This window comes from Pipra filicauda, unplaced genomic scaffold (genome assembly GCF_003945595.2).
Source record: "Pipra filicauda isolate LSUMZ 115617 unplaced genomic scaffold, ASM394559v2 scaffold118_size2161507_pilon, whole genome shotgun sequence".
In the NCBI taxonomy this organism is placed as follows: domain Eukaryota; kingdom Metazoa; phylum Chordata; class Aves; order Passeriformes; family Pipridae; genus Pipra; species Pipra filicauda.
This window is the reverse complement of record NW_024103640.1, coordinates 458,573-529,929: the sequence shown is the minus strand read 5'-3', so window position 1 is coordinate 529,929 and position 71,357 is coordinate 458,573. Positions and strand designations below refer to the sequence as shown.

The following is a 71,357-nucleotide window of genomic DNA, read 5'->3' as shown; positions in this document are numbered from 1 at the left end:
CAGAGTAATTGTGCTGAAATAATGGATCCACTTCCCTGGTATTGTCTTTGTAGGGAAAAGCCTACATTTTCTCAGTGTTCCTTCTCTCAGGTTGCATCCTTAGCTCCATTCTCTCCCATTTTGCTCTGCTTTTTAAGCAGCTCTGTTAAATCCTTGCCTTAACCTTTATATCATTCCCCTCTCCTTGAACCTGAGCCGATCCACAGCCGGGACTGCAGCCAAACCCTGCCTGCCTGGCTCAGCCAAGCAGTTCCAGCCAGGAATATCAGCCGTGGGATTAGATGGACGAACATGGGAGAAGTAACCAGAATGCAACAGCTCAACACCCTTCTCCCAGTCCAGCCCTCAGGTAATTCTCCCTGAATTCCATAAAGATGTATCTAAAAGATCTCTTTTTTTTTTCCTGTTTACATTTTTTCCTCTCTGGTTTCATTCAGGCCCTTGGGTCTAAGCCAATTCTTAAAGTTCTAATTGCTCAGGAACCCCTCACATGCTCCTGCAGGGAGCTTGGCACCATACAGGCAAATTCCAGTGAAAAAATTGGGGGTTTAGGCAATTTATGATTCCCAGGAGGAGGCACTGGTTTTAATCTGCTCATAAACTAAGCTCTGAATCTAATTTTTTATTAGTTTCTTCATTACTCTTCAAAATAATCTTAACCTGGAGCTCAGGTAAAGAATTCTCATGTTGATGAAAGCTGGCAAAGAGAAACGAGCTGACAGCAGAATTGCTGGCTTGGTGTCCCCCCCTTCATCCCATTCTCTATTTCCTTCCTCTGGTTTTGTAGCCAAAATAACTGAGTATTTATGAAGTAAATTCTTATTTTAATAAGCATTAAGCAGACAACGTGTAATTATCGACACGGGAGCAGAAAATAAGGTGCTGCATTAAGGGATGTCAGTGAAAATAATGGATCTAAAACTGCAGAGACTTTTTTATAAACACATCAGAAATGCTTGAGGCTTCTCAGATGATCCAGGGGGGGTTTCCCAATTCCTGCCTTGTTTGCATCCCTCCTTAGTTCAGTTTAGACTCTGTTCCTTTCCAGCCACGTGTTCTTCCAAAATAGAACAAGATGTTCTGGCCCATTGTAGTTGCTCCCTGTAAATGGGACAGTGAAAATTAACGGGGTTTGCCCGACCCCAGGTCAAAGAGCTCTTTAACCTGGTTCTTTCTCTTTAACTTCCTGGCCTGATAATGCTGGAAATAAATCCTTCAGGGAGGTGCTCTGGGTTGTGTCTTAATCTATGGCAGTTACATCATGTGCCCTGAAACAACTGCAAAGAAATGAAGCTTCATGTGTAGTTTGCTGAGTAAATCTTCATGGTGTTGGGTTTTTTGCACCAGTCTGAGGAAGCCGAGTTTGGTGTTTGCCACTTAATCCTTTGCAGGATGTTTAAAATGAAAATTTTTTACGAAAAAAAAAAAAGAAAAAAATAATCTAGACCCTGTTAATGAGTTTAAGATTTCTTTTTTTTTTTTTTTTAAACTCAAAAAGTAGTTCTTAAATAGCCTGAGAGTTCTGCAAGCTTGTCATTGTGTTCATCCTTGTGTCCCTGTAGGCCCTGGACATTGAGCTGGTCAAACAAACAGGCTCAGTTGGATGTTGGGAATGAAGGACATCCCTGGACTTGGGTGAGATCAAAGGAAATGTCGACCACGAGCTTCCAGGGAGTGCTGCACCTTCCCAACCACTTGGGGAATGAGTGGAATTCCCTCCAGGATGAACCAGGCTGGGGTGAGTGTGGATATTACACATCCATATGGATTGACATCAGAGCATGGAATGCCTTGGCACTTGGCAGAACCTGGCACATCAGGGAGTGGGGAGTGACAGCAGAGCATTCCAAGTGCCTGGTAAATGTAATTAATAATTACATGTTTCCCTCAAGGACTGATTTTGCTGCAGGAATTGTTCCTAGGTAATTCACAACACTGCTAGTTTGGTTGGGTTTCCCACAATCCTATGGGATTGTGAGACATTTACATTACAAAGGACTGAAAAATGTGGTCACTGGAGTCAGGATAATTACAAATCATTATTATGGTAATTAATAATGGTAATTTTAGTGCCAATGTGTCCCATCCTTTCAATTAGCTGGGAATGAGATGAAGGTCTTGTGGCAGAAAAGGAGGAAGAAAAGGTGCTTTTTGGTTTACTTTGCTCATATCCCTGGAGAGGAGACGAATTACAGCGGGAAGGAGCCTGTGATTGCCATTGTCATTTGTAGCTGGGTTTGTTGTTGTTCTCTTATTTTTCCAGGGGCAGTTGCATAATTTGTTGACATCATTAGTTGATAGTAACTGTGTCTAACCTGCATTTTCCTTGAAGTTTGCTATTGCCTACTCAGCCAGAAGAAAGGCTGGTGTGCCCAAAGCTTCATTTGCTGGTTTAATAGGGCCTGAAAACTTGTTCATAGCAGGGGAAAATTGATTAAAGAGGGTTGTTCCTGGGAAAAATCCATTCTGCTCCTTCGGAAAGCAAGAACAAAGATCTGTGTTTAATTCTCATGAGCTGCCACCTGAGGACCAAGCCAAGGACACCCAAACCAGTCACTTCACCTGGGCAGTGCCTGGAGTGACCTTGGGAACAGTTTCATGGAAAATAACGCTCACAACCCTTAAAAAGACAGGTAAGGGGATGGTGAAGGTACTAACCACTGAGGTGGGCACAGAGTGCCTGCAAATGCCTGGATAAAAGGGGATCTCCTCTACTGGTGCTTTTTAAGTGTCCTTAAAAATTACAACTCCAAGGCTGCCAGAGCTCAGGGATCATTTGGCTGATCCTCTCAGGGACAGGGTGTGACTGCTGGGATGGGCCTGTGCAAGGCTGAGGGCTGGACTGGATGGTCCTCCTGGGTCCCTTCCAACTCAGCATATCCTGGGATTCTGTGACTTCTTGCTGTTCTATTCATCCTGCCCAAACAGAGCCTGTTCCTAGTGAATTCCTGGGAATTGATGATCCATGTGCAGGGTGGGTTTTCAAGGAGCAGTGGGAAGGTGTGACTCAGGAATCATTTCTCAGGGCACTGATCAACCGTGCAGTAATTTCCTGCTGCAAGCTCAGCCCCTGTCATCCTGAAATACTGAGAGTGGGAGACTGGAATGCTCTGCAAGTACCGGCCTGGTCAGGGGGAAAACTGGAGACTGGGATTGATGGCACTGAAGGCATTTTGCTAGTGCAGAACTGTGTCTGCTGCTGCTCCCTGCTCTGGGCGTGTGTCACTGCTGCTTCCCGGGAGCTGCCTGTCCTGCTGATCCGAGTCCGAGGGGCTGGATCGGCACAGCCCCTTTCCTGCTGCTGCAGGAGGGGCACCCCTCCCGTTTGCACCAGCAGTTCATGGCAGGAGGCTGGGTTTGCTGGGTTGGATTTTTCCCAGTCTGACTTCTGTAGGACATTCAATCCTGGGAAGTTTTGTAGCTCTCCCACTTGAGCTTGTGGAGCTGTTTTCCCTCCTCTTCCCTCCGTCCCACTTAGAGTGGCAATTCCGTTCTTTTTTATTTGGGCTAATCAAGCCAAAGTCTCTCAGTTCGGTTTCCTTCTGTTCCCCAATTACCCTGGTAATCCTTTTCAAACCAGTTTGCCTTTCTGACTCTGTTACAGTTCTGGTAGCCTTTGCTCAGCGTCTCAAATGAGATAATTAGGCCCTTGTCCAGCAGCTTGCAGGTTGAAAATAATTCAACCATGGCTTTAATTCCTCCTTTTTGTCACTGTGTGGGAACTTAGTCCGAGATCACCTGGGTGGGTGTTCAGTGAGTTCATTTGACACAGTTACACCAGAACACTTTGCTGCTGCCTGAGCCTGAGTTTGTGCCTTGTCCTGCTGAGTTTAACCCCGTTCTGGTTTTCCTCATCACTCATAAACTTGGGGTTACTTTAGCAATATACAGGTTATGATATATTTGCTGAGCCCATGATTCTTTTTGTGGGTTGACCAAATAAAATCAATATTGGAAGATAATTCTGCTGAGAAAAATGGGTGAATTTAACGGAGGGAGCTGAACTTTGTAATTAGCACCAGTTGAGGATGTGTTTGTGTAAATTGGCTTTAAACAAAACAACAGTAAACTTGGTTTCTGCAGGGTTTAGATGTTGCAGGAGATAGCTTCCAATTTCATTTCCACATGTCCTATGCAGCCAACAGAGTGCAAAAGGCACAATAAGAGCTTTGCACTCCAGCAAAATCCTTTTGGATTATCTGATTTAATAACACAGAGGAGAAAATAAAATTTCCTTCTGGGTTGGTATAAATAGACATAACTTTTGACTTCTGGAGGCTCTTCTTACTTAGAGTGGCTGAGGCTGTGTCTGCAATATGTTATTTTTTGTGACATTTTCTGCCACAGGTGCTTTTAAATGGAAAGTGGTGCTCAATTTAAAGGGAAAAGGGACAAAAAAATGAATGAAAAAAAAATTTCCATTGTGAAAATTTAGGCATTTAAAAGTCACTTGAAGAAAGAAGGTTCTTTTAGGTGCTGGTGCCGCCGAGTTAATATTTATCTGGTTACAAATGACCTGCCCTTGGATCACAAAGCTCAGGATAATTTAAGACCTGTCATTATCATAAGTTGTTATTAATTTTGGATGACTTTAGACCAGGTTCTCAATGAAAATTCAGTGTGGTAATGGCAATGGGACTTTCTGGGTGAGAAGTTCTTTCTCTGGATGGGGAAGTCCTCATTGCATCAATGACTGCTTATTAACCTGTTCTGTATTAAGTCTAAACTGCAGCTTTTTAAACAAGAAATACCAAAAACAGGAGTATTGCAAAATACTTATTTCTGAGCAATTTTTGAGCCACGTTGGTTTTGATTCATTTTTTTATGACCAGAGATGTTTCCTGACACGTGAAAAGTCTGTTTTCAGGAGGTCTGAGAGGTCTATGTAAAACATTTTGCTGTAATGATGGATTAATATCCTTGTGCTAAGTAAGGCTTAAAGCCTAATTCAGCTTCATTAATGCAGCCAATTCGTTGTGCATCCACTTCCATCCTGTTCAGGCACATAAAAATGGGACCCCTGATATCCTGGAATAGAGCAGGACATGTTGCATTAACATGGAGAAGTGAATCCTTTCTCATTATTTAATTTTTTACCATATTCCAGGCAGGCAGGATAATTAACATGCAGCAGGGCATGGTCTAGATGACCAATTAACCTCAGATAAATGTGCTCTGGTAATTACTCCCCACACAGCAATGCAAATATTAGAATAAATTTTAGGAGGGGATTTTATGGATCTTTGAGTTTGAGTAGTTTAAGATTAAATAAACTGACTGAACTTCACCTGAAATTTTCACCCCCAGACCATTTTCTCTCTCTTCTGCCTGAACATGGAACTACACAAGTCAGCACTGCCTGAACTTCCCAAACCTTTGGCTGCTGAATTGGATACAGTCCAGGCTGGATGCTCAGACAGCCCCATTTCTGGAGACAGGGGAAGTTTCTTTGGATTCTTTTCCTGTTGCACAGATACCCAGCAAACACTCCTGACAGTCAGTGGAGGCCATGGAGCTCATACAGACCCAACACCCTTTCCATTAACAGCAGCACCTTCCTGCTGGCACTGGCACCCAGAGCCACTTCCATGGGGGTGACCTTGCCCACAGCTCTGTCTCCAGGGCCAAAATTCCCTTGCTTTTCCAGACATCCCTCTGAATTCCTCATGGCCTTTCCCTCCTGAGATCCACCAGACCAGTCAGCTCTGCTGTAAGATTTGTGCTCGTGCAGCATCACTTGATGAATGACAAGGTTCGTGCATCTTAGAGTGGGGCCTGGGGAGTAACATAATGTAGTAATATAAAATAATAATTAAAGCAGTTGTGGTTGGGTGCTCTCAGAGCTCTTTACAAGCAGGATCTGCAGAGGGGGCAGCTCTGTACTTTAGGAAATAACTCTTTTCCAACTGGTCAGATTAACACAAAGGAGAAGAAATGTTTAATTATACCCTTGCAGAGGGACCAAGTTCCAAACTGTACCACTGCAGGAGAGAGATCTGGAAACCCCATTTAATAGGGTCCCTAAGCCATGTTGTTCAGCCACATGTTTTCCATTTCTAAACAACCTGCTAAAAATCCTGCTCTGTGTTCACACAATTATTTCCATGGACATTCACTTTGTATTTGTGGGAACTTTAATTTGGGGAGTTGCAAGAAGTGGAGCACCTGAGCTCTGCCTGGGAGTGGATGTTGATCCCCCATTCCACCCCCTCACAATTAGTTAATATGATTAACCTTAGTTAATAAGCATTGCTTGAGTCCACTACGGGTTTTCTTAGCAACTGATCCAACTGTCCAAAGGTGCTTAATGTCAATTATATAAATCCATCTCTCTCCTGTAAAGTACATTTAGAGAGGCTGACACCAGCTGCTGCTGCAATGAGCTTTTTTAGCGGCATTAAAATTGTAAAACTCGACATGTTTCAAGTGCTGTTTAACAATTAATTTGCCTAAATATCAAATCTGATTTAAATGTCTTCAGTCAAAGCAGAGACATGCATGAGAAATTCCAGATGAATGGGTTTAACCCAGATGACATTCCATGGGATGTCACAAAGACTGGGCATCAGGAAGGAGGTGGTTGTCATGAGTTTGGCATTGAAGACCTGTCTGATTTTTTCCATGTGCCCTAAAAACTGCTTAATTTCTGAAAAAGCAGCAAATTTACAGCCCTGGCAAAGGTCATGCAGAGCAGGAGTAATTCTGTGCTACACCAGACTTGATGCCAGGCCTTCTGAGTCTGAAAAATAGCAGGGGAAAGGGCTCTTTTTAATCTGTTTTTCAGAAATTAAACCCTTTTTGGGATACAATATCCTGCCTCTTGAAAACACCAAAGGACAGGCTGGGTGCCAGGGTGTAACAAGCTGCTTTCTGAGGTACCAGCTCTCACCTTTATTCAGGTTTGAAGGGATTAAAAGCTGTGCTGGAAAAACTCTTTGATCAAAGGAGCCTTTGGAAATGTGACAGTCTGCATCTCTAAGTTGCTGTATCCGGTTCATCCCAGCCTGGCATCACACTCTGACACCATTCTGCCATCCCCACGTGCTCGTCTCAAGCCCAAAATCCAAATTCCCCATCAGGATACTTTGGCATTTAAAGGGTGTTTTTCTAACTGAGACATATCACAAGTATTAACAAAAAAAAAAAAAAAGGAAATTAACTGCAGAGTGGATTTTTTTTTTCCCAGACTTTGCCAAGGTTTTTGTTACATGGGAGGATATGAGGGAAAGATTACTATAATAAATGTCACGTGCCTTTGATTTACCTGCTTGGGTTTAGTCTTTTACTGTTGAATTACACCAAGAAAAGACCTTTCAGGGCAGCAAGAGCAGGAAATGAAGCAGCAACGAGTGATAAAGGAGACTTTGGGGGAAAATATATCAGGGACACTTCAGGAAACAGCAAGATGTTCTTGCTTAAGGAATGTTCAGCAGTTTAGGTTTGTTTGGATTCTTGTTTTATTTCCTGAAGCTCTCCCTGAGCTGAGCCAGAGCTCGAGTGCAGGTTTAAGAGGTGAATGTTGGTGAGGGATGGCCTTTAGACAAAAACCCTTGCTGGGAAACTTTGGGGCTCTAATTTGTTTTCAGAGTGGTTTTAGATGATGCCATAAAGTGTCATTTTGCAAAGTGCTGTTTGGAATCACTTGAAGTGAATGTAACAGTCTGTAAGATGTAAATATTCCTGGAAGGGCCTGAGGTTCAGTTTGCCGACAGCATGGAAATGAGGACATCAGGATTGAGTGCGAGGGAACGAATTCCAGGAGAAACCCACAGATCTGGCCAAGGGGCTGTGACAGTTGCTGATGTCTTGGGTGCTTTCAGTTCATGCTGCATGAACACTGAGTTCAAAACCATTGAGTATTAAGACCCTCATGGATGGCTTTAAAGAACTGCTCTGTTCAATGCAACCAGTAAAGGTTTGCAGGTCAATGCAGTGGTTTGGGTGAAGAACCTCCTCGTGGCACAGAGGTGGCAGCAGATGTGATAGCAGGATTTGGCCCTGTTTTAAGATAACACCTTTCTTTGCTCTGCCTCTGCTGTGGCATTTCCTTACATCAGAGCAAAGGCTCTGAATTCAGGCTGGGGGTTTGCATGCCAAGGAAACGCTCAAGAGCTGAGCACAGCAGCTACAAAAGGGCAGAGCCGTGGACTCCCAAGAGCACTGGGACAGTAAATTTGGTTTAGTTGGAGCATGTGAGCAGCAGATGGTTCGGGATAAACTGCAGGACGTGGAAACCACAGGGATATGTCAGGAGAACAAGTCACTGCCAGGTGAAGTGTTGGAATTCTGTGGGATAACCCACAGTCCAAGCTCTGAAACAGTACTGGCTGTGACCCTTTCACAAATGTGAGGGGTTTGTAAGTACCTGGGGATTCAGAGGGACACTGAGTGTTCAGGTGGCAGGAGAGCAGGATCACTCTGCCATTCCATGAAGCTCTGTGGTTTGGTGTCTTTCTCAATAGCTCAGCTGACCTATTTTGACTTAATTCCTTGGAACTGCCAGACCTTAAATGCACTTAAACTGGAGGAAATAATTAGTTTGATTCTTGGAGACTCTCTGTAGCATTTGGGCTTAGAACAGCTGTAGCAGTCACAACTGCTTGGCAAGTATATATATATTTTTTTAAAATTAGATAAATGCACTTTTCTTGTCTTATCTCTTGTTTATCCCAAAGCATGTGGAACATAGGGAATATTGCTGATTTTAAGTCTTTTTTGTTGTTGTTTAATGGACTTCAAAGGAATGGAAACAGAGAATGGCTGTAATTCAGTAGTTTGGGAAGAGGGCAAACATTAGCCTTTAATTCTTAGTCACAAACTTGACTGTCAAGATTGTGAAGAACTGGAGGAAAGTTCCACGAGCACAAACTGCTTTTAGGGAGAGGAGATTGCACAACTGGGCTGAGAGGACAGAATGCTGTTGGGGAAATCAAACTGCCGTGTCTGTGGGGAATTACAATTCCCAGTAAAGATGTCAAGGCTCCATCCCTCAGTTACAGATGTCTGCAGGCAAAGGGTGTATCTTCACCCCCTGCAGCCTCCTCAGTTTTGGGGGTCTCTGTCTCCCACACTGGGTGAATAACCTGCATTTAGGAGTTTTTCTGTTGTGAGATCAGCACTGAGCTACTGAAATCCTGTGTAAAGCACACCTGGAATCATTTAATTCCTACTGGGATAAGTGAAGATTAATTGGACTGTAACTGGCGACTTGGCCATGTGTGTAATGTCACTGTGGGCAGAGCTTTAGGCTCAGCTCATGAGAGGAGGATTCAGCTCTTCCCATCCCTAACCAAACATCACTTTATTTCCTAGGGTTTTTTTTTTTTTCATCTTCCCCCTCACTTTTGGGAGCATATATGGGAGGTTTTGAGGGACTTTTGCCTTTCCTTAGAATCAAAAAAATGCAATTTTTAAACCTAAGAAAACTTATGGAACAATAAATGTCCATGTGCTGGTATAAAGAAATGCTCCTAAGAATGTGTAAGGCAAGCCCTGGAAGGGATGGGGCCAAAATGACAACAGCTGGAAAACTGTAATAGGAAAAAAAAATAACAGGGATTAAGGCCAATTCTAGGAAAAAACTTTACTCTTGTGCTTTAAAACATGTGTCTTATATCCTTAGTTGCACTGGTTTTCATGAGACATAATCACTTGAATGCTTGAAGTGTTTATAGAGTTTGTTCTTTGAAGTACTTTTCTGTATCAGGATTTAAAAAAAAAAAAAAACACAAACCCACTCCTGTTGCTGGACTTTTCTTCCATCCAGCATTGCAGCACTTTGGTGTCCCATCCATCCTCAGGCTTTTCACCTGTGTCTGTAACATTTTACAAGGATTTCACTGAAGTCAGTAAAATCAGCCTGGATTTACACTGAGGGTTTGCAGAACGAGAACTGCTGCACCTTGTTTTTTATAGAGGGTTTTTCTGGAGGGTTGTCTCGGTCCCAAACACAGGCCTTACCTGTAAAGGTGTGGGGGGATTTCTGGGGAGGAGACAGGATCAGGTTACTGCTGAGGTCCTGACCAGCCTCAGCTGTCAGTGGATCCATGTTTCTTCACCTCTGCAGTGCCCAGGAGTGCAGGATAAAAGCAGAGGAGCTTTGAGGTGACGGTCAGGACTGTGTGCTGTGGTGTGGGAAAGGTGACACACAGGAGGGCTAAAAATACACACGTGGCACAGCCACCTCACTCATTATGCACCTTGGAAGCTGCTTTGCAAATCGACCTAATAGTATTTAATCAGCTTTATTTAGAGATGAATTAGCATTTGACTTTGAGTTTGCAGTTGCAGAAGTCGCCTGAGTTCCTGGGGGGTTGTTGTCATGGAGTTGTGAAAAGCTGGAACAAGTGATAACTTCCCATTTCCAGTGGGATCCACATCTGTTCATTTCTCTGTTTTCCTCCATGCAAAATCTGTGGTTCTTCTACCAAAACTTTTTGTTAGTCAACCAAAAGTCTCACAAGACAAGGGCCTTTCAGGCTGCCTGGAGAAACTTCATATCCTGCCAATTTAGCTTTTAAAATGCCAGGTTTTAGCTGTTAAATTGCCAGTTGTAGCTTTTTAAAATGCTTTTCGTAGCACCATTTATTCTTAGAAGGTAAGTGGCACCGACACAGAACATCAGATTGGGACAATATTCCTTTTTTCTTCTTTTTTCCTTTTTTATAACACAAACTGCATTTCATCCTGTGGGTTTATTGAGGTGGATTTGTCTGTGTTGCTCATGTAGACTATTTACACATATATGGAAGTAAACTACATTCTGACCCAGAAAAGATCCCTTGTAATTAGCATTTCCCTGGGTGTTTTTTCTGCTTTATTGTTTGCATGCTGCTCCTACTCCAGTCCCCCAAAGCTCCCGGGAATCTCTGTACTTTATAGGATATGACTCACCGGGCTTTTGACACTGAGCTGTTTGACACAGAGATTTTACTTGTTCTGCCTTGGAGAAACGTGTGTACAGATAAAGGTTTCAGGGGGAGGGCAGTGACCCTCAAACCATGTTACCTTTGAACAGTCTAATCTCCCCTAAAACGTTAAATAGGAGCAGTGGGGCTCAGCCCTTGGCCCTGCAGTTGCTTCACATACACCAGAATGAAGGTAGGGGACGAAAATAACCTTTACTCTGTTTACTTCCCACAGAATCGAGATGGGAGGAAAACAACCCATATTTGAAATTACTGCTGTAAAACATCCCTGCCTGGAATTCCAGTTTGGTCCAACGAGCAGGTAGGACTGTTAAGCGAGGGGATGGGATCATACTGCACTGTTCTTCCCTGCTGAGATTTCCCTGGACCTGCTGTGGTGCCTTTTCCACCTGGTTTCCCTTCCAGAGGCAGACCCTGCTCCATGTCTCTCTCCCACACGAACACCTGATGTTGGGGCTGCAAACTGCAGTGCACTTTCACCTCTGGATTAATGCCCACTGGGAAACCCTTGTCCAGCAGTAGAAGGTCTAAAAAGGATGCTTGGCACTAGAGGGCAGTGACTGAGGGAGCTAATTTTCCAAGCGTCTTTAAAAAGAATGAGTTAACCAGTGTGTTGCATTCCTGCCCATTCTGTGATCCTGGATTTTGCAAAGCTGTCAATAATAATTGTGGTTTTGAAGGTGTCATAGGTGTGAATTTCCCAGGATTTTTAGTGGTCAGGGCATGAGCCAGAGCATTGGGGCTTTCAGAATTCTATTCCAAAGCCTTGTATTTCAGGCACTTCAGGTTTTGGTCAGGCTTCCTGATTTTGGTCAAACCTTCCTGATGTGTCCCAGAGGTTTGAAGTCAACTGTTTCCTCAGAAAAGTGGAAAACCACGTAATTCTCTCTTCAGATCCTTGGGCATTCAGAGGAAACAAACATTGGGCCAGCAGATTCATAATCTGTATTTTGTGTGTTCAGTCTCTACATTTTGGGCAGGTCAAGTCCCCTCTCCGTGCCTCGGTTTCCCCTTTCAGCACTTCTGTTGTCCCTATAAAAAGGAAGTGTGAGCACCTTTATCCTTTTTCTAAAAGAAATTCTGACCTATGTGGGACCTTGGAGTTGATTAAATTTTCCATCCTCTGAGGAAAGGCCTGTTTGGAGGTTGGGAAAGCGAGCCGGTGCCTAATTAGAGTTGGCTGTGGATGTGCTCCAGTGGGGGCCTCTCCTGGTAGTGTGGAAAAGTTGAAAAGAGCCCGTGGTTATTTTAAAATTAATTATCACTCCTCTGAAGTCCTGCTGAAAAAAGAACAGCTCTGCAAAAAAAGGCAATAAAATTACTCCCAGACGAGGCAAAATGCACCATATGTCAGGGACACCTCGGAGCCAGGGGGGGCTGCCTCCCTCCTGCCCACGTGGGGTTTGTGCCGAGGAATTCCAGGACACCTTGTGCTTCCCACAGCACTTGGTGGGTGTCTGACACAGCAGCATCACGGAGCTGCCTCTCTGGCTTAGCATTAATTCCTTGTTTTGCAATCAGCTGCTCGGGCCTTGCTGCACTTGCAACTGTAAGGTAAATATTGGAATTTTTATTCTTCATCGTTGACCACCTGACTCGAACATCTGTGAAGTAATGAATGGATGCAGGAGCTGAGGGGAAGAAAACATGGCTGGATCTTCTCGGCAGGGCGTTGGCTCAGCTCTCCACAGGTATTCCCTCCTGATGTGCCGGGCACTTATTCCCTGCTGGCATCCAGCCTGTGGCTCCGAGTGCTTTGTGTGCTCCACGTCATTTACACCACGGAGCAAACAGGCAGCAAAGCTTTCTGAGAGGCCCCTGAGCAGTTCCCTTGGCAGAGAACAGCTCCAGGTGGGAATTCCCTCTGGAGAAGGGGAGAGGCCTGGCACGCAGTGTTGGAAGTGTGGCTGCAGGTAACGCTGTGCTCGACCAGGACACCCCCAGCCAAGGACAACACGGGAACCAGCAGGGAGAGAAAGGTCATTGAAATGTTTGGCCTTGGAGAGAGGAAGAGAATTCTGCCTTGAATCCCTGGGAATGGGGAGTGTTGTCACTTTAAAAGCTCTGTGTCTGATCACTCTTTGTGAAACACCATCCCAGGCGTTCCATTAAATGATACTGGATTAAATGCAGGATCCAGGGGATGATTTGTCAAAGAAGTTGTGTTGGGAAAAGGTGCAGGAAAATCCTGCAGCAGAGTCTCAGGGCAGTAAAGCAACTGCTCTAAAAGTGCTGGGAATTCTCTTCTTTTTGTTTCTTTATCTTTGCCCTCCCGGATAATTAACAGGCAAAGCCAACTGTTGCCTCCTCCTGTGAATCTGTGACTTGTAGGAACAGCAAAGCCACCTCAGCGTTGCCATGGAGTGCTGATGAAATCCCTGTTAGAGGGGTCTGCTAATTATGGACATTCTGTTGGAGCTGGAGTGGGGGTTTCCCTGTGGATCCGTGTCCCAGAGAACTGATTGCACTGCAAATGAGGAGCTGAAACTGTGTTTTATAGTCTGGATCAGCAAGTCTTTTGATATTCATTGATTAAAGCTTGGCAAAAAGTTATTTTTGGATGGTAAGCCAGACAGGTCTGACCTCTCCCTGCCTTTGCAGAGAGAGCTTAACCCTGGACTGCGATTTCCAAGGGGCCTGGCAGGTATTCCAGGCTTTTTGCCTCCTTGTCCTCCAGCTCTGGACAGAGGGAGCAGCTCCCATAGTCATCTGGAACTTCCCATAACCAAAATACAAGGAGGAGATATCACCTGCAGTCCTCAGGTGGGAAAGCTGGTGCCAGATGCTTTCCTCTGAGGATTGTTTGTCCTCATCTGCTGCCTGGTAGGAGTTCCCTCCCTCCAGGTCAGTGCAGGAACACGATGCACAGCTCCCTGGGACCAGCCAGGGGACTTGCTCTGCATTGGATTCATTTCGGGCTCATTATTTCCACGAGAACAAAAAGAAGGTGGAGACATTTAATAGGATCAGTTCTCCTTGAAGATAACTCCAGAGCTTTCTGTAGTTAATGAGCAAGTCCCAGGAACCTAAAGAAGGAGGTGGTTATGGCAGTGCTGTCAAATCTGCACAAAAAGGACTGAATGTCTAAGAATAAAGTCATGGGTTTGTACATAATTAACAGAAAGTTCTCAGCTATTGGCATTAATGTTCACAGGAAGGTGATTCAGCTCTTTGCTTATTGGACTTTGTCAGCTTTCCATGGCTGAAGCAGAGTCTGATGGAATGACACAGCTGTAAGTCACTAATTCCTATCCAAGGGGCTTCCTTGGCATCACCAGGGCAGGGACAGATGCTCTTGGGATGATGGGAATGGGAAAATTCACCACGTGGATGCTTTGGAGTTCAAAAGAAAAGCAAAGCTTCCATCCCAAACTGCCACTAAGACACTTAAATCTGATATCCCAAACCAGGGGACATTTGTTCCCACTTTGTAGAACTGTAGGTGACTTCCAGTCTTTACACGTTGGAGAAGATGTCTCGGGTATTTCCTGTTCTGTGTTAACCTTGGTAAAGATTTTTGTATTTTATCCCTGATTCCCATCATGTGAACTCTGGAACTTGCTTGTGGCAAAGACTATCACAAGGATGTTTGTATTTTATACCAGCTCCACCATGGATTTGGGTTACTCGGGGGTTTTTGTTGTGCCCACTGGTGGTTTTGAGATGCTTTTATTGCAGTGGATCAGCTGGGAAATCTTGGTTTACTCAGCCCCTTTTCTTTGTTTTAACAGCCCTGCCACCTGCAAAGCAGGGATGGATTTCTGAGAGGAACTGTCCTGCACTGGGAAACGTCTCTGAGAAGCCCCTGGGATCTGCTGGGTGTTCCTGGAGAAGGGACACGAGGGGACTGTCCCTCCCTGGCCACTGCAGGGCTGTCTCCCAGAAGATGGAGCTCTTTCCCCAGCACTGCTGATGGAGACCTTGTAAGTTCAGTATCACATAAAATATGGGCATTCTTACACATGGCACAATTATTCTTCACAGCTGAGAGAAAGGAGAAAAAATGCACCTGCTGACCAGAGTTATTTCATTATAAAAGACAAGTCCAAGTTATACTTTTGTCAGTAACTTCTACTTAACAGTAATAATGGTACGTGGAAGTAAATCCAGTTATTAAAGAGTCCAGATGCCAGCCTTGTTTTTCCCTTTGAAGCTCCACATGACTCTTGACAGGTTTGGGTCTTTAAAGCTTTGCGATTTTCGTGAGTTTATCACTTGATTGGAGAGGTGCTGGTTTGTCTCATTGACAGCAGTCTCTTCCTTTTTGCTGGAAGCAAGTCCTTCACTTCTCCCTGGGTGCAGAGGGGTATTTATTTCTGCTGGGCTTCGGTTTCCACCTCTGAGTGCTAAAGCTGAGAGGGGTTTTAAATTTCCACATTGGAAACCAAGTGACAAAGCCGTGAGCAGAGGAGATTGAAAGAAAAATGTGGATGTTGATTCTTGGGGACCCACAAATCCTGCAGGAGTCATCCCTTGTGGTGGGACTGGAGCAGCAAAGCCCTCGTGGCATCAGATGATGAAGGAAATAATAAACACACGGGAATTTGACTGCATTTATAATATGTGTGTTTAGTGTCTGATCCTCTTCCCTTAAAATCAGGGTTAACCCTCTCCCTCCTTCCCTGGGGGAATCTGGGACAAGGCTGTTGGTCTCTCTCAAGCCTGGACACACTGGGGAGCCCCTCTGGGAACTGGACAAAACTTGTTATTCCTGACTCCAGAGAACTGCCAGTGTCTCAACTCCCCCTGCTTTGGTGTTATGGACATTCTGCTTCTCATTCCATGGCTGGAGCTCAGATCCTCGTTTTTACAGCTCACATGTGTGTTATCTGAACTGCAAAAGAGATTAAGAAGAAGGGAAGTTTTATAAGCACTGACATGGTTGTCATGACTACCTAAACCACTTTGCTGGTACCATACAAGTCTTTCACTTTATCTGTAGCTTTTATACAAAAAAACACCTTTTTTTTTCTTTTTTTGCATGAGAGTCTAAAGAAGCAGAGCTCAGGAAATCTCTATAAACATAAATATGTGTGTGAGGGAGGGTGTAGCATCCAGGTGAAGATAATGCTCATCCCCTCAGTCAGATGACAAATCTGTGTGTTAAATTCTTTGGACAGTGAGAGGCAAGTCCAATCCATCCTCTGCTTTTGCCTGGACTGACAGGATCTGAAGCCCTGGCAATCAGGGCTACAGATGACTGAATGGAGTAGCCTGCTCTGCCTTATTGCAAGGGGCAGATATCCCCCTAAAGCTGCAACATGAGGAAGTTTAAAATTTAATTTATAAATATATAAATGTATTTCAATTTGGTTTTTAGATCTGTATCACAGGCCCATAAGGCTGGGACACAGGAATGCTCCTTGTGAGGCACTTGGAAACGTGCAGTTGAGCCCTCAAAACCCTTGATGCATTTTTTAGACGTGTTTCAGGTAAGCCTTGTAGTGTTTTTAAGGTTCTCTAAGTTTGCCTCATTTCTAAGGGAAAAAGCCCTAGAGACCTGTAGATAAATGTGGGATTGAGTGTCCACTTTGTTGCACAAATGTACAGTAGTTGATCTTGAGCAAATAATTCTCCAGCTCTCAGACTCTGATAATCTGTGGACCGAGTATCTAATGCTGCAAATGTTGTTTGGAAACTTTTAAGCCCTGTCCTGTTATGCAAGAAATGAGAAGTGAACATTTCTACACTTGCAGTTTGAGCTGTACTGAACTAAGTCTGTGGAATGCATTGTGAAATGTAAAAAACCAACAAAACCGCAAAAAACCCACCCCCAGAACCCCGAGTCTCAATAAAGCTTCTAGACAGAACATGCCCTGGGTACTTGGTGTCTGAGGCAGCTCTAACCCTCTGTTTGTTGGGAGGTGCTGGGGTGGCTCCAGGTGGTGCCAGCGTGTCCCTCGGCTCCTCCGGCTCCTCCTCTCCTGGCACTGGAACCAGCTTGGGCAGCTCCAGCTCCCTGTAAGTCTGAGGGGTCTTGGTTTCTTTGGGTTTTGACACAATGTTTGGGGCCATTTTCTGCTTGGAAGGGAATTGTAAAGCAAGTCCCAGGAGTCCTTCCAGATCAACTTGCTATTTGGATTTAAGAACTGGACATGGAAAACTTGTATCCAAATTTATTTGAGACAGAGATTTTCCTTTAATGGCATCTTGACCATTGAAAATATAAAGTCATGCATTAATGTTTTAGTTTACAGTTTAATACAGCGTTCCTTGGAACACTTCATACGTGAAGCCAGAGCAGAGAAACAGAGACTGTGTTTTCCTGACACACACTATTGCTTTAAGGTACTTTTCACATCACTTGATTAATTAATTAATGAATTCTGCCACACAACTGCAGTTATTTGGGATACAATCACTGTGGAAGGAAGGCAAAGATGATTGATTAGAGCACAGCAGAGGAGCTCACTGATGTCACCACGTGACAGAACAGGATTGGATCCCAGAGGTTTCCCTAAAAACAGACTGCACAGGGACTGCTCTGTGTGTGCCCAACTGCTCTGCTGGGCAGTCATATAAGGCATTAATAAATTCAGCCGTAAAAAAAGGTGATTTTTGAGGTTGCTGAAGCACTTTGTGTGTTAAACAAGCAGGAATCCACTCCTTTAACGGGATGTTTTCGCTACTTTTCCATGCAGTGGCAGCAGAGTGGCCTGGCAGGAAGGTTCCAGAGCTCAGACCCTGTTGTCCTGAACTGGGACTAAAGCACTATTTAGCATTGCTTTGCAAAGACTAAATGTAAGTAAGTCTACATGGTTTGTTTTAGCCTTTATTTATTTTAATTAACAAGGAAAGGTAATTTAAAAATCTGGTAGTGGTTCCACACCAGCAATTTTAAGTGGCTTGAATGCCAGTTTGGACATTGCCCACGTTTGCTGTTCCTTTCTGAACAGTTTCCGTGAAAAAAGCTGAACTTGCTTTTTCCAGGTCCACCGTCCCTGGGGGTTTTGGTTCTGGCAGAAGGTTGTAACAAGTGGAGAGTGACTTTCCTTTCCTTTTGGGAATGTCTGTGGTCCCAGTCCCCCCCGGGGCAGCTCCGGGCTCAGTTCAGCTGCCCCAGTGCCCGGGCTGGGCCGAGGGGCTCCGGGAGCAGGAGCAGCAGGATGGGGAGAGGAGCTCAAGGGCCCTCCAGGGACATTCCAGGGAGCCCCTCTGGAATGGGAAACAGGGCTCCCTGGGGGCTTTTTCCAGTGTTCTGGCTGGCCACTGCCTGTGGAAGTAGCTCCCTGTAAAGCACATTTTCCCAGGAAGAGCAGAGGGCAGGAGCTCTGCGGGAATGAGCCTCGGTGTGGGTGTGGGGGTGAGTGTGCCCGGGTGTGCAAACCCTGTGTGCCCCCTGCCCAGGAGGGGCAGTGCCATCAGCTGGTCCCTCTGGCAGCACGGAATGCTGTGGGAATTCCCTGGGGAGGTATTAAAGGCCAGGCAGAGCCCAGGGATGGGGTCAGTCCAGCTGGAGCAGGGGGTGGCTCAGCCCTCCTGGGCCCAGAGTCGTAGCACCGTGTGTGGAAAGCAGGGGGTGGGAGGCAAGGCTGGAGCCCAGACTGCTGGAAAAGTATTCCAAGGCACTTCATGGAGAGAAATTTAGCCAAATGTATGTATTTAAAAGCAAAATGGACTTAAAACCGTGATCCTTTGCTCATCCAATTCCAGAAAGCTGCAGCGTGCCCCCCTCCTGCTCAAGAAAGGCTCCCAGCTTTCCTGGGGGCCCCCGGGTGGATTCGGCAGCGGGGGTGGTCGGAGCCTCCCCCTCCTGCCCAAACGGCCAGGCCTGGAATTTGGGAAGGGAAGAGCCCGGGATTTTCTCAGTGTTTTCTCCCTTTGCAGCCCTGGTTTGAACAGCACAGGACTGGGCCAAAGCAGCTCCATCGAACACCCGGCGGGAGGGAGAGCAGGGACTGAACCTCAGGCACAGCCCAGGGACACGGGGGAGAGCGGGGATAAAGGCAGGGTGGTGGGGTGTGAAATAAAGACATTTTGGGGTGTGTGTGTGAAATAAAGACAATTTGGTGGTGTGTGAAATAAAGACAATTTGAGGGGTATGTGAAATAAAGTCAATTTGGTGGTGTGTGAAATAAAGACAATTTAGGGGGGTGTGAAATAAAGACAATTTGGGGGTGTGAAATAAAGACAATTTGGGGGTGTGTGAAATGAAGACAATTTGGGGGTGTGAAATAAAGACAATTTGGGGATGTGTGTGTGTGTGTGTGTAACACACTTGTTGCCCCCCTGGAGTTGCACCACGAGGTGACAACTGGACCCTGGAGCTCCTCCCCAGCTGCCGGCACTGGATCCTTCCCAGGAGAGAAGGAACCACTGTGGAGGTGAGAGTGTGTGTGATGTGTGTGGGACGTGTATGTGTGTGTGTGTGTGTGCATGATGTCTGTGTGGGATACGTGTGTGGGGGGATGTGTGTCTGTGTGGGATGTGGGGGGGGTTGGGGGGTGTGAGAGAGACGTGTTGGGGGGATGTGGGGGGTGGACGGGACGTGTGGGATGTGTGTGTGTGTGTTGTGTCTGCATGTGACGTGTGGGGGGGAATGTGTGTGTGCATGTGGAATGTGGGGGGGGATGTGTCTGTGTGTGTGAGACATGTTTTTTGATGTGTGTATGCGATGTGTGTGTGTGACGTGTGTCTGTGGGACGTGTGGTTGTGCGATGTGTGTGTGGGATGTGTCTGGGATGTGTGTGGGGGTGATTGATGTGTGTGGGATGTGTCTGTGTGGGTTGTGTCTGTGTGTGATGTGGGGGGGAAATGTGTGTGTGTGGGACGTGTGTATGGGATGTGTGGGGGTGTGGTGTGTGTGTGGATATGACTAGTGTGGGACGTGTGTGTGGGGGGGGGGTGGCTTGTGTCTGCATGTGACGTGTGGGGGGGAATGTGTGTGTGTGTGTGACGTGTGTGTGGGACATGTGTGTATGGGATGGGGGGGACGTGTATGTCTGTGTGGGATGTGTGTGAGTGAGACGTGTTTTTGTGACGTGTGTATGCGATGTGTGTGTGGGATGTGTCTGGGACGTGTGTGAGGGTGAGTGACGTGTGTGGGATGTGTCTGTGTGTGATGTGGGGGGGGAAATGTGTGTGTGTGTGGGATGTGTGTATGGGGTGTGTGGGGGTGTGGCATGTGTGTGGATATGACTTGTGTGGGACGTGTGTTTGTGTGATGTGTGTATGGGATGTGTGTGGATATGAGTGTGTGTGAGACGTGGGGGGGTGACTTGTGTGGGATGTGTGTGTGGAATGTGTGTGGGACGTGTGTGTGATGTGTGATTGTGACGTGGGGGGGTGGGATGTGTTTGTGGGATGTGTGTGGATATGGTGTGTGTGAGATGTGTGTGGGATGTGTGTGCGTGGACGTGTGTGTGGAATATGTGGGGGATGTGGGGGGAGGGGTTGTGACGTGTGTTTGTGTGATATGTGTATAGGATGTGTGGAGGACGTGAGTGAAACGTGTGTGCGTGGGTATGTGTGTGACGTGTGTGGGATGTGTGTGAGACGTGTGTGCGTGGGGGTGTGCGGGATGTGTGTGTGTGGGACATGTGTGTGTGAGGCGTGTGTGCGTGTGATGTGTGTGTGGGCTGTGTGTGACGGGTGTATGGGATGTGTGTAGTGTGGGGGTGTGAGGTGTGTGGGGCTGTGGGACGTGTTTGTGATGTGCGTGTGCCGTGTGTGTGTGGGCTGCGTGTATGGGCTGTGTGGGGTGTGTACGGGGGGCAATGTGTGTGGGGTGGGATGTGGGGGGGGATGTGCCTGTCTGGGTGTGTGGGGTGGGGGTGTGAGGGATGTGGGGGGGTGTGGGATGTGTCTGCGAGCACACACACGTTAACAATACGCTGAGCACGCACCCAGAACATGCTGAAACACGCAAACACACTAAGAACATGCTAAAAAAGTGAAGCATATGCACACACCAAGAACATGATCAAAAACATGCTAAAAATGAATGTTCCAGGGACACAAACATGCTACAATCATGCTAGTACCATGCTAAGAACATGTGAACTTCATGCTTAGAAAAAGTGAAACTAAGGTTTTCAGCATGCTGATCTTGGTGTGATTTTAGCATGTTATTTAGAACATGCTAATGTCATGTTAAGAACACGCGAAAATCATGCTAAGAACATGTGAAAAATCATGCCAAAAATATTAATTTCACTTTTTGTAAGCATGATTTTTCACATGTTCTTAGCATGACGTTAGCATGTTAAAAATAACATAGTAAGAACATGCTAACATCATGCTAAGAACATGCTAACGTCACGCTTAGGACATGTGAAAACCATGCTTACAAAAAGGGAAAGTATTATTTTTCTGCATGATTTTCACATGTTCTTAGCATGTTCAAAATGACATGTCAAGAACATGCTAACGTCATGCTAAGAACATGCTAATATCATGTGAAGAACATGCTAACGTCATGCTAAGAACGTGCTAAGATCATGCTAAGAACATGTGAAAATCATGCGAAAAATAGTGAACACAACAACACGCTAAGAACACACAAAAACACGCAACAACATGCTACAGCATGCTAAGAACACTAAACCCACGCAACACGCTAAGAACATGCAAAAACATGCTACAACATGCTAAGAACTTGCAACACACTAAGAACATGCAAAGAAGATGCTAAGAACTTGCAACCTGCTAAGAACATACAACTACACACTAAGAACACACAACAGGCTAAGAACACGCTAAGAACACAATAACAAGCTCAGAACAGGCAACAACACACTAAGAACATGCAACAACGTGCTAAGAACACACCACGCTAACAACATGCAATTCTGGAAATTTCTGGAAAATTCAGGAAAGGAAATAAAATCTCAGAAAAGTACATATCTGGAAAGGTCTGGAATTTTCTGGAAGGAAATAAAATTTCTGGAACATTCAGAAAAGGAAATAACATTTCAGAAAAGGAAAGTTCTGGAAATTTCTGGAATGTACTGGAATTTTCCGAAAGGAAATAAAATTTCAGAAAAGGAAAGTTCCAGAAATTTCTGAAAGGAAATAAAATTTTATGAAAGAAAATTTTTTTCCTTTTGGAAAATTCCAGAACTTTCCAGAGATCTCCTTACTTGAAATTTTATTTTCTTTTGGAAAACTCCACAAATTTCTGGAAATTTCCGGAACTTTCCGGAACCTTCCAGAAATTTCCAGAATTTTCCAGAAATTTCCTTTCCTGAAATTTTATTTCCTTTTGGAAAATTCCAGAATTTTCCGGAAATTTCCAGAACTTTCTGGACATTTCCAGAAATTTCCTGTCCTGACTTTTTTTTCCTTTCAGAAAATTCTAGAACTTTCCGGAACTTTCCTGTCCTGAAATTTTATTTCCTTTCAGAAAATTCCGGAAATTTCTGGAACTTTCCAGAACCTTCCAGAACTTTCCAGATTTTTCCAGAATTTCCTTTCCTGAAATTCTATTACCTTTCGGAAAATTCCGGAAATTTCTGGAAGTTTCCGGAACCTTCCAGAACTTTCCAGAATTTTCCAGAAAATTCCTTTCCTGAAATTTTATTTCCTTTTGGAAAATTCCAGAATTTTCCGGAAATTTCCGAAACTTTTTGGAACTTTCCGGAATTTTCCAGAAATTTCCTGTCCTGAAATTTTTTTTCCTTTCGGAAAATTCCGGAACTTTCCAGAACTTTTCAGAACTTTCAAGAACCTTCCAGAGCTTTCTGGAATTATCGAGAAATTTCCTTTCCTGAAATTTTATTTCCTTTCCTGAATGTTCCAGAAAATTCTGGAAATTTCTGGAACTTTCCAGAACTTTCCAGAATTTTCCAGAAATTCCCTTTCCTGAAATTTTATTTGCTTTCGGAAAATTCCAGAACTTTCCAGAACTTTCCTTTCCTGAAATTTTATTTCCTTTTGGAAAATTCTAGAAATTTCTGGAAATTTCTGGAACTTTCCGGAACCTTCCAGGACTTTCCAGAATTTTCCAGAACTTTCCTTTCCTGAAATTTTATTTCCTTTTGGAAAATTCCAGAATTTTCCGGAAATTTCTGGAACTTTCCGGAACTTTCCGGAACTTTCCGGAATTTTCCAGAAATTTCCTGTCCTGATTTTTTTTTTCCTTTCGGAAAATTCCAGAACTTTCCGGAACTTTCTTTCCCTGAAATTTTATTTCCTTTCAGAAAATGCCGGAAATTTCTGGAAATTTCTGGAACTTTCCGGAACCTCCCAGAACTTTCCGTAATTATCGAGAAATTTCCTTTCCTGAAATTTTATTTCCTTTTGGAAAATTCCACAATTTTCCGGAAATTTCTGGAACTTTCCGGAATTTTCCAGAAATTTCCAGACATTTCCTGTCCTGGATTTTTTTTATTTCCTTTCGGAAAATTCCAGAACTTTCCGGAAATTTCTGGAAATTTCCAGAAATTCCCTTTCCTGAAATTTTATTTCCTTTCGGAAAATTCCGGAACTTTCCAGAATTTTCCACAACTTTCCGGAACTTTCCTTTCCTGAAATTTTATTTTCTTTCGGAAAATTCTGGAAATTTCTGGAAATTTCTGGAACCTTCCAGAACTTTCCAGATTTTTCCAGAAATTTCCTTTCCTGAAATTTTATTTCCTTTCAGAAAATTCTGGAAATTTCTGGAATTTTCTGGAACCTTCCAGAACTTTCTGGAACATTCAAGAAATTTCCTTTCCTGAAATTTTATTTCCTTTCCTGAATGTTCCAGAAAATTCTGGAACTTTCCAGAACTTTCCAGAACTTTCCAGTACTTTCCAGAAATTCCCTTTCCTGAAATTTTATTTGCTTTCGGAAAATTCCGGAACTTTCCAGAACTTTCCTATACTGAAATTTTATTTTCTTTCAGAAAATTCCAGAAATTTCTGGAAGTTTCCAGAACTTTCCAGAAATTTCCTTTCCTGAAATTTTATTTCCTTTCGGAAAATTCCGGAAATTTCTGGAGGTTTCCGGAACCTTCCAGAACTTTCCAGATTTTCCCAGAAATTTCCTTTCCTGAAATTCTATGTCCTTTCCTGAATGTTCCAGAAAACTCCAGAAATTTCCAGAACTTTCTGGAACTTTTCAGAACTTTCCCGAATTTTCCAGAACTTTCCTTTCCTGAAATTTTATTTCCTTTCAGAAAATTCCGGAAATTTCTGGAAATTTCTGGAACTTTCCGGAACCTTCCAGAACTTTCCGTAATTATCGAGAAATTCCCTTTCCTGAAATTTTATTTCCTTTTGGAAAATTCCAGAATTTTCCGGAAATTTCTGGAACTTTCCGGAATTTTCCAGAAATTTCCAGAAATTTCCTGTCCTGAATTTTTTTATTTCCTTTCGGAAAATTCCAGAACTTTCCAGAACTTTCCAGAAATTCCCTTTCCTGAAATTTTATTTCCTCTTGGAAAATTCCGGAACTTTCCAGAACTTTCCGGAACTTTCCTTTCCTGAAATTTTATTTTCTTTCGGAAAATTTCTGGAAAGTTCTGGAACTTTCCGGAACCTTCCAGAACTTTCCGGAATTATCGAGAAATTTCCTTTCCTGAAATTCTATTTCCTTCCCTGAATGTTCTAGAAAACTCCAGAAATTTCCAGAACTTTCTGGAACATTCCAGAAATTCCCTTTCCTGAAATTTTATTTCCTTTTGGAAAATTCCAGAATTTTCCGTAAATTTCCGGAACTTTCTGGAACTTTCTGGAATTTTCCAAAAATTTCCAGAAATTTCCTGTCCTGAATTTCTTTTATTTCCTTTCGGAAAATTCCAGAACTTTCCAGAAATTTCTGGAACTTTCCAGAAATTCCCTTTCCTGAAATTTTATTTCCTTTCGGAAAATTCTGGAAATTTCTGGAAGTTTCCGGAACCTTCCAGGATTTTCCAGAATTTTCCAGAAATTTCCTTTCCTGAAATTTTATTTCCTTTTGGAAAATTCCAGAATTTTCCGGAAATTTCTGAAACTTTCTGGAACTTTCCAGAATTTTCCAGAAATTTCCTGTCCTGAAATTATTTTTCCTTTCGGAAAATTACAGAACTTTCCAGAACTTTCCAGAACTTTCCGGAACCTTCCAGAACTTCCCGGAATTATCGAGAAATTTCCTTTCCTGAATGTTCCAGAAAATTCTGGAAAATTCTGGAACTTTCCAGAACTTTCCAGAATTTTCCAGAATTTCCTTTCCTGAAATTTTATTTGCTTTCGAAAAATTCCAGAACTTTCCAGAACTTTCCGGAACTTTCCTTTACTGAAATTTTATTTCCTTTCAGAAAATTCCGGAAATTTCTGGAACTTTCCAGAACCTTCCAGAACTTTCCAGATTTTTCCAGAAATTTCCTTTCCTGAAATTTTATTTCCTTTTGGAAAATTCCAGAATTTTCCGGAAATTTCCGAAACTTTCTGGAACTTTCCGGAACTTTCCAGAAATTCCCTTCCTGAAATTTTATTTCCTTTCAGAAAATTCTGGAAATTTCTGGAACTTTCCGGAACTTTCCAGAACTTTCCGGAATTATCGAGAAATTTCCTTTCCTGAAATTCTATTTCCTTTCCTGAATGTTCTAGAAAACTCCAGAAATTTCCAGAACTTTCTGGAACTTTCCAGAAATTTCCTTTCCTGAAATTTTATTTCCTTTCGGAAAATTCCAGAAATTTCTGGAGGTTTCGGGAACCTTCCAGAACTTTCCAGATTTTCCCAGAAATTTCCTTTACTGAAATTTTATTTCCTTCCAGAAAATTCCAGATCTTTCCAGATATGTACTTTTCTAAGATTTTATTTCCTTTCCTGAATTTTCCAGAAATTTCCAGAATTGCATGTTGTTAGCGTGGTGTGTTCTTAGCACGTTGTTGCATGTTCTTAGTGTGTTGTTGCCTGTTCTGAGCTTGTTATTGTGTTCTTAGCGTGTTCTTAGCCTGTTGTGTGTTCTTAGCATGTAGTTGTATGTTCTTAGCAGGTTGCAAGTTCTTAGCATCTTCTTTGCATGTTCTTAGTGTGTTGCAAGTTCTTAGCATGTTGTAGCATGTTTTTGCATGTTCTTAGCGTGTTGCGTGGGTTTAGTGTTCTTAGCATGCTGTAGCATGTTGTTGCGTGTTTTTGTGTGTTCTTAGCGTGTTGTTGTGTTCACTATTTTTCGCATGATTTTCACATGTTCTTAGCATGATCTTAGCACGTTCTTAGCATGACGTTAGCATGTTCTTCACATGATATTAGCATGTTCTTAGCATGACGTTAGCATGTTCTTGACATGTCATTTTGAACATGCTAAGAACATGTGAAAATCATGCAGAAAAATAATACTTTCCCTTTTTGTAAGCATGGTTTTCACATGTCCTAAGCGTGACGTTAGCATGTTCTTAGCATGATGTTAGCATGTTCTTACTATGTTATTTTTAACATGCTAACGTCATGCTAAGAACATGTGAAAAATCATGCTTACAAAAAGTGAAATTAATATTTTTGGCATGATTTTTCACATGTTCTTAGCATGATTTTCGCGTGTTCTTAACATGACATTAGCATGTTCTAAATAACATGCTAAAATCACACCAAGATCAGCATGCTGAAAACCTTAGTTTCACTTTTTCTAAGCATGAAGTTCACATGTTCTTAGCATGGTACTAGCATGATTGTAGCATGTTTGTGTCCCTGGAACATTCATTTTTAGCATGTTTTTGATCATGTTCTTGGTGTGTGCATATGCTTCACTTTTTTAGCATGTTCTTAGTGTGTTTGCGTGTTTCAGCATGTTCTGGGTGCGTGCTCAGCGTATTGTTAACGTGTGTGTGCTCGCAGACACATCCCACACCCCCCCACATCCCTCACACCCCCACCCCACACACCCAGACAGGCACATCCCCCCCCACATCCCACCCCACACACATTGCCCCCCGTACACACCCCACACAGCCCATACACGCAGCCCACACACACACGGCACACGCACATCACAAACACGTCCCACAGCCCCACACACCTCACACCCCCACACTACACACATCCCATACACCCGTCACACACAGCCCACACACACATCACACGCCTCACACGCACATGTCCCACACACACACATCCCACACACACCCACGCACACACGTCTCACACACATCCCACACACATCACACACACACCCACGCACACACATCTCACACATGTCCCCCACACATCCCATACACACATCACACGTCTCACACATCAAATCCACACACATCCCACACACACATCCCGCAAACACACATCCCACCCCCCCACGTCACAAACACACATCACAACCCCCACACACATCCCACCCACACACGTCACACACACATACCCACGCACACGTCTCACACACGTCCCCCACACATCCCATACACCATATCCACACACATCCCACAAACACACATCACCCCCCCCAACACACGTCACACATTCCACACACACCCCATACACACATCACATACGCACGTCATATCCACACACGCCCCATACGCACATCACACGCACACCACACATCCCATACACACATCCCACCCCCCACACACGTCACAAACACATCACACGTCTCACACACACTCATATTCACACACATCCCATACACACGTCTCACACACACACCCCATACACACATCCCACACACACACACATTTCCCCCCCCCATCACACGCAGACACATGCCACACACGTCACTCACCCTCACACACGTCCCAGACACATCCCACACACACATCGCATACACACGTCACAAAAACACGTCTCACTCACACACATCCCACACACACATCCCACACAGACATACACGTCCCCCCCATCCCATACACACACATTCCACACATGTCCCCCCACACACTCGTCACACACACACATTCCCCCCCACAGGTCACATGCAGACACCACCCACACACACACATCCCACACAGACACACATCCCCCCACACACGTATCCCACACAGACATCCCACACACATGCACACACACACATACATGTCCCACACACACACACACACACACATCACACCCCACACACACTCTCACCTCCACAGTGGTTCCTTCTCTCCTGGGAAGGATCCAGTGCCGGCACTTGGGGAGGAGCTCCAGGGTCCAGTTGTCACCTCGTGGTGCAACTCCAGGGGGGCAACAAGTGTGTTACACACACACACACACATCCCCAAATTGTCTTAATTTCACACACCCCCAAATTGTCTTTATTTCACACACCCCCAAATTGTCTTTATTTCACATACCCCTCAAATTGTCTTTATTTCACATACCCCTCAAATTGTCTTTATTTCACACACCCCCAAATTGTCTTTATTTCACACACACACCCCAAAATGTCTTTATTTCACTCCCCCAAATTGTCTTCATTTCACACCCCCAAAATGTCTTTATTTCACACACACACACCCCAAAATGTCTTTATTTCACACCCCACCACCCTGCCTTTATCCCCGCTCTCCCCCGTGTCCCTGGGCTGTGCCTGAGGTTCAGTCCCTGCTCTCCCTCCCGCCGGGTGTTCGATGGAGCTGCTTTGGCCCAGTCCTGTGCTGTTCAAACCAGGGCTGCAAAGGGAGAAAACACTGAGAAAATCCCAGGCTCTTCCCTTCCCAAATTCCAGGCCTGGCCGTTTGGGCAGGAGGGGGAGGCTCCGACCACCCCCGCTGCCGAATCCACCCGGGGGCCCCCAGGAAAGCTGGGAGCCTTTCCTGAGCAGGAGGGGGGCACGCTGCAGCTTTCTGGAATTGGATGAGCAAAGGATCACGGTTTTAAGTCCATTTTGCTTTTAAATACATACATTTGGCTAAATTTCTCTCCATGAAGTGCCTTGGAATACTTTTCCAGCAGTCTGGGCTCCAGCCTTGCCTCCCACCCCCTGCTTTCCACACACGGTGCTACGACTCTGGGCCCAGGAGGGCTGAGCCACCCCCTGCTCCAGCTGGACTGACCCCATCCCTGGGCTCTGCCTGGCCTTTAATACCTCCCCAGGGAATTCCCACAGCATTCCGTGCTGCCAGAGGGACCAGCTGATGGCACTGCCCCTCCTGGGCAGGGGGCACACAGGGTTTGCACACATGTGGCGTGTGTGGCATGGCCTGTGCCTGTGCACAGCCTGTTCTTGGCATGTGGGTGTGATTAGCATGTCTGCAGTGTGTGTTTGGCACACGTGTGTACTTGGCATGTGCGTGATGTGTGAGTGCTTAGCATGTGCTTGGTGTGTGCATGGTATGTACTTAGCACATGCTTGGCACGTCCCGGTGTGCGTGTGGCACGAGCTTGGTGTGTGCACGTGTTTGGTTGTACTTGGCGTGTACTTAGTGTGTGCTGGGCCTGTTACCAGCGTGTGCTTGGAGTGTGCTCAGCACAGCCCCAGGGGTGTGCCAGAGCCCGCGGGAGATGTCCCTGGCTGTACCTGGTCCACGTGGCCCAGGTGATCTTCTCTATGGCTGCAGGGTCTGTGATTTGCTTCCCCAGGGGCACCTCGTGAACCTGGCGCTTGTAGGCGCCCGTGGAGACCTGGGAGTGGGAAAGGAAACAGCTGAGACCTCTGCCAGAGATCCAGCATCCTCTGCAGGATTGCCAGCAGCAACCAGTTTGACCAGGAATGAAACATCTGGGATAAAATCTCTCCTTTCTCTTGGTTGTGTAAAATCCATCCCGTGCAACATGACGTTGGTGTTACAGGAAGATGGTTCCTGGCAGAGCTGACAGATTCCTTTCTGTTCCACACTCTCTGCCTTATCTCAACCCAATTTTACTAAATCAGAACCATTTCTGAGGACACCTCCCCAGTCAGGTGAGCTCTCACAGTCCCAGCCATCCCCCAGGGTTATGATCCCCAGCTCCTTTCCCAGTGTCATCCCCGTTCCCTCGCCCAGGGGATCCTTTGCCCTCGCACACCTCGTGCCTCCCTCCTGTCCTGCTGGCACAGTCAGTCCCGCCCTCCAGGGCCATCCCAGACATACCTGGATGTACCTGCTGTCTGCAGAGAAGTCCATCTGGATGACAAAGCTGGCAATGTCCTTGCAGTACCTGATTCGGTTCAGGGTTGTGCCTTGGGTGAGATCATAGAAATCCACAGTGTGTTCCTGTGACCCCACTGCCAGAAACCTGTTATCTGGGCTGATCCTACACAAGAAAACACGGAATGGGGATGTCACTGTTTCTGTGCAAGACCTGCTTTTGTTTCTCGTGTCAACACAACCAGAAGTAGGAATCTGAAGTGTGTGTCTAAATGCTCACATATTCCCAACGCTTTATTTCAGGCAAGCAATAGGTGAGGCAAATGAGGAATAAAAAGGAAAAATAAGGAAAACCAAGGAAAAGTACTGTGTTTGTAAAAAGAAGAGCTACAACATGCTCTGGGCTCAGGGTCTCCAAAACAACAAGGATCAGTTTAAGATAAAGTTTTGTTGCCAGGAGACTGTAACCACGGACCAGAAATGCTGATTAGTTGAAGTACTTGAGGGATGATGAAAAGAGACACCTCAGTGTCTGTGTTATGTCAAAACATAAACCAGCACCGTTACTTTGGAAAAGTTAAAGACAACAATACAAATCCTAACAGCATAAATCCAGGGCAAGTGGTCACAGACTCTGATTTAAAGTTTGATTATAAGACATTGCTGGAGTTAATTATTTAGGTGAGCCAGGAGCTAAATCACTGGAGGAGGACAAAGATAAAGAGGTTAAACTTATGCAGCTCTATCATTCTTTTGGCACTAAATAAACCCAAACCTGTTGAAGATTGGGCAGCCAAGGTAGAAGGAGTTTACATAACCTGTGTGTGCACAGCTTTGTGCCTTCCTAAGGAGCCAGAAACTTCTGCAGAGAGACAGCATAAAAAAAAAAAAGCATTTTAAGTTCCATGTGGGCATCAAAGAGGAAAGTTTAGAAAGAAATCTGAAAGAAATCAAATAAAAGGAAATAAGGATAGAATTTCAGAAGATACAGGTCTGGCCATCAGGTTCTTTTAATGGTAACAGGAAAATAATAACTTGCAAAAAAGTTAAAAAGCTCCTCTTTTATGTTCCTCTGGAAAGGCTGTCGTGGTCAGAGCAAAAGAGAATTGCCCACCATGAGGCAGGTTTGGATTCCTTGCTGTCATTTAGTTCCTGACAAAGCTGGCAAATATCTGTGGAAAAGAAAACATCTGCAAAATGCTTCTATAGAAGTGGGGAGAAGAATGAACATTCAAACCAAACCATTCCCATATGTTCATCCGCTTTTACACCAGGTGTGGGGAGAATCTGGACTCCTGAAAGCTTTTGCAGCTCCTAAAAAAACCCTGTAGCCTTTTCAATAATGGTATTAGAATAAAATCAGTGATTTATACAGAGCATTCTTAAAAATTGCAAAATGTAATTGAATTATTTTGCCAGTGGAGAAATGGGGAATAAATGAGTTGTGCTTGCTTAACCTAATTTTGGTTTCTTAGCACGAGGTTTATAATTGCTTTAAGTAAGCAAGTTATTTGTATTCATTAGCAGTAATTGAGGAGTAAATGTGATAGGAACATATTTTCTCTTGGAAAACTCTGCTACTAAGTCTGTGATCTCAAATGTATCATTCCCGAGACTGAGCCATCCTTACCATAATGGATCCATCACTAATTATGCTGCAGGGTCAGATGGAATACACAGACACCCCTGAAATCCTGAGGGAGAGCAGGCAACGAGTTCTTATTGATAGTTCTCATCTAATCTGATTTTACTGTGACTTTGGCTGCTCTGCAAGAAATACAGAATTGGGTGTGGATCTGTTTTCTACCTGTGGGATGGGTGGGAACTGGAGCGTGTGACTCCAAAGGGCTGCACACTGGGCTTTCCTTCTGGGACACTGGGGGGGATTCACAGCTTTGTTATTCCCGCTGCACTGAGGGCACTGGACACTCAGTGTCCGGGAGCAGAACGCTCCCAGTTCCTGACCAGCATCCTAAATCCTGGGTCCCTCTGCCTCTCCAGATGCTGGTTCCTAGTACTTTGTGTGTGATCAGCTGTTCTCTTCTACTGATTGATACCAGCTTAAAGACAACCTGTCAGGCTTGGCTTCCTGGAAAAATGGGTGCTAGGGGCTGGATACCACCAGGAATTATTTGTCACTGGGTATTTGCTCACATAAAAGACTGCTGATACCTCCCTCTAATTCAGCTCCTGTAAATCCTAAATAAAACTGCCTTGGAAAAATCTCACCGTGTCCTCCCAGCCCTAGAGGAGTCATTGAGGCTGCTTTTAGCAACCTGTGGCTTAAAATCCACGCTGTGGCAGAGTCAGTAGGGAACACCCTCAGAAACTCATAAATTATGCTGGAGCTCCTCAAAGCTGGAAGTCATAAAGCAACTTTAAAAGCCAAGAGTTCATAAGAATTAAGGTTTTTTCTCACAGGCAAACACCAGAGTGGCACAGAGCATGCCCTTGGAGCTCACCCCCAGGGAGGCAGGGAGTGAGAAATTACAGCAAAAAAGCAAACTGGGGGGACATGCCTTGCCTGTTGCTTTATTCTCAAATCAACTGTTTCCTGCCATGAGGTTTCTACAGGAAAATAAACCAAATTAGCACCCAGGAAAGGACTTACCAATTGACTGTGTTGCAGGAATCTCTTCATTGCACTGGGAGATGACAAAACTCGTTCATGACGAGGGTTTTCCTTGCTGGCAAACGCAGAGACTGCTGCCCAAGGGATTAGTGATGTCCAAGGAGCAGCCAACTGTCTGCAACAAAGCCCTGCATTTTCTCGGGATACAAAAGCAAGCTGAGGATTACAAGGGCCTAAGGCTCCTTATCTCCACACAACCCTTGTTTCAGGTTTCTTACCTCTTCTTAAAGGCTTGGAACAAATACCATTGAATTCATTTAAACCTTCAGAATGTTTGCTGGGAAAGTATTCACACTGCTTATAAAAGAGAAGGGATTATCTTGCTTTTAAGCCTGTAATGTGAAAAGATCCCTATTGTCCACCATTTTACGGATTTCAGACAGGTATTATATATACATTTATATTTATTTAGCCTGTTCCTACAGGGATCACTTCTCAGCCACTAACTGGAGATGAAAACATATTTGGAAACTGCCTGTTCCTACCATTTTGTGTCAATGCACACATGCAGATGCAGAGGAAGGCCCTTAATTTGGGCTCAGTGGAGCTGTTTGCTTGAGCCCTTTCTTGTGCCTAAGCTGCACTTTGAGCTGGCTTTTCTGAGTGCAGAGGACAAACCAGCGTGTGAAGGAGTGTTGTAAAAGTCTCTCTGTACTTACAGATCATGGTTTTTTGCAGTATGATTTTGTGGTTTCTCAGTGCTGAACTCCCAGCCTGTCCAGACCACGCGGCTGCATTTCCACCCTGGGCACGGGAACTCTTTGTGAGGGCTCTGGTTCTGCAGAGTCAGGAAAGATATTTGCAGGGGCTGCCCCACAGCCAGATGGACGAGCAGATATGGATCACCTGGTGGGCAATAATTGATCCCAGCTGCTGCTTTACGGGCAGAGAGATCGAAGCTCTGACCACTGGGGCTTTGTTTGGCTCTGGGCTGTCTTTCTATTAAAGCCACACTGTCAATGATCTGCCCCAAATCCCATTTACCTTCCCAGGCAAAGGGATGCACTCAATGGGGAGAAAAGAAACCCCTGGGAGGATCATCAGCAGTATTTATTCCAAGTGAGGTGCTTGGTTCTCAAGTAGAGATAAGCCCAACATGGATTAATACCTTGCTGCCACTGGCATTTGGATTTCCAGGGATTCTCTGTGGCTGGGACACTGATGTCACATCTACAGTTCAATCGTGGCTTGTAAGCTGCTTAAATATTAAATGGCTATTGATTCCTTATCCTGGGAAACCTGAGAGTTTAAGCCAACTAAAACCTTGCAGGAAAGACTCTGTCCTGGATAAAACTGGAAGTGATGGGGTTTGAAGAGACAATGTTGTGGAACAGCTGGAGAGGGAGCAGGAGAACGGATATTAATGCAACCAGAGGATTACTTAATGCTAAAACATGCAAAATAGCCTGAAAATCTTGGTTTGCCTTGGCCTGTGGTTGGTTTGGGACCAAAGGCAGGGCTCAGGGGCTGCAGCAGCAAAGGATTTGCTCGTAGGGGACAGTGGTGCTAAATGGATTTGCTCTGCAGTTAAACAAACCCAGGGACTCGTCATGGAGGTAGAAATAAGGTCATTCCCAACTCTGAGCCTGGAGCTGAAGGATGTCCCTTGTCCTGTGGTTCAGGTTGTCTCTCTCAGTGACTTCTATCAACTACCAAGAGTTTCCAGGAAAGGTTACTCACCATTAAGTGTTCAGCCCCTGGAGACCTTCAGAAAGACACCAAGGAAGTAAAGAACATATTTTGGCAAAGACAGAGGGGTTTTCCATCCAGCCCTGGCCCTTTGATGTGAAAAGTGTAACCTGCAACATTCTTATTCCATAGCAGCATATCCAAGCCCACAGTTTAAGTTCAAGTGTTGCACAGAGGCAAGTCCAGTTTGCAGAGTGGATTTAAACTCCCCCCGAGTTTGGGCGGGTTCTGTGTTTAATGCAATTCTCCTCACTGTCTCCATTAGCTTACAAAATCCGAGCCACACACTTTGATTTTCTCACACAACTGGGTTTGATATCGCTCTCCAGGCTGTATTTTTCCTTCATTTCCAAATAATCAGACATTTTAAAGTGAGCAAGCTGCTGATTACTAACTAATTGGCTTTAGCAAACAGATCCTGCTGGCTGGTTACCTCAAGCCAATCCTCATTAATATTCCCACACACGCAGGAGCTGCCCTCCCTCGTTGGAGGCTGATGTTACATCTCTTTAGCCACTTAGAAAATAAACCTAAGTGAATTAGGATTGACTCCTTTACCTTCTAATAACAACACTTGCCCCTCCAAATCACCCAGGCATTCCTGACTGAGGATGCAATGGAAACCATGTATGGAGAAGAAGGAATTTGGTGTTGCTGAGGGTTAAACATCTGTGGCAGGGCGTGTTCCCCACCTGGGCAACAAAAAATGTATTTAATATTATAGTTTCTAGGTATAAGAAGTAGGTTTTCCTTCCATATTCCATGTTTTCTTGAGTTATGTTTGTTTGTTATATGGGCAACAAAGATTAATTCACATTTTACAGGTTTCACTCAGGTTCAACCTCTCACAGCATTTCCCCCCTGTTTTGTTAAATATGTGGATTCACATCCTCACTCCCTTGGAGGGTGTTTCTTTATCCATTTTGCTGAGCTGGTCAGGAAATTAATTGCTTTTATTACAGGCTAAAGGCCCTTAAATGCAGATACAGTTGAGAGAAAGAAAGATATAAAAGTGTCCAGATTTTCTGAGCAATTTCTTTTTCCACCTGAATAGTAATTCCCTTCCTCAGTCTTAAATAGGCTCAAACTCCCTTCCTTCCTGCAAATACTGAAACTCCAAAGCAGAACAGTATTTTATGCTGGACAACTTACAGAGGTTGTGCTGTGCATCCTGAAAATCCTCTTGCAAGGGCCTGAATTCCTTGTGCTGCTGCCAGAAGTGTTGCTGTAAAATAAAAATAATAATAATAATAAAAAAAGAGTGCACAGGAATGGAGGTTGTCATTAAGAAATGCTGAGCAGGGGTTTTTTTGTGCCCACAATTTGAGAAGCTACAGGAAACTATTCTTAGGTGACTTCTGGTAAAGGTCACACAAATATTCCAAAAATGCCAGGAACAGCCTTTGCAGGGCATTCGAGGCCTAATGGAACTGCACCAACGAAATGAGTCACTTCTGTAATTATAATATAATTGTTCTAATTGTATAATCTAGTTACTGTAATAAATGTGTGGCTGAGGAATGCCATAGGGAGCACATTCCCTGTCTCTGAGCAGGAAGCAGGATACATTTTGGAGGCCAGAAAAGGAGACTTTCCCTCAGCAAATGCCTGCCCCTCCTCCCCAGTGTGTCTGTGAAAACAGGCAGGAGAGGAAAATCCACTGGCCAGTTCCTCAGCCCCAGGATCTGTGACCAGACAGCTGCTCTGTTTGCCAGTGGCACATTCCCTCCTGCCACAGAGGAGCCCCAAATGTTTGGGGTTTTTATTCCAGAGTGCTTTCAAAACACAAGTGAACCCAAATTTATTTGATGTTCTTGTTGTTGACTCTGGGAAGCCCCAAACTCTAGAGCAATTTACCATAAATGTATGGGTGGGGGAAGGAATTGGCATTAAAAAATCCCAGGAAAAACTGCAAATTAAAAATAAAGTCAAATGAAATTGTTGTTTTAGATGGAGACACGCTCAGGGGAGGTTGAGTGGTTAATTTAGTCATCTGTATTTGATGTAGATACCAGAATTCTGCAGCCTCTCCCATCTGCAATGTCACTGGGAAATTGCCAGTGTTGGTATTTATGTTGCACATACAGTTAAAGAATATAATACAAATATAATAATATAATATGATAAAAGTAAATAATAATATAAAAGAATAACACTAACAGCAATTATAATAATATAAAATAATAGAATTAAGAAAATAATATGAAATCTTAAAAGTAATAAAATAATAGAACATATTAAAAGTAATAATATAAAATAAAATTTAATAATAAAACATTATAAATATATAATAATTAAATATAAAGTAACTTCTTTCTGTTTTCTTTCCTTTGTTGTGATTATATGACCTAAAAGAAATTATTTGATTCTTTAAGTTTGTTAAAATATATTTAAAGTGCATTTTTCAGCCCTTTTTCACTCCACACATTCCATTGCTTTCCCTGTCACTCTGTTGTTACTTGGTCAGTGCTCCTGACCTCCTTAACTTGATGTTTCAAGTTAAAATGTTCATGGCACAGGATGAATCTTTACCCATCTCATTGCTGGCACTGCACAACAATAATCACCACCTGGTTAATTATGGGGGGGACACTCTGCAGATTAAACAGAATGATTTTTAACATTAAAAATCTCTTGTGCTACAGCACCAAAAGCTTTCTGGTCTCTTGTTTTGCTCCTTAATGGAGGATCAAACACTGCCTGTCTGCTTGTTGCAGGAAGCAATGGCAGCAAAAATGCCCTGTACCTCATTTTCATTACTGGGAAATAAAAAAATCCCCATTTTATTCTCCAGGGGAATAAGAGGCCCCAGTGCAGCTCATTGCTGTTCATGGCATGGCATCAATAGGGGCAGCTTTCTTGTCCTCTCAGCTGGAAGTGCTTCCAGAAGTGGTGTTGGAAATAGCAGAGTGCCCAGGAAATGATGGAGCTTGGAGCACACTTGTTCTCTGATGGGAAAAATGCCATGAAATCCTGGCCCTGCCGAAGCCACAAATGCATCCCCTGCATTCTCAGTAGGGTTAAATTGGTGCTTTTTCTTCCCATTTCTCTTCCAGCAGCAACAGGCTCCTGGAATTGCCCTGAGCCATCTTAACACTGCTATAATTGACTCATTCAGCCTTTCCCCCCTTCCTCTGTGGAATTCGCTTTTTTGTTGCTGTCTAGGGTGGTCTTTTGTTTCACTTATTGTTAAAAGTGAATCATTTCACTTCTGTAATTCTCTTTTCATAATTAGACATCAGCCGGGTCCCTTTCTTTCCCTGGAGCAGTTTTAGCACTTCCCCCACGTGCTGTTCCTCCTCATCCACACAATTTCCTTTTTTTTTCTTTTTCAATTATAGAGAGGGAAATGTTAGCACAGTTCAGCTTCTTATAAATCATTGATCCAGATCATTAACTGAGCACTGGAACATCAGCAGGGAACAGGGCATATTTTACACAGTGCTAAGGGATAGTGGCTTTCAAGGGAGTTTCCCATAAAACCACGGGATCTTTAGGCTGGAAAGGCCCTCTAAGATCAGAGTCCAACCATAACCCAGCACTGCTGAGGCCACCACTAACCCGTGTCCCCACGTGCCACATCCACACAGCCTTTAAATCCCTGATGCTCCAGGGTGTAAGAGGAGGCTTTCCTCAGAGCCTACCACTAATTGCTAATGATGGATTACATGTAAAATTCCCTTTCCTTTGGAAAAACTCCTCCTTTGGGGTGAGCAATGCAAATAATTCTGCTTTGGTCCAGCTGAATGTATTGGTGATTAATATCAAATTAAGATAAATCAGCTGTGAACAGTGCACTCAATATGCACTGCAATCAATCAAATGAACATCACATCCTATTAGTTCCTGGGTTTCTCTTACACCAGCGGGTGTTGTGGTGTGTTCAGTGTTCTCATCCTCCAGAGCCGCTTCCATGCTCATCCCACCTGGAGAACCTTTCATCCCCGCGGCCCCTCAGCACCTCCTGCTCTCCCAGAGGGTGTTTATTGCCCTCAGCACCCACTCACAGCTCAGCAGGGAAATCCTCATGTCCCAGACACAGCCTCATGCTCACAGCTGGGGCTCTTACCTTGTTCAGGTGCCAAGCCTGGCAGGCTGGGGCTGCTCCCGGTGTGAGTGTCACCGACCCGCACACGTGTCCCCGTCCGCCGTGTCCGTGCCGTGGGCTTGCTCATTCCCATTCCCTGGCATTGTTGTCCTGCTGTGGGGCTGCAGAGCTGGCTCAGGTTCCACCAGAAGACCCTCTCAGGTCCCTGTAGCTGTTTCTGTCGTGGCTTTTTTCCGTTTTCAGTGTGTTTGACGCTTTGAAGGCTGAGCCTCATTGCAGACCCCGGGCTGGGAAATGAGTTCCGTGGGATGGGAACATCTGAAACAAGGGAAAAAGAGGGGCTGCAGAATTCAAATGAGATTTTGGGCATGTTTTTGTCCCGTGATGGAGTCCTGGGTGATATCTGTTCAAAACAAGGGACTAGAAACCAGAGACCTTAAAATGAGAGTAGAATTGATGCCTCTTTACTGAGCATTCGAGACAGAGACATATTTAGTTCATTGTGGAGCTTCCAATGCTCAGAGCACAAACACTGTTCCTAATGCAGCAAGAGGCATTTGCAAGGCCAGTGGTGCTCCTGTGCTTGCTATTTTTTATAACCCAGCTCTCCCCTTACCTCACTGTACAGAAAATGCTGGTTTCTGCCAATATCCATTGGCTACTGCAGCAACAAACTCCTGTGCCACGGACCGAGGGAAGGCTAAAGCAAAACACTGCTCCCGTGGATAAAAGAGCTGCAGCTCCTCAAATCCTGGAGCAAGAAGGCAGAAGGCACAATTGAAGTGTTTGCTACTATATTAACGTTTCAGTGACAAATTAAATTTCATTCCCAAGCTCGGTTTCTGCCTTTCTCAGCCTCTTAATGAGGGTGATCTGTCTTCTGAGAATGTCAAACAGTGGTTGCAAAATAGAATAAATTCTTAATAATGCAATCAGATAGTTAAACATTAGCACTTGCAAAAATTTTTGGCACGAAGTGTTCTCATTAAAGGCAGTTTCTCCCTTGTTTATGGCAAAGAGGGTTAGGAATGCTGAGGCAGCAAGATGTGAGTCTCCTTCAGAACCACCCAGATCCATATTTAAATGCTGTGGCAATGCTGGAAGGGCTGGAGGAAACCAAGCCCGTATCCAGTAATGTCTTAATTCAGTTTGAGCTGAAAGAGTGCTCAGAGGCTCTGTCAAAGGTCACTGAATCCTTACAAGGATGAAAATCAACTGCCCTGGAAATGGGGAGTAGCTCCAGGAATCCAACAAGATGCTGGGACCCATTTTTAATTTATTATTTGAACCCTTGAAAGTGTTTCTGTGGCAAACAGATCTTTGAGGAGCTATGATAGTTACTGAATAGGGACAGTCTGGCTCTTCCTGCTATTCCATAACATCCTAGGAATACCCACTGCATCACCAAGCGTGGATAAGATGCCAGGATGAGTAAATGTACAGTTGGATATCTGGCAGATTAATAAAAAGCAAGCACATCCTCTTTCCATGTGCAGGGAAAATGTATGTGAGGAAAAGAAAGTATTGGAAAAATAAAGCCATCTGGTGTGAGAACAGCAGAGCTCGTTGAAAAATGGTGTCTGCTCCGACAGGGGCACAAAACAAACAAACAAACCCCTCCCTGGGCTCCTAATGTCTTCCAGTTGCCTTAGTTCAACAAATATATTCCATGTTTTCCTTCTCCTCCACTGAAATGGAATTTCCAAGCTTCAGAAGGAAGAGCTGCTTTGGAATGAATAATTGAACCATTCAATTTTCATTCCTGTAAGACAAAAACAGGACTTTTTTTTCCTAAACCACTTGAGTGTGAAGTTTGACTCCATCCAAAACATGCATAAATCTGGGGAAAGTTTATATTTAAAGACAGGGGCATTTTTCAGTGAAAAACATTAAGATGGAAAGCATTAAATGTGAAATTTTCAGCCAGATGTAGTGAACAGGGTCCAAAAGCAACTTCAATCAACATAATGCTGAAGAAAAGCCATAAATGGTACAACATCATCCTGAAGTAAAATTTAAATGACAGCCCTAAGGCATGAAACAAATTGAGTCACAATTATCAAATCAGGCTGTCAATATTTTGATCCTCCAACAGTGCAAGCTTGCTGAAGAAAATTCCAGTCAGGCTCCAATTTCACACATCATTGGCAACAATAACAAGCAGTGACAGATAAGAACCACTCCATGTCCTAATCCATGGGAATGTGAGCTGAGAGGAGCAATGAGACAATTGTCCCACGTCAACTAAAACTGAGAGCCTATTACTGAGTCATTTTCTTAGGCTTGCTAATGGGCAATAATCATCTATAACCCTCTATTACCAGTAGGACTTTAAAACTTACATTTCACGGACATTTTCAGGAGGGGCCACTCTCAAAACACTCCTTTTCTGCACTGTTGCTGCCGTGTTCTAACACCATGAACATCACACAACTTGTGTGTTGTTCCCAGAAAAGGGGAAAACTCAGGATCCTGCTGCTGTTTAGCTCAGTTCCTAATTCTGTGTGTTCAGTGCTGGCTCCTGAAGTTACTGAATTAAAGAGCACAACATTCCCAAAGTCAAACAAAAACCCGACATCCTTTCCCTTTACCATCATTTTCTGGTCCTGATTTATTAATGGCAGCTCTGGGGGAAGGGAGATCAGAGACACTACAAAACCTGCCCTGCTTTAGAACCAGCTGTAGTTGGAATTCATCAGAGTGCAGCATGTTTTTATATTTCTGAGAAATACGCATTGACAACATAATCAAATATTTATCCTCCTCTAAAAAGCCATTATTACAAATCCATTCTCATCTTCACATGTTCAGTGCCACAGCTCCTGAATATTCAGGCAATTTCAGGTTTTATTGGTGATATAAGATTTGCTCTTTCCTTTCCTGAAGGATCTTCCTTGACTGCCTTCCCCCAGTTGAATTGCCATTGTGAAGGGAATGTTTTTACATCTTGTGTTACTTGTACTGATAAACCTGGAGCTTCACTGACACACAGAGGTATTAACCAGGGCCCAGAGCCAGTTTGCACCTTGTTTTTTAAATGGAGTGAAGAAAGTGGACATGTGGGGGCAGTAACTTTTTAAATTTACATTTTTTTAATGACCTAAAAAAGCTAATTCAGAGCCTCATTAAAGCTAATATTAAACCTACCTCTATTCAGGAAAGCAATTAAGCAGTGTAGAGATGAACATGTCCCCAAATGTCCTCCCAAATCACAGAGATTAGGGCTCATCACTCTGGATTAGACACGGGATTACAAATCAGAGAAAAAGATACTTCATTAGTGGGGTTATGTCAAGAAAAGGAAATTATACCATTTGATTGATGCCCCCAATTAAAACTGTCTGAAAGAGCTCAAAATGCAATCACAGGCACAGGGGAGTGCTCAGAAATGCTCTGAACAGCAATAACTGTTCACACAAATTATTTAGCAGGGATTCTGCAGAGCAAAATGTGCTGGGAAAATCCAAACTGCTCCCAGTCAGTCCTGGAGCACAAACTGCCCAGACCCCCTGAATTATTCACCACCCAGCATTTGCTGGGCTGGGGTATCCCAAAGTTATTGATGAGGTGCTTCAGAGGAGTTGGAGGGATGCTGGGAAACGTGTTTCTCTTCTCTCTCATTATTTTGTAACACGTTGGGGTTTCCCTAAAAAAATGCAGAGAGCTTGAACCCTGCATTATTTATGGCACTCTGAGTTACTGGGGATGGCACCATTAGAAGAATTTCCAACCTACTCACTATTGCATTTCACTTGTGAAATTAAATATTTTTTTTGCCTAAAAAATATATTGCAGATAATGACAGAACAGCCAAGAAAAAATACCAAGTCATAATACACGTGACAGACTAAAAGTTTTCTGGGGGATATCTATCAAAACCTTTGTGGTTTGGAAAGCATGATTTATTGTTTTCTTTTTCCCTCTCTTTAGTTCCCCAGGTGGAATTCAGCAGCTTTTTAACCTACAGCAGAATAAATTTTTGATTCTTGGGACTGGGCAGTGTTGGTGTAATATGTCATAAGTACTTGAAAGTGTCTGACATCTACAGAGGAATCCAATTAATAAATAATAGAGAGAGAATTAATAATATAACATATAATTATACGTTATGGGAATGTATAATTAATAATATATATGATAATATATAATTAATCATGTATAATACAATTAATAAATTAATGTCTCTATCAGGTGATCAGAAGAAGCTTTTCCCAGTCCACTGACAGAGACACCAAATGTATCAGCTTGAACTTTCCCAGGGAAATTCAAGTGTTTGGGAGGAAATTTCCTCCTGACCCCACAAGATGTAAGCCCACATTTCAAAATGCACAGAGATGCAGAATTCCTGCAGTACTCCCCGAGATCGAGGAGTGGGACAAAACAACTCCTCGGACTGGCAACCTCCTCTGAAAGAGGGAAGGAAGTAGGACAAGGAATGTTCAGCCTCTAATTCCTCTGATTTGACATATGTTTTTAATCTCTTGGAAGGAGCAGGAGAGTTTAAGCCTAGCAAGGATTAGTGTAATAGTTCTCTGTTACTCGTGTTTTGTAAGCACAGGCTTAATATTTGATGTGCCTTTACCGTGTCCCAGATCTCCCGAACTTTATCCCAAAGTTATTTCTGGATTTGGCCCGCGTGCCAAATCAAAACTAGAGCAATTCCCTTCGATTCCTCCAGGATGGAAAGGCAGGCTGTGGGTGTGGATCTGTAATCACCATCTCCCTGGCTGTGACATCCTGCAGCGTGGGTGTGGCTGGGGCTGGGGAGCGGGGTGTGGGCTGGAGGTGCCAGACTGTTCCCGACGATCCGTGACTGTCTGCTCAGCAAACACACTTTGTTACACCATGACACGCACAATAATTGGGGCTGATTTCAGTGGATCCCCTGGGAATTTCCATGCCATCAGCCACATATGCTGGAGGCCTAATTTTAATATCTGTGAGCGTGTAAAGTGCCTGATGCTTTAATTCTCCATTATTTTAAAGCTTTTGTTTCCTGGAGCTCCTGCAGCTGACAGGACACACACAGGACAGTGTAGGGCACTGGGCAAGGTGGGGCTGGAGAAAGGTAGTGACTAAAAATGAGGACATTCCTGTCCCTTTTCAGGGCTCTTGTCCCTTTTCTGGGTGCTGTGGGAAGGCTCTGACATTGCAACACAAAACCCGTTTCCATCAGTGGCCTAAAAGCAACAGATGTTTGAGTGTTGCAGATTATTTAGACAATCTCCTCCTGGTCCATAACTGCTGGAGCAGCAGCCCCAAGGCAAAAGCAGAGTTATGCTCACCCAGCTGGAAGTGCATCCCGTGACTGGAGCATCTGATGACAGGGCTTAGGTGGAGATCCAGCCTCCGGAATTGGAGTTGCTCCCAAAGCAGTTGCAGGAATTAAGCAGAAGTGATTTCTAATGAGGGACTGCAATTGGTTCCTTGCTCCCTGGCAAACCAAAAGAGACACAAAATCAATCAAAACTCAGTGTAAATTATTCATCTGACTTTCCTGAGTCCAGCCCAAAACCCCAAGCTGGCAGCAATGAAAGGCCCTTTGCTCTGAGGGGCAGCAGAGCCCAGAGCCCAAACCCCAAACGGGGCTGGGGAGTTCAAACCCTCCAGTTTGAGTCTCGGGTCCCTTTTTTCCTACCCACATTCCAGCTACACAAACATTTGATATTTAATTTCCCAGGCTATATGATGTGGGGAAAAGTAGAGGAACCATCAATATTTCACACCCAGCCTTAAAATCCCAGGTACCATTTTGGGTTAGGGGAATAATAAATCTTTCAGAGGAACAAATGTTCCAATCCTGGAGCAATGGGCCAGGGAGACAGAGGTTTAATGAACTCTTTAGAGATGGGTTTTCAGCTGGTGTAAATTGGCTCAGCTTCAACAGAGCCCACAAAAAACCTCTGCCTTATATAAATATACAGTAATGATCTCTCTCTCTCTCTTCTGTTGGGAAGCTTTTATCCTCAAAAGCCGTGTTCCATGTGAATTATCTTCATCATTTTAAGATGTAGGCTCTGGCCTCTGTATTTAACTGCAGCACTTGCTATCAGAAAATCAGGCAGTGCTTCCTAAGGGGAGCTCATGCCTTGAATTCAGCTGTCACAGCCACTCGAGCTGCCTCGGGTAATTGGCTCCTCACAAATCTTTATCTAAAATAGAAAGGCAAATAACTATTAAAACCTTAACCTAAACTGAGGCAGTAAATTAGCCCACAAATTTCTTTTACTGCTCCATTTTGCATGGATTTCCTCAGCCTATAAATCAGAGCTGAAGGAGAAGTTTGCAGGATCCACGAGGATCTGTGGGGTCTGGAGCCAGAAATGTCGGAGCTGAGGAGGCTCCAGCAGGTTCCTGAATGGGGCTCTCAGCCCCACTTTTTACACCCTTGTAGGAGTGTTTCAGGGTTAATTTTTGAACTGTGGGAGGACTTGAACAGTCCTACAGTGACGTGGCTTTTATCTGAATAAAATATATTGATTTTTGTTATGCGAATCCCACAGAAATGTACAATCCAACACCTCCAAGATTAAGGCACCCAGCTCAATACCTGGATTGGGAATTGTTGCAGGTAAAAATCCTCCTTGGAGTATTCCTGTGATTTTTAAATACTGCATACTGTGTTCTCTGTTATGGAAGTAGGTCAAGGAGTTTGTTTTCTGGCATTTTCCCCTCTGTGTCTGTTATATCTTTGCAGTCAAATTCTTCTTTAAAGTACATGTCAACTAAAAATTCAGATCTTTTGTCTTGGAGAACAGGGTCTGGGTGTTAAGGCCTGAATTTGTATTTCAACAGCTTTGCTTGAAGATAAACTTCAGAACACTCATGTTTTTCTGGACCTGGAGTGTCTTGTTCTTTACAGCTGCTGTTCTTTAAATGCTGGTTTTTTTGACATGTGTCTAATAGCAGATTCTTAGACAAACTCACCCAATTTAGCCAATAAACATTTCGTAAGTCCCACAGAGAAGATAAAACACCAAATTTTCCCTTTCTTTACTGGGGTTGGATTTTGCCTCCCAGTGCTTGAAAAACATTTCCCTCAAGATGTGAAATGGCACCTGAATTTTCTGTCATTGTGCTTTATACCTTTTCAAAACAGTGTGTGTAACCTTTGCTAAATTATAGGCTAGAGCTTATTAAAAGCACGGTCTAAAAGATTAAAATCATGGTCTAAAATTGCTTGTGACCTTCAGACTCAGTGCAGGGGGGCAGCTCCAAACTGCTCGTTGGTTTTGGAGGATTTCCTGTGAATTTAAGTCTCACATTTGCTTCCCTGGGTTAGTTGGCTTTTCCTTTCTTAGTTCCCTGAAGGACATCCCTCCCTGTGTCTTAGTGCAGCCCCTGCACGTTGGGGTGTTGAAATCCCCCAGTGCTTCACAGAGTATCTAAAGCTCATTTTATTGATTTATTTTCGTTTTTCCCCCTTTGGGGCAGCAGCTGGTGCTGTTTGGGGGTCTGTGTTCCCTTTTTAGCTCCCTCTGTCCTGGACTGAATTGCCTCCTCCTGTGGCACATGCCTGGCTTTCCAACAACCCTATTTCCCTGTTGCTCCAGAGCTGGAATGGGCCAATTCCAGGTGCCCGAGCAGGGCAGTGAGGGAGGTTTCAGTGCTGACATCGAGGAAAGCCTGTCCAGCCTCACCTCCCTCAAAAGAATTCAATTGTGCTGAGTAGAAGGAGATTTTGAGCAACCTTGAAAGGCTGGAGAGGGTGGAGTGATAGAGTTTTGTGTTTCTATGGAGTATCAGGAATTCTGTTACCTCCTTTTCCCTGAAAACACCTACTGTGTGTTGCGGGCTGATTCAGCCCCACAGCTCCCGTTTTTCCTGGGAATGTCCATGTGGACACATCCAGTGCAGAGGAAAAAGCATAGTCTGGCTCCTCAGGTTGAGGGAGAGAGTCACAGGTAACCATGGCAACCAGGCTGGCCCTGGGAGCAGCAAGGCTTTGCATTCCAAAAAACAAAATAGCCCAAATTCACTACAACAGCCATTAACACTCCGGCTCCTTTGGAGGTCTCTCCCTCGGATCTGTTCCTTAGGGATGCTGACAGCAGTGGCTCTCACACCTAGGTAAGGATGTTTTCCCCTGCTCTACCTGCTGCATCATCATTTATCTGCTGATACATCTAATAATGGCTTTGAATTTAACGGGGGTATTTGAATTTCAAGGGGGAGAAACATCGAAGACCATTTTGTGTTCCCCTGAAAAGTTTCCATCTGTCACACACTTCCAAAGCCCAGGGTCTCCCATCAATATTTATAACACTCAGCTCAGTGTTTTCACAAAAGAGCTATTAATGCAACATTTCAGCTCTGGTGACAAGTTACATTTAGTGCTGTCAACCAACAAAGATGTTCTTTGTTTGCAAAATCTCCTCTTTTCCTTTTTTTACTCGACCATTAGGTTTCAGTTTTGAAGGAAATATGTAGATATGCTTTCCAATATTTTCTGGAAGGCTGTTAGAGAGGTGACAGATGGAGGTTATGGATTAATTTTCCTAGGAGTTTAAATAAAGCTTTTTGTGCAGGTTCTTTGCTTGGGATGAAACTCCTGAATTCCTAAAGGGGACCAGGGAACTTCAGGAGGGGAAAGTCACTGAAAGAAGGAGTTAATTTGTCACTGCTTATTTTTCTTCCCATGCCAATCAGTCTCTTGTGAGGGTCATCAGTGTGTATGGAAGCAAGAAATTTGATGTAAGTGGCTGTACAAAACCAGTTTAAAAAATGTTACTTTTGCAGGTTGGAATTAGCCAGCTCCAATCACTGCAGTTGGATTTAAGCAGCAGCAGGAAAAACGCAGCATAATTTCTGTCCTGCCCCCCGTGTCTGTCCAGCTGGTTAATTGACCTGTGAGTGTGTAACGAACCCCTGCCAATATCCAATCTTTAAACCACTTCCAATCCCATCAAACCGCTCCATTCCACAGAACCCTCCACTTGAGTCCACGCTGCCTTTCCCCTTTCCCGGTCCTCGTGGAGCTCTGCAGCTGCCAGGACTGTTCAGCAGCCAAACGACCTGCCCAGCCCTGCTGCTGCTCCTGACTGTGTGCACAACCAGGGAAAGGGACAACTGGAGATCTGCGGGACAGGCTGGGGAGCATTCCTGGGAGCATTCCTGGGAGCATTCCTGAGCCTCTGCGGGGTTTGGAGCTGGTTACACACACTCCAGCTCTCTCAGGGAACAGAGGGTTGGCCTTGGGGTTTTGCCAGACCCTGGTTAATTGTTCTTCATTAAGAGCAGCCCCAGGCTGGAGATGATCCCTACAGAGGCCATGATCCATCTCAGCCATCCCATGGCTTGGGAAGAACCTGCTCTGTGGCTTGGTCTGGTAAAACCCTCTCAAAACTGCAGTTCAGATAAATGGAGGGGGGTAAAAGGGCTCATGATTTTCATTTGCTATTAATTTCATTTTCTCCACCATCCTGCCACGTGCTACATCTCTTGTAGCATTTGGAAAACCAGTGGAGAAACAGAAACACAGCCAGAGATCAACAAAACTACTCTGACAGTGACACTGATGGGAAAATAATCACTCTGAGCTGTGCTGGCTCATTTGGTTCTCACTCCAAGGTCATGGCTTTGAGTATCTCTGCAAATGCTGCACAGAACTGTGACCAAAGTAGGGGGGAAATCAGGAGTAAGATCAAAATCTGGAACTCTTTTTAAAATACTCTCCAAACCCCATAGCTGTCCATATATAAACAATGGAGTGGTTGTAATTTGGGCAGCCTGGAGGCCTACCCAAAACCATGAGCTGCCATTCCAGCTGCTGCAGACTGACCGCTCTGGGACAGCACGATCCAGCTCCAGCTGACTTTAACCAGGGAGCTGGGGACCTCCCCAAAATGCAGTTTTGATCCCAGCTTTCCTGAGGTCAATAATCACCCCCACTGAATTTCAAGGCCACTGCTGGATATGCTGAGACTCAGGAATCAAGAAAACAACAAAAGGGAATTAATCACTTTAAATTTTTTTCCTCGCTTGATTCCAGTTTCACAGCACAAGCCCAATCAGGAAATGTATTTGTGCACTTCAGCTGGATCTGTCGTGGAATATTTTGACTACCAGTGTGGGCAAAAGGCAATCTGAAGTAACCTACTGCCAAAATAATTTTGGTGCCTTGCTTTCAAACTGAGAGGCTCCAGCCCAGACTCAGGGAGCAAGGCCAGTGTCATGTCCTCAGTGGCAATGCCATCGTGGTCATCAGACCAGGAAGGACAACACTGATTTTAAGGTGTATGTGGGTGGAGAAAAATAAGGAGATTGCAATAATCAACATGTAGCATCAGAAGTGAATCTGGTTTCCTTGGCAACTTCTAGTGTGTGGTCTGTGTATCCCTGAGAATTTTACTTGTAAGTGGGAGCAGGTACTTACTGGAGACTGGAATGCTTTGGAGGGAGAGAATTCCTGTTTCCTGTGCAGTCATTGTCTCCTCCCTTGGGAACTGGGATGGTTGTTAAATTGTGTCATTTGAATAGTTACAGCAGAAGAGCTTTGGTTAAAAATACCTCCCTACCCCAAAATAGACCAAAAGCAATTTAAAAAGCAGGTAGAAAAGTACTTTGTTTTGGTGTTTGGGATACAGCAATCCCTGGGACTGGGCTCTGGGCTGATGTTTTCATCAGCCCCTCTGCTTCCAAGCATTAAATCATCACGACTGAAGCATCAAAAGCTCACGAGGCTTTAAAAAATGGAAAGTGTTGGGTTGTTTAGCTTTTCCCATCCATCATTTCAATCTTTACATGATATCTTCAAAGATTTTCTTTTTAATAAAAATGGAATTGCTCTGCAATCCCATGAGAGGAAATAAAATTGCAAGATGTTAAAAATCACAAAGAATGACAATGAAGTCAAGTTACAGACTTAACTGGCTTTAAGTGGGAGCAAAAAAAAAAGAAAAAACACCCCAACAAAATATACAGTGACTCCTATATAAAATATTGTTGGGATAAAAAAAAAGTTTAAAATACATTCTTTAATGAGGCACTTCCCTATCTGTGGTACCTGGAATGAAAATGGAGATAATTCTGCTCCATGTTTGGACACATTTCATGCTGCTTCACATTTTGATTTGACCCAGTCACAGAAATTGCTGAAGTATAAAATGTAAATAAAGCAGAGACAGCAACGAGCAAAGTAGATTTACCTTTTGGTCCTGACTTCAGTCTGAGTTGTTGGTGCTGTTTGCCAGGGGATGGATCTGCCTGAACACCTGTGTGGAGGCAACTCCCACAACGCTGTTGCTGGAGGGGTTTCCTGGACGGAGCAAAATCTCTGCAGGGGTTGGATGTGCCGTGCTGAAAAAGAGGATTTATTGTGACTACAGAGAACTGTGATCAGGATTGACATCAGAGCATCTCTGATAAACCAACCACAAGCAGTATATGCAGGAGCTTGTGAGGTATTTCTTTAGCTTCTCCAAGGCACTAATCCAGACCTAATGGCAGCTGCTCATTTTCCTATGAATATTTCACGGTGTGTTAACTCTTAGACTAACCCACTCAAATAGCCAGTTACTTTTATACTGTAATTTATGTGTGACCTTTGTGATCAGAGTGTCTGAGAACACATGGAAATTAATGAATTCTCTCTTCTCACCAGGGTGAGGAACTGAGGTAATAATTTCTCATTACAGAAGGGAAAAGAGGGCACACGTCATGTCCAATCTTTTAGCCTGTGGTTGAGCTGTGAACTAAGCCCAGCTCTCCAGAGCCAGGCTCATGCTGAAGCAAATAGGTCAGACTTGCTCTCACTAGACCATCTCACTAGACCATCCACGGGCCGAATTGCAGTGTAACATTTAAAAAGCACATTCAAGTTTTTTAATCCAGGAGCCAAATTTTCCTTTGCAAACGTGTCCTCTCTTGCCCTAGAGAGCTCTCAGGGGCGCTTGAGGGGTTGTAAGCACTGCCAAGGACAGCAGAGTTTCTCTGGCTCATTCTCTCCTCACCCCATTCCGTGTAGGAGTGGGCAGGAGGAAGAGCCTCTCTCACCACACAGACGGTGCTGAAACACTTGCACCACCTCCCATTAACACCGTGGCTTTGTTACTGCGGGAGAACATTTGCAAATGAAGTGCAGAAAGGTTCAAGTTACTGGTCCTGTCCACCCACAGCAGGTCACCTCACAGCATCACATCGAGAACAAGTGTGTCCCCTGCTGTCACCAGACTGGAGAGGGGCAGGACCCACAGGGCTGACAAACCTGGGAACAACAGGTGATTGTCTGCCTTTCTTTCAGTTTGCTATTCCTATTTTTCCGTCCTCCATTCCCTGCTTCCAACAGCTTCTGTCCTGCTGTCGTTCCTTCTGTTCTACCCCCATCTTCCATCTGCCCTTACATCATTTTTCATCCTTCCATCCTTTCTTCCTACACTCCATCCTTCCTTCGTTCTTTCTTCCATCTCTGTCCTTCTTTCTGCCAATGCTTCCATTTAACCTCCCTCCCTCCTTTTGTTCTTCCATGTCCTTCCATCTATTCTGCCTTCCATCTTTGTCTGTACATACATTCCACTTTCTACCCTTCCATCCTATTTTCCATCCCTCCATTCTTCATTCTACCCTCCTCTCCTTCTACTCCTCTTTCTTCCTCCTGTTGGCTGTGCTTCCATCCCTCTGTTCTGCCACTCTTATTTCCATCCTCCTGTCCTTCCATCTGGTTCTTCCAGCTTTCCATATTTCCTACCATACATCTTTCTATCTATCCTTCTTTCTGCCCATCCTTCTTTCCTTCCATCTGTCACTCATTCTTCCCTTCTGTCCTTCTTTCCATACCATCCACTTTGTATCTTTCCCACCTTCCTTCCCTCCACTGATGCCTGCCATGCATCCTTTTGTCCTTCCATATGTCGTCCTTTCCATCCATCTGTTCTTCTACCCATCCCTTCCTAGGTCTGTCTCTCCTCACTCCCATCCATCCTTACATTTCTATACCCATTATATATCAAATACATCTATTTATCATGGGTGAAACTCACCTTTCCCTGGTGCTCTCCCTGACCAGCAGCAGCAGATCCCTGTTTGTGCTCTGTTTGAGGGTGTCTGTCCATCTGCACCTCCCTTCTTCCGGCCTTTCTCCTTGGACATGTCCTTCTATCCTAGTGGTGGTCGCTGGGGGCAGTTAAAGACCCTTCCCTCAGGGCTGTGAATGGTGTCAGCAGTGCTGAGTGACTCCAGCCCCAACCTGCAGAGTGCAATTGGAATGAAAGGAGTTTATTTTCATGCAGAGTCACAAGTTTTGTGCTACAATGCACGGCCTTTTCCCATGTAATACCCTCCACCCCTCACTAACAACACCCCCTGCCCCTCTGCACACCCCTCTCCTTGCAGTGTCCCCAATGCACCTTCGAGGAGGGGAGGAGGCATCAATAGTCTGGATTTAGGCAATGTGTGCTTTTGGCAAGACCCTCAGCCAGAATTGCTCCCATCAATCTCCCATTACTGTAATGACACATTCAAATGGCACAGGGCTTACAGGCTGTGCTGGGAATTATCCATCCACCTGCTCCCTCAAACCGTGCTACATGTGTTTATCCTTCCCATCTCCCATCTTTGGACCACACTGACTCGCCAAGAAGGAAAAAAACAAATAGGTATTTATCAACACAGCCCTGTTTTGTGCAGCATTCCAGCAACTCTGTCTGGATCTGTCTGGATCAGACACCCAACATTGCTCATCTGAGATAAACAAAGGGAAAAGCACAGGCTGATAACCAGCAGTAGTTTCTTGCAGCACACACAAACATCCTCCCGCCTCTCCCCAGCCATAAATTGGAAAGGACACCGGTGGGAGGAGAAGGGTTTTACTCCATCTGAGCCAATCCTGAATACCTTGGTTGAGTTATGGGATGTACACCGATGGGGCTGTCAGCCTGCTCCTTTTGGAGTGACAGAGCTGCAGAGAAAACCCCTTTGTTTGCCTGAGATAATATTGTGTTTTCCCCGAGCCCTTTATGAGGGAGGTGACGTACGAGGGACGTTCCTCCTGAAATACAGAGACACTAAATCAGCACTTGCTGAACAGCCCTGACTGAACAAGGGCCTGCACTGAGCTCTGCAGCCAAGGGATGCTGGTGTCCCCCAACAGCCTCACAAGGGGATTTTCTCCCAAAATACTGTCTCTCAATTTGCACAAAGCCACTGCTTAGAATCCTAGGATTTCCTCAGCAGTAACCACAGCCTTTAAACCAGCTTTTCTACAAGCACACCTAACTCATATCCACAGGAAAAGGAAGTTTCCCTGGAGAAAACTGAAATGGGAAGGCACTACACATTCATTTTATCGAATTAAAGACAAAAATTATTAAAAGGCAAGGGAGGACATGTTAAAAAAAAGGCTAAGTTACTTCATATTTAAAATCACAAATAAAAAACTTTTCAAACTTTTCCAGTACCTGATACAAGGCACAGCTCCAAGTATCCAATGTAAAGCAATTTAAAGGACACCTTTGACAAAAGCAAAGAGATCATGTAGGTTCATTGTCTTCCCTTCTGTTAAAAGAGCAGATTTACTACAAGTATGAGAAAGCCCTATTGCAGGTACAAAGGTTTGTACTTCCTGAGTCAGCAGAATAAATACAAGAATCCTGTTTCCAAGGGCCTCCCAGGAGTCCCTGTTTCCATAAGCACAAGGTGTTCAGTCCCAGTTAAATCCCAAGGTCTCCCTTCACCATCACCCCAGGACACATCTCTTTTTTTTCCTCTCCCAGGACGCTGCAGGAACAGCAAATTCCTGCTCTGTCCAAGGCAATGGGTGTGTTTTATAAACTCTGCAGAATGTGGTGACATCCCTCAAGCCCCTTCCTCCCCCCCCCCCCAAAAAAAAGAGGCTAAAGAAAACAAGGAAAACACTTTTGAATCCATACCTTCCAATCCCGTTTGACACGCTGTCCATTGCTTCTGGTGGGATAATGATTTCTTGATGGACTCTCACAAATGGGCTGTTTCCCACATTATCTGAAATAATTGCTTCAGAGTGACCACAAAAGGAACAGCAGGTAGGAAATGAGGCTGCAGTTGCCAAAACATAATGGATCATTTAGTCGTTCTCTGCAGGTTTTAACACTTCTCTGGCCATCAGGAGCCCTAATGACTGTTCTGATGATAAATGTGGCTGGAGGAATCAGCTCCTTCACCTCGCTGACTGTCACAATAAGGCCCAAATAAACATTTAAATAATAATAAATAAAATAAGCATTTAAAAATAGCTGTATTGAAAATGTACTTCCAGGCACTAAAGCCTCTGGTTTCCCTGCTGGGTGTCCCAGGAAGGTCTCCCCTCGTGTTTGTGGCACTTTGATGACGTTGTCCCCAAGGCTTACACTCCCAGAACACACAGGGACAGAGCCAGCTGCACAGCTGGGGCAATTCCAACTTCTTTACCACCATTTCTCTGTATATTTGGAGGTAAACCCCCCAGAAACACATTCCCACTGCTCCAACATTTCCTCTTGCACACTCAGTTTTTCTGGGGATGATCTAAGCACACAAGCTGGGCTGTCATTTAACCTGGGACCAATCTTTTCCTAGAAGAGCCTTATGAGAAACCTTTTAACCCTTTTTTTATATATATATCTTTTAATATCTTCTTTCTTTTATTTTTCCCTCAAAGCCACTTCCAGCCCTTCTTCCCCCAGCTACCAAGACTGACAAAACCCACAATCACTTAATATCCCAAAGTCCTGAAGAGTTTTCCTCTTTTTGCCATTAAAACCCCTGAGTGAAGCACTGGCTCCATCCATGTCCAGGGGACACAAAATAACCCTTTTTTGGGGTGAGCTGCTTGATGAAAACAAGCCATTTAAATAAATGTATATTTTAATTGTGTCCTATAACAGAATTTGGATTATATTCTGTGTGTGGAGCTTTCCAAGAGGCATTGTGGTGTAAGTTTGCAAACAGTCTTGATTTTTTGAGAGCGTTTTAGTGTACTTGTGTAAGCTGCAATTAAGACTTAAAGAAATGTGTTCCATGCCTTCCATGCTTTTTTGGGGGGAGGGTCTTCTTGTTATTCAGAGGCCTGTGTGCTGCCTCTGGGTTCCCAGCACACTTTCATCCCTGGAGGTGTTTCTCACTGTGGCTCCACAGTGAAACAGGTTAGGAGGAGTAGAAGCAGCTATTTAGGAAGCATTTGGGCCGATTTGTACATAGCAACTATTCTGGGAGTGCAGTCTGGATAATCAGGCCCCTAAATAGCCAAACTATTTGTGTGGAGCTTCCTCCACGGCTGGAATTCCACCTGCGTTTTGTGCAGCCAATTTACTGCACTGAAAAGCTGCAAAAATTGGCTGCCAAGTTTTGCAATAGAAAGAAAACTGAGATGCTTTGAAGAGACAAACCCACGATAAAATGTCAGGACAGTGAAGGACCTTGAGCAGTTGAAGAGGCATCGTTTAGAAGGAGGACACAGGAAAGGGAGTGGGAAACAGCCCAAATTCAAAATTCCACCCAGGGCTTTCCAAGGGAGAAGCCAAGGGAGGATTTTTACAATTAGTTTGAGGCAGAGGACACCATTTGCAATTTGTGCTGCAGGAACACCAGGCAGCTGATAGTTGGGATTGGTTCCATTGGCCTTCCTGTTACTCATCCCTGGGGAAAAGCCCCTGGTGGGATTCTGCTCCCTGGAGCACACTGCTCAGCCCAGGATTGCTACTGTGAGACCTTCCCACATGGGAGAAAGGGAATCATTCAACCACTTCACTCCTTTTTAAGAGAATATGTTGAACTCTTACCCTGTAAAAATCAATTGCTCTATCAAAGTGCATGTGTTCCAGGGAGGAAAAGCCAATATTTACATTCCAGCTCCCAATTTAAACCACAGCAGAGTGGTACAACTGAGCCTGAGCTGCAGGAAACACTTGACAGTCACTGTAATTTGGGTTTGGGTCTCAATTTGAAGTCCAGAATGGAGGAGGGGGATTATTCTCACCAGAAGCCACTCGCTGGGAGGCTCCAGCCAGTCCCTTGAACTGCAGAGTCGCTGGGGATGAGGATACTCCTTGTCTTGCCCAGGCAGGTGCCAGCATGGAATGAAGTCTGGTCCTTGTGTGGAGTGAGCTGAGCTCCTGCAGATGCTGCAAAATAAATCCTAAAGGAAACTGGTGACTGAATTGGAACATTATTGTTTGCTCCTACCACTTCTGGTCCTACTGCTCTGAACCAGGATCCACCTCAGTGGCTAAATTAGCTATTCCAAGGGGGATTTAATTTGGGGAACCCAAAACAAAACCACCAGCCTCACAGAACTCGAGGGCTCAAACATTTTAATGATAGAAAAACAAGCCTGAGTTCTCAGCACTTGATATGCAAAGCTCACAGAGCTTCCAGAATAACTCCCAACAACCCTCTCAGATCAAAGGAGGCTCCCAGGCTGTGGAACTGCACAAGCTTTTCTGTTACAGATTTAGATGATAAACAGGATTTATCCTGGAGGTGTGCACACAAACACACACATGTAGGTATCTATACATTCCCATCACTCCAGAATCTCTGTAGATCTATCCCAGCACACCTGTGAACACACACAAACCTGTGTATTTGGGTTTGTACACACACAGACCTCAGAGGCTCATCAATTTGGGATCAAATTCCACTCGACAGTCAATTAGACATTTTTCCCCCTGAGCAATACTGTAAATATGAATGTGGTTTCTTTTCCCTTTTAGGGAAGTTAAGGCTGTCACCCACTCCTGGAACCTGCTGGCTAATTCAAAGGCAAAGAACTGCAGCTCCACTGCCAGGATTGCAGCAGACAGGTGCTGTAGGACACACTTGTTCCCAAGGCACAGAAGCCCTAATTTTCAGCACCCAGATGTCAATGCCAAGGGTGTGAGTTCAGAGGGGCAGCAGCACCAAGTCTGATCCTGCACAGAACACGTTTCAGACACTTCATCACAGTGGAACAGCCACCACAAACCATTGCAAAGAGCCACGTTAATCAAATCAAAATGGGTCTTACAGGAAGGTTTATGTGCAGCAGATATGAAAAGGGAACTTGCTGATTATTCCAAATCCTGTTTTAATTAACACCTACTCCTAGTCTGCCTTTATTTTTTTCCTTTTCATCTCCTGCCTGTCATTCATTTGACATCTCTGGGGTGATGGGAGTGATACTTCAAATGAATGGGAACCACAAAAAACCAAACCATTTCCAGTCCTCTGTCTGCTTAAAGAGATTCTGCTGACCCACACTGGCCCCTTTGTCCCGTTATGGGGCAAAAGATGATTTGGAACCATTTTTTTCACTTCATTTCAGACTAATTCTAACAGAAACCACAACTCAGGACGGAATTTCAAGAGCAAGAGTCAGCTTTGTCTCTCCCCAGCTTTTTTTCCTATCAAACACCACTCCTTGGCTGCTCAGTGCCTCCAAAATCAGCCTGATGCTGAGGCTTTTAAATGATGATGAATCAGAAAAGTAGGGCAGACAAGGAGAGGGAATTTTCCAAACATATTCATGGTTGCTGTGAGTCCTGATTCCACTGCAGTCAGAATAAAAATGGGCATCACTTCCAGCACTCCAGAGCTGGGTTCCCATCCCAACTCAAAGCCCTGCCTGGGTTTTAGACTCAGACTAATGCACAGGGGGTCAGTCTGTGCTGTGGGAAAGGCTGTGGCAGATTATTTTCCCTGATGCCAAGCACATTGTTGAATGCTGAATTACAGGTGATCTGACCTTCACTCACTCACTCTGCTCTGGGTCTACATTAAAGGAGAGAATAAATGTGGCTTCTAAAGGCCGGAACAAAAATAATCACCTCCTGCTGCAAAATGGTAGATTTCATATTTTGGTTGCAACACAGCAGCAGATTGTGAGACTCTTTTCTCTGCATTTCCTCTCCTCTTTCTCTTTCCATGTGCTTTCTGTCAGTAAACAATTACACTGTCAAATCTGTTTGCAAACTTGCTCCTGAAGAGGCAAACCCCTCCTATTCTTAGATATACTGCCAGTAATTTTCCCATACAATTTCTGCCTGGTTTGATGCTAATTAAGCACCTCAAAGTGCACTTTCCAGGTGATGCCAACAGGAAAATTCCCTTTGATTTTGTCTGTGCCCATTTCATTGTTGCCTCACTGCCAGACTGACCCTGGAATTCCCAGCAGCCTCCAGCAAGGTGCCACAGACTGGGGCACTTGTGGCACATCCCTTGTGTTCCCCAAGGAAGAGAAGGCTCTGGAATCAGGTCCTACCTGGCTGTGGCACCCCCAGCTGGAGTCTGTCTGTGCTCTGATGAATTATTGAGGCTCTGCATTTACAGAACTGCAGGATCTACCTAATGACCAACAGAGGAGCAAATGTGACCGTGTACTGTGTGATAAGCTGGAGTGCCCGTGCAGGGATGAAAGGCACGGCCCAGCTCGTGCTGCTGGGAGCTGTAACACTGACAGCAGTGCTGCTCCCCCCCCTCAGTGCTCACCAGCCCTTCAGTTAACTGGGCTGGAGCTTCCTTTCCTCTTTAGGGAAACCAAGGATTTTCCTGGGATCGTTTGAACAACAGCTTATCTTGCTTTAATCAGTTCCCTTTCCCTGGGTGCCTCATACACTTTTAAAGCCTTTCACTGTGACTCAGAGTGCTCACTGCCTTTATCACAGGCTTTAGACAAAGGAAACACCTCCAGAATGGGAAGAGGCAGCTCCTCCATCCTGCCAGAGGGATACAGGGAGGAATAACCCTTTCTAATTGTAGGAACAGTGAGTCAGAGCCAGAGCTGTAAGGCCTTTGGGTGTCTTTAACAGGTCAGACAGATGTCTGTCAGGGTGGCACAAGTACCAAACCTCCCTGGGGACACCCCAAGGTCTGTTGGCACTGGATGGTTCCATGGGTTTTGTCAACAAATCGGGGAACTGGGATGGGAATTTTGCACCCATTTGGTTCATTCCTGGTAGTGGTTAAATCCCTGAGCCTCTCTGGTGTTAAGCAAAGCCTCAGCCCTGAGGTGACCCAGACTCAGAGAAGCAATTTCCCAAGTATTCACAAATATTCCTCAGCCCCACATCTCCCACCCTGCATGGCCCTGGTCATTCCAGCTCCAAAACCATCTTCCTGGGTCCCTGTCCAGACAACCCAGCAGCTTTACAGACATCACCATCAAACAGCAAGAGGCCACAAGCCAGGATTCTGCTGCAGGGCAGGTTTGGGAACATGTTTTTTAAGGATTGGGGCAATTTTGGCCCTAAACTGTTAAATATATGTTATTAAACCAAGTGATCTGATAGAAAAATAAAAATATCTTAATGAGTTTCAGCTGCTCCTTCACCTTTGTTTGGGGTATTGACCACACATTAAGGTACATGTGATCCTGAGGAGGATAAAATGGAAAATCTGTCACATTATGAGAAGTGAACAATGCTACCCTGAATCTAATTATAATATTATAGTATAATACACGTCTGAGAGCCCCTGTTGGGAGCAAGTATTTAAAGACCAACGTTAAAGGGAAATAAACCTTTCCAATCAATTGGGAAGGTAAAACCAGTAGTGAGGCAACTGCAGAAATGGAAGCACAGCGAGAGGAAAATTAAAACCAGCATCCCCAGAATACCTGCCTTAATTAAACGTTGGCTGGGAATATGGGAATTGAAATAGGAATGACATTTGAATTCATAAAAGAGCAGCAAAAATATTCAGGATTCTTTCCTTTGATTGATGGTGTAATTTCCTGAGATCCAAGGCATGTTGGCTTCACCTGAAGGTCAAGTGTGTACAGTGGTCAGGAGAGAGAGAGAACCTCAAAATGCAGCCAAAACACTGCTGTGCTGGGGAATTTTTGCTTCCCTTTGTTCTGAACATACCTAAGGACTGAACACCACCAGAAAGCCCCACAAAACAGCACAGAACACTGAGATTAAATATCACGCCAGAGCTACTTCAAATTATTAGAAAAACTAAAATTAAAGATAGGGCCTTAAAGCACAGGGTCAAGTTCATGTCATCCATGACTTTCCACATTTTAAAGGCCACTCTTCTAGGAGATGAAACATTTCACTAGGGAAGTGTTGTAAATACTCAGCTGAGCCACAAGTGTTGTCAGGCTGCTGTTGGACTGGATTGGTTTATGCTGCCATAGCACCCAAGACCTTAAAAACAGGCTTAATACTTTGAATCAATACAGATTGAATATTGCTGTCCACATCTTCATCCATGCACAGTTAAATGCCATGTGGGAACGATGTAGCCCTTCTGTCACAGCAGCAGGGGCTTTAGGCACCAGTTTTTCCTTTCCTCCCTACTTTGCTCCAGTCCCTGGTACCACAAACCCATTTTCCTGACTGGAGGTGTTGGATCCCGAGCTCCCCCTGGGCAAGCCCATGTTTCAGCAGCCCTACAAGAGAAGAAATGCAGCCTGATGCTCATTAAAAGTCTGTTGATGGTCTCAGCCTCTCCTACTAAAGCTTCACCCGTTTCTGTTTCCAGGAGGATGTGTTTGACTGCAGTGTTTGGAAAGTAGAGCAGCAGGTACCAATTATCTGCCTGCAAAGGCTGTGTCTGCATACACAATTTCTGCTGGGGTGGGATGGTATTAAATTCACTGGGAGATTGCCAGAGTTTAGAGGTATTAAGCAGGAATTCTGACTCAGAGACAAAGCCACGTTTCTGCAGGGTGAGGAGGGTGTTTGCACACCCTGCACCATGCACAGGGAAACACCCCCTGCTCCACAGAGCTCAGGAACCTGCACTGAAAAAACCCGGACAAAATACCCCAAAGCATCAAGGGCTTTCTTTTTAGGGCTGTTGCAACGTGTCACAATAAAGCTGCCCAGCTGGGAGTCCCTCTGCTCCATCTGCTCAGGTGTTTGGAGCTGCAGCTTTGCCTCCAGTTCCTCAGTTTCTGTGCTGAAAATGTGAACAAGTGCTACTGGTGAAATCAGGGACCGTTTCCAGGCTCCTCCAAACGTGGCTCATGAGCCTCGGGTCTTGTCTAGTTTTTAAGAATAACCAAGTACAAGTAGCAAAAGCACATGAATGACATAAACAGCTCCAAGTCAGGGGCCTTGCCTCCCAACACTTCAGAGCACAGCCAGGAGCTGGTACATGAAGTCACACGGCACTTCTCCAAAGCTTATTAGTCATCTTGTTCTTGTGCAGAGATGCCCTTGATATTCTGCTGCCTTAACAGGAGCCACCAGTATCCCAGCTCCTTCCATGAGAGCTTCCCACACACCTGCAGCCCCCCAGCAGCCAGGGAGGGAGGATGTAGAACACACCACGCAGAGGGAACGGAGCGGGAACAGACAATCCCTGGGGTGGGTGTGAACAACACCCAGACACGTCTGTCCAAAGGGGAACAGGCCAGGAGTCAATAAATAAGAGCTGATCCCCAGGGCAGCTCCAGCTGCCACTCAGGGAGACGTGTGGAATGAATTGCCTGGGGGAGCAGGGGGTGGGAGGGAAGGAAACGGGGATTGGGAGCGAATCAGGAGAGAGAACCTTCATTTAGTCACTGCAGGAGGCAGCTGGAGCTGCAGCCAGGTCTGAGCTCCACAAGGAGGGCATGGAACTCAGAAAAGAGCAGTGTGGTGGAGGGTGTTGTGAAATAACGTTACTGTCAGAGAAAAGTAAAGAAAGACTAATTAAGGATTAATATTAAATGAAGATGAGAGAAGCTGGAAAGGGTCAATCAGCCAAAAAAGGTTTGTAAGGAAGGGACATGATGCAATCTGGTGGAAAGCAAGGACACCAAGACCATGCTGGTGCTTTTTCTACATTATTCATACAGGGAAAAAAAAAAAACCAGAAGCAAGCCTGAAGTAGAGCAAGAAAAATATTATACACAAGAAGCAAAACCAAAACTCCACCTTGGGTGATGCTGAAATGAACTCCAAGAGCAAAACGCCTGTGCCTGGTAAAGCTACAGCAGAGGATAAAGCAACAGTGGGAAACAAAACCAGCAGGGCACTTTAGGGGCAAGGTCACAACTGGAGAGCCAAGTACATTGCCCAGAGGAAAAAAAAAAAAAAGGAGGTTAGTTATGGCATTTCAAAGAGAAATACTCAAAGCTCCTGCGTATAAAAAATTAATAAGCTGACCAAACATTTGAAAGCTGAATAAATAACCCTTCCCTGGCAAAAAAATAAAGCTGAATGATCTGAGACAAAATAAGGGCATCCATCCAGCAAGAAGAAGGAAAAGATAAGCTCTTTTCCTCTCTAAACTTCCCCAGCTTTCATTAGAGGTCACAGAGCTCAGAGAGGATGGAGTTCAAACAATGTTTGAGCCCAACCTTGATCACAGTACACTGTTCCTGGGAAACACTAAGTGGGGAATTATCAGTCCTGTTCCAAGACAAGGTGACACAGTAAAAGGCACAGGCCCAGTAACTCTGAGCTCCTTCCCTGTGCAGGCAGCTTGTCCTTCCCAGCCACCCCCCCAGCCTGAACAATGCACAGTTCCCAAACATGGGGGAAATGTCACCCACTCCTTACAAACCCAGCCCTGCCCCTCTCAGAAATCTCCCGTTTCCTTGCTCCTTCCTGAGCAAGTCCCACGGGGCTCAAGGGAAGGAGCTTCTCCCTCCTTCCATAAGGTCCCACCTGGCCTTGCTTTAGCACAGAGCAAACCAATGCTCTCTGCCACGGGGATGTTTGTGTGAAATGGTTTTTCTCATGGCAAAGCAGCACAATGCCCAGAGGAGATGGGAAGACACATCCCACACAGATTCAGGCAGCTGTAAGTGCTGCCCTAGTGCCTGATCAACTTCAGAGTTATTTATTCAAATTATTCTTCTCATTTGAATCACAATTGATCCTCCAAATAGCTGAGCTCCACCTGCACTTTCAAGGCTTGAACATCCACACTGAGTCAGGGCTGTCTGTAAAAGCAGGGAACTGAATATTCTTATTAGTTCTTGCCTTGCTTTTTTCCTCCTGAGTTCAAACAGTGGTAACTTATTCTGCAGCACCTTCTTCCCTGAGCCGGGGGAAGAAGCAGCCTTTTGTCAGGACGTGGTACCACCACCACACTCATTCTCCCTACAAAACTCCCTCCTTTCCAAACACCAGCTTGACTCACACCTGGATGAGGACAGGGCTTGTCTGGAGAGGGTAATGAATATCCAGTGTATGGAGGACAACAAGCGGCCCATGAGTCATTCCCAGATTTGTCCTACAGCACCTTCACAGCCAGGCCCCGCTGGGGAACGAGGAGATGCTTTAACAGAGCTTTAGGAAAACTCAGGGGACACACTGAACTTTCAGCCTGTCCACCACAAGGTGCCGTTTGGCAACACCCATTTAATTCTCCAGGTTTTCTTTGCCCCAGTGAGGAAATGGATGGTCCCGGCCACCCTTGCAAATCCAACAGCGCTCAGATGTGCTCCTATCAACTGCCTGCAGAACTACCACAACAAAATAATCCCACAGGAGACACTTTCTCAGCTTTGCTGTGGTGTCTGACAGCAGGAGCACAACCTGCTTTTCTTATTCTTTCATTTAAAGAAAACTCTGCAGCCTCAGCAAGGTGGGGGTTTCACACCAATGAGAGCAGCAGAGACAAGCAAGGAAGGGGAGGCCGGGGGGTACCCTGTGTGTGAGGAGTGCTCTGACTGTCAGAAATGCACTGGAGGCCAGAAATGTTGTTATTTATATGAATGTTTGCTAGGACAGTTTGTTTGGGGATGCTTGCAACAGTTTCTGCTTTCCAATTAAAAAAAAAATTAACAAATAAATGGTATTTGGTGCCTATTTCCAGAAACAAAACCTTACCCCAAACACAGAGTGGCAATTTAAAAACAGAGACCATTTGCCCCCAAATCTTATTCACAGCAAGTGGTTTCTGCCAGTGCAAAGACCTGCCCCCCACCTGATGAGGAAACAGTCCAGCACTTTTGGGTTGTGCTCTGAGGTACCAAAACAGGTCCTGGTCTTCCTGCAGGTCCATTTTCACCCCCTGGAGCTGCTGCTCTCTGTCCCTCCCAGGCTTTGTTCATTTAGTGCCCTGGGGTGGAAACTGCTTTACAGGAATAAAGGCTTTCTTCCGGAATAATTCAAATTAAGATCCATGTTGGAGCACACCATTATCCTGCACGTGCCTGGAATCCAGGAGAGCCAGTCAGCTGAGTGTCTGTATCTGTGGACTATTGTCAGAGCATATAATTTTCAGATCAGGCCTACCAATATTATAATTGGGCTCCGGAAGCAGAGGGGATCTTTATTTACCTACAGTTCCTCTGCCTCAGCAAAGGGCTGTAATTTCCCTTCTCCTCAGTAAATATTTTTCACTCCAAACTGAGATGGATGTCCCGTGGTGTGAAAGCCCTGCCTGACACAGAGGCCATTTCAGCTGGGAAATTCATCCTAATTGCAGCAGTAGTTGGATGGAAACCTTGGTAGATTGAAATGATCTGGGGGTTTTAATCAGAAAACATTGCAACCTAAACATTCACAATTCTCAGAGATTAAACAGTGAGATTATCTACTTAAAAAAAAAAAAAAAAAAAAAAACAACCAAGACTTGCAAAACAGCAATACACTTTTTTTAGGATCAGACTTTTCCAAGAACCAATAAAATTTTGTTTCATATGGCTTTGTATCTTGTGGTAGACTGACAGAGATATCGGTGCAGTCTTTTCCCCAGGCTACCCTGAACAAATTTGCCAAAAAAATGAATTTTTTTGGTGTCTAGTAAAAATCTTTGCTGGAGTCTTGTATTTGTTTGGGTTGGACTTTGAGTGGATTACTCACTTCCATCTGCTTGGTTCCAGCAAATTTCTATCAACACAGTCATTTGTGAGACTTCTGCTCTTCCTCCTTGTAAACTTTGGTTGGATTTGTCCAAGTTTGAAAATTTTAAACCCAGGAGGAGCACGAGAGAGGTAAAACAGTTTTGTTTAGAGGAGAGGTGACTAAGATAAATACACACCACGGCTCCTTTGTCCTCTGGGTTCAGTTGTTCGGGCCATGTTATCCATTTGTTTTCAACAGGAGGACTTGATATTGCTCTCCCTGTGAAAAATGCCAGCTCAGAGTCAAGACTTCATCCCTGTCCTCGTGCTGTGGAGCCCCAGACTGTCGATGGCAGTGCCAGCTCAAAGCACGGGCACTTCCGGGGTTATTTACTGGGAACTGCCTTAAGACAAAAACTGCTCAAAAAAGCAAAAGCAACACCAAAAAAGAGGACAAAAAGTAAAGATGAGCAGAATGAGATTAGGTGTTTCCTTGGCAAACCAGCCCTACTGAGATTTCCATGTGATTAACTTGAAATATAGAGGGGTTTATCGGCTTGTCTCCATGTTTTCATTCCAGCACCTATGAAAACCACATGTGCAAAGGAAAACTCAATACATTTTTCTTTTGCCGAGCACCAGAACGATGCATTAGTCACAATTCCAGAGGAATCCATTCTGGAAGATTTCATAACTATTTCTGTTGTTGTTTTCCAGCTGTCCTGCTGCTGTTTCGCTGAAGTTTGCCCTGATTTCTCCGCAGTCTGTTCCAGCCTGTGCAGAGCATCCCTCCCTTCACAAATGAAACTGTTTCCTTAAAGCCATTCCCCCCTTCCTATCATTCCATGCCCTCTCCAGCTTTCAGAAAATACCTCCTTTCTTTTGTTTTTTTTAAAGAATGTTCTCGCAATCAAAGCGAGACCTCCCATTTTAGTTTGACTTGCAGGTATTGCTGAGAAGGTTTGCAATTATTATTATGACATTCAGAACTGCCAGTGAGCTGAAAAATCAGTTTCCAAACAGCTCTGAATCACTTCTCGTTATTCTGCAGGTCTGGTTCTTACAGATGTTTCAGAATTTTCCGCTGGGAGTCCCTGAGCAGCAGAATGAAATGATCAATTGCTCCAATTTAGCTTTTAAACGGAACTGAATCAAGATTCTCTATGATGCCCTTGTTCAGGGCTTTTCAAAATCCGGCCTCTCAGAAGAGGGAAAGGTACTTGTTAAAAAATTTCCTGCCATTTAACATCACAACGCTGGAGTCACTGCTAATAACAAACTCCATTTGTAAACCCATTAAAACAACAAAACAGCCCCATTTGCCATATAAAAAGTAATGGCTTTGTCCTCGAAGAACAGCCAGCAGAGATGTTTGTTTCGGCGAGGCGGGGAAGAGTTGTTCTGGTGCTGACCGTCCTTCCTGCCCCCCGCGCTTCCACAGCCCACAGCTCTGTAAATGTTCCTACTTCCAGCAGCTTCCCGGGGCCACTGTCTGCCCTCAGCTGTTCTCAGGAAAACCTGCCTGGAGCAAAAACTGAACCGGCATCCAGCCGAGGGCAGAGCCTGACCCGGAGGCGCTCAAGCAAGAAGAGCCGGGGGGCTCGGCTGGAATTCAAGCAAAAATGGGGATAAGGAGCAAAGGAGGCTCCACTTTGCCGGGGGCTTTGCACTCACTGCCTGTCTTGCCCAGACCTGGAAGCTCTGCCCCGTGTGAGCTGCCGGTGCCACGGGCTCCATCCAGCTCCTGTCCAGGTTCATTTATGTGCCCCCCACAAAGTCCCCCAGGCAAGGCATGTAAATGTTCTGTGATGCTGACAGTGGCACTGAGGTACAACTGCTCAGAGCCCAGCACAGCGAGTGACTGCAGAAATCCCGTCCTCAAAACATCCCAGCCAACATTCTGAAGGCAAATATCAAAAACCTACATCATTTTACACTTTTTCCAGCAGAAATCTTTGAGCCCTGCAAACCCAATTACAGGAGTGAATGAAGTAGACATCTGAGAGGGTAATTATTCTTAATTAGATTTTGACACAGTCTTTGGGAGACAGGCATTTGAGTCATAAGGAGAGATCTTCTCATATCAAAATTCACAAAACTGGTAGTTACTGTGTTGAGAAGTCAACTACAGCAGTGCAGTGCTGGGAGAGATGAACCCTCAAGGGAGACCTGGAGCCCTGGAGCCACCTCAGCTCCTTCCATCCCTGGAAAGGCTCTCCTGGCCCCCAGGGGTGGATGCCCAGGGCAGCAGCAGCGCTGCCTTCAAGTTTGCTCCTCCCACCTCCTCTGCTAAATCCCCGGTGGATATTTCAGACTCCCATTCCCATTTTTCTCACAGGTGTTTCCTGCTGTGTGCCCTCCTCACCCCAGTGTTTGTGGCAGTCTGTCCCTTACCCACCTCAAACCCAGTGTTTGCTGACACCTGTGACAAACCAACCCAAGCTCTCAGTAACAAGATGGAAAGAGGGAAAGAGTTCCCTGCTTATCCCAGTGGGTGCCACACCATGTGTGGTGTGGAACTGATAATCCCCTTGACTTGGAGCATGGACTGGGGGGTTGCTCTGCCAGTTCTCCCTTCCTTTCCTCAGCCTTTAGGAATCCTTCAGTTTGAAACTTCCTTTTCAAGTGGCTGAATTTCCCTTTAACTCATTTACACCTCCTAAGGAAGACCAGCACCTAGGAATCACCCACCCTCAAAAGAGTGCAATTACTTAGTCCTCCTTCATTTAATGAGAATATATCTGTGTGTGTGTGCATATATATGTATTTGTTACCTAACAATTCCCAGTGACTCCCGTCAGAGGCAAAGGCCTCAAACACACGGAAACGGCAAAGAGAAAAGCAGGTCCCTTTGCTTTGTAGCACAGAAAGGAGAACTGAAATATTTGGAAATCTGGGCCTTCCCCAAAGCAGCCCCCAAAGCCTCCTCTGGTTCCAAACTGGGAATGGCCCTTTTCCTGAACCACCTCAGGCCTCCGCCATGCAGCAGGTCCAATCTGGAGAATCCAGTGTGACCCACACATACACCCCGAAATAAATGAGCCATCTTTCCACGGCCTGCAGTGAAAGAACACCAGTTTCATCTCCTGTGATTAAACTAGTGCTTGGCCTGCAGGAAATTTGTAGCTGTGATTTCCCTGGATCACTCCTGTGTGAAACACTTGTCTTATTTTCCCTCTAACTGCAGCTGGACTCCCATTTTGAGAGATGCCCATTGACTCTGGCACATTCCTCTCTGCAGATTCCATCACCTCCAAGAGCCTTTCATTCACTGCAGCCCTCACTTGCACTTCTGCTTTCAGATCCATTTTGCTGCTGCTGCCCTGCCACTAGGAGCCAAATTATCAAATTAGCAAGGGGGAGAGAGAGGCAGGTATGTGCATTTGCTCAGGTTTCCTCATTTCACAGCAGGTCCAGCAGATATGCACATACATTTTTCAAGAGATCAATCAGTAATCCTATTTTTCTTTGCTTGCATCCTCAGTGCAGCATTTCCATCTTATTCCCACAGCATACAAAAGGCTCAATTCCTGTTTACCTACCAGGGAGCAACAGGTGAATGTTTATGCACAGGCTTCAAGGAGGTTTAAAATAAGACAAAACAAACTCTTCTCTGACAGCAAACATGGCAATAATAAATTGTGCTAACACAGAGCAGTGGTCGTGGCCAGGGGAAAATAATGAGCACCCCTGTCTGGTTTTGAGGGATTCCCTAAGAATGCTGTACAACCAGCAAATGTTTCCCTGACTAACCAGGAAAAATCAAGCTGCAGCCCTGTCAGCCCTTCCTGTAAAATACAGGAGAGAGAAATCCCCAAATAGCAATTATCAGTAGAACATGAATTATTTAAAGAGCTGAATGGTGGTGAGTCCCCATTCACTGGGCTGCTTTGGATACATGGAGCATACAGGATCAGCATCTCCTGGAGTCAGCCTAAACTGCACCCTAAACTGCTGCAAATGCAACCTGTCCATCCTAGGAGCTGGAACCCGATGATCCCTGGGGGTTCCTCCCAGCTCAGGATATTCTGTGATTCTGTGTGCCCCAACCCCACTGTACCTGGTTGCTGCAGCTGCCAATCCAGCCCCCTGCAACCATGGAATTCCACACCTGTGACCAGTCTCCCTGGAAAACCAACAGATTGAGTGGAGAGCTAGAAAAATTACACTCATCCTTGGGTACGGCCTTTGAAACTCCGAAATTGGACCAACAGTCCCATGGAAAACCAACAGATTGAGTGGAGAGCTAGAAAAATTACACTCATCCTTGGGTACGGCCTTTGAAACTCCGAAATTAAACTGCCCAGTTCACACTCCATTATGAGGCATATTATTATATATTATATATTCCATTACAAAGGCCACGACAGAGCCAGTCCCTTTTTCCAAGAGGGAAAGGGGCTGGAGGGAGAGGGAAAAGCTGGAGCAGGGGCAGGAGCCTGCCCACAAACACCACACTCTCCTTGCAAAGCTTACTCACTGCTTTATTCTGAGGAATTTCAGCTGGAGAAAAAGCCCCCAAAAAAACCCAGGCCTAAACCCCCCCAACATTTTCCACCTTTGTCACCCTGAAAAAAGTGCCCCCAATTCAGAGTTAATAAACTGGTGTAGGACTTTCAAATGATGCAGGATAAGGCGGCTGCAATGACACATTTAGGCACAAGTTTTGCCCCATGTCTGTGCCCCCAACCTTGGTGCACTGACCCCCTGACTGTGTGACCAAGCCCTGGCACGCCACATGATGCCAGTGGCTGCTTTTTGCTGCGTAACTGGCACTTCAAAGGTGTAAAGCTCTATTTCTGCTCCTCTTCCTAACCTGATTTGGGGCTGGGATGGATTATGTAAGGTGGTTATTCATCAGCACAGGCTGACAGCATTTGATCCTGCACAATTCCATAGCAGGAACTAATGAGACATTTAAGAAAGAAGATGAAAAGGAAGAAAGAAGAGCAGATAAAGGAAATGCATTGTTTCGTAAAAATAACAAACCCCAAAACAACAACAACAAACAATAAGCAGAACAACTGGAAAGTAAAAGAAAAAACAGCTTTCTGAACCCTTTTGCCTTTTTTGTTCCTGAAATATATGTGCTGGTATTTGTCTCCCTTGAGTTTTCTTACCTTCTCACTAACTCTGCATTATCAATTCCTCTACCTGCAAAAACTCAGAGTACCTTAAATCTGATTTCTCCTTTTAGCCCCTTTTCCCAGTGTAACTGTGCAGATTCCATTATTTACCACTAACCAATTTCCCATTCGACACTTCAGGAGCCATTTTCTCCCGTTCCAGCTTTGTTTGTCACTCTGAGGTGAAGCTGCTGACTCTAAAGCAGGGAGGATTTTCCCCACGGTCAGCACAAGTGTCACTGGTGGAAGTACCTCCCCCAATAAATACAGAGCAGCCTATTTAATTGGCATGGCTGTGCTGGAAGTGGAGAGGTGGCAGCTCAGGGCTGTCCCCTCCATGTAATACAGGGACAGGGGGACACGTGGCTGCCAGTGGGAAGGGAAGGGGGGCTCTAAAAACATGTCATGTTGTTCATCTCTTACAGAGAGATGGGGAGCAAAGGGCTTCAGTTACTTTTCTTATGTCCTGATGCCATTTTGTACCAGGGAAGAGAAGGACACCATGAATTTTTTCGGGTACATTTCTTACAATTAAAAGCACAAGTTTTACGATGCCAAATAAAATACTTCACCAACTTGTGCAAACCCATCTCTCATCCTCTGGGCTGAACCTGCTTTGCATTCAGTGACCTCCTCTCAGGCTGACTTTGAGATGCAAAACACTGCACAGTTCTGGGTCCCAGAGGATCAGAACAGGAACAGTGTCACAGAAAAGAGAGTGGGAACAGATCCTACCAGGTCAGCTACCCCTTCTCTTCCTCGAGGCAGAATCAGCTCTGCTAAACCCACCCTGACTTCGTTGGCCTCAAGTGTTCTGAAAAGCCAAACAGCAGAGCTGAAGTGGGTGATTCCAGGGCCTGATCCCCACGGATAACCGTCCCACACTGTGCAGAGCTGGGCTGGACAGCAGGGAATCCCCTCACTGCAGTAATTTTCAGGTGTCTGAGACTTCAAAGCAACCACAAGGTTCCTCTAAAGGCAGATTGGAAACTGGGATGAACATTTAGGGCTGACAATTTTGCTTTCTGTAATTTTCTTTCCATATTCTCAGAGTGACTTTATCACTTCTCTGCTTCAGAAGGAAAAGGCTTAATCCTTGTGTTAACCTTCTTTTGGTATTCCAGGGTTCTCATTTATTTCGGTCCCTCACAGTTTAAAGGCAGCAGTGAATGAAAACCCCATGGAATGCACTTAATGAAAGGTTAAGGAACTTAAACCAGCCTCCATCCTACAAATGCTTCAGGATCCTACAAGACTTACAGTGATAGTAAAAGCAAACAGAGAGAAGGGTTCAAGTAAAGTCATATTTTTCCACTGCTGTGTCACAGCAGTAATAACTGTATGTCTTCAAGGCTGCCAAAGGAACAGCACTGCTTTTTCTTGAGAAAGAGTGGTGTTGAAATTTCATTTAAGATCACCCAAAACACGCTCAGCCAGAGGTGATAAGAAGGTTAAAAAGTTACAGCGGCAAGAAAAAAAGCTGAGGAAAAATGGAAAATTCAACTGGCTGTTGATTAAACGAATCAGTCAGGGCATATCCAGGGACAGAGGGGAACTCCTGGGCACTTCGGGGGGAAATCATCGTGTCTCAACATTTGTGGACCATTCTGATGCTCGCCCCTTTTCAAAGTGACTTTGAACTGATTCCTGTCTCAGAACAGGGTCAAACACACTCCTTTTCCCACCGGGAGGGAAAAGCAAGCACCAAACAGATTTTGGCTCCCAAGTGCTTACGCATTAAGCCCTTCAGTCACTTGGACATCCACGAATATGTTATCCCTCTCTCCTGTAACAATATCTGCTCAATTATCCTGCCTGTCCCTGCTCGGGAGAGGGCTTGGAGCGAGGCCAGCCACCAGCTGAGAGCTCTCCTTGCCAAATCTGTCAAGTAAATTGATTTTCCTCCAAGACCTTTGAGCCTCTTTCAGCAAAAAGAAACTATATTTCATCTCCTTTTTGCTCAAAGGTCTTGGAGCAAAAATCTCAAATCTGGACTAGAGGACAAGAAGTGCCACCCAGGGAACTCTTGGTCACCTACAATGTATAGAGGATTTTGGGAATGTGTGAGGTACAGCTTTGTTCCTGGAGCCGACCCCATGGCAGCCAATGAAGGATCAGCTGGGAAGGATGTCCCTCACTTCTGAGGTATAAATGCATTGTTCTGTTTGCTTGTTCACTGCAGATATTTTTCAGCTACTGTGCTCGGGGGGTTTTATATCCCTTTCCATCATACAGCTGCTCCTCAGTTCATAAACAGTTCTGCAAATCCATAAAAATTAGTAGGCTTGTAAAGAAGTGAATTGAAGATATTTGTTGCACCAGGGTAAGCTGTAACACATCGCTCTGGTGCATCACTGCCTCCAGGGAAAATAACTGGGGAAGATTTATTGGGC

General features: G+C 44.7%; 1 protein-coding gene and 1 long non-coding RNA gene across 4 annotated transcripts in view; one reads left to right on the top strand and one right to left on the bottom strand.

Annotated features, from left to right (window-relative positions):
* LOC113991673 overlaps positions 1–18,915 on the top strand; it is a 23,355-nt gene extending 4,440 nt beyond the window's left edge. The window contains exons 1-8 of one of the 3 annotated variants that reach the window (XR_005565199.1): positions 1–349; positions 1,563–1,738; positions 11,143–11,229; positions 14,083–14,161; positions 14,660–14,851; positions 16,249–16,360; positions 16,793–17,669; positions 18,756–18,915. The exon at positions 1–349 is cut by the window's left edge and continues 4,440 nt beyond it. This is a non-coding gene — a long non-coding RNA (uncharacterized LOC113991673). Of the gene's footprint in view, positions 350–1,562; positions 1,739–11,142; positions 11,230–14,082; positions 14,162–14,659; positions 14,852–16,248; positions 16,361–16,469; positions 17,670–18,755 lie in introns of those variants that run through there. The other 2 variants (XR_005565198.1, XR_005565196.1) reach the window with 2 other exon arrangements.
* Positions 18,916–28,212: 9,297 nt separating this feature from the next.
* On the bottom strand, positions 28,213–49,523 carry LOC113991675. The gene is made up of 7 exons (XM_039385807.1): positions 49,326–49,523; positions 43,464–43,612; positions 41,326–41,411; positions 38,200–38,496; positions 35,283–35,355; positions 29,813–33,219; positions 28,213–29,363 (listed from the first exon to the last, which is right to left on the bottom strand). The coding sequence occupies exons 2-6, from the start codon at positions 43,493–43,495 to the stop codon at positions 33,015–33,017; spliced, it is 693 nt and encodes a 230-aa protein (XP_039241741.1). The 5' UTR covers positions 43,496–43,612; positions 49,326–49,523; the 3' UTR covers positions 28,213–29,363; positions 29,813–33,014.
* Between the last annotated feature and the right edge of the window lie 21,834 nt (positions 49,524–71,357).

What these genes read in the sequence shown, in the direction of transcription:
- LOC113991675 (XM_039385807.1), bottom strand. Translation starts at nt 43,495, where the DNA reads ATGCTCCAGTCACGGGATGCACTTCCAGCTGG. An exon ending in AATTGCTTTCCTGAATAGAG is followed by an intron (nt 38,497 to 41,325) that starts GTAGGTTTAATA and finishes CCCTTGTTTCAG; the next exon opens with ATGTTCCCATCCCACGGAAC. An exon ending in AGGCTTGGCACCTGAACAAG is followed by an intron (nt 35,356 to 38,199) that starts GTAAGAGCCCCA and finishes TTTATTTTACAG; the next exon opens with CAACACTTCTGGCAGCAGCA.